This window comes from Dasypus novemcinctus, chromosome 10, assembly GCF_030445035.2.
Source record: "Dasypus novemcinctus isolate mDasNov1 chromosome 10, mDasNov1.1.hap2, whole genome shotgun sequence".
Lineage (NCBI taxonomy): Eukaryota > Metazoa > Chordata > Mammalia > Cingulata > Dasypodidae > Dasypus > Dasypus novemcinctus.
Genome location: NC_080682.1, coordinates 41,876,918 through 41,949,006, shown reverse-complemented (window position 1 = coordinate 41,949,006; position 72,089 = coordinate 41,876,918). Strand labels below are relative to the sequence as shown.

The following is a 72,089-nucleotide window of genomic DNA, read 5'->3' as shown; positions in this document are numbered from 1 at the left end:
TTCTCTAAGTCATTTACATCTTTAGTTAAATTTACTCCTAAGTATTTGTTTTTTTTAAAGTTATTATTGTAAATTTTATTTTTTTTCTTGATTTCCTCCTCAGTATCCTCATTATTGGTGTACAACAATGCTACAGATTTTTGTGCAATTTATCTTATAACCTGCGACTTTACTGAACTTATTTATAAGTTCTATAAACTTTGTGTAGATTTCTCAAGACTTTCTATGTATAGAATCATGTTGTCTGCAAATAGTGAAATTTTGACTTTTTCCTTTCCAGTTTGGATGCCTTTTGTATCTTTTTCTTGCCTCAGTACTCGAGGAAGTGCTTCTATCACAATGTTAAATAGGAGCAGTTATAATGGGCATCCTTGTCTTGTTTCTGATCTAGAGGGAAAGCTTTTCAGATTTCTCCATTGTATATGATGTTAGCTGTGGATTTTTCATGTATACTCATTATCATGTTCAGAAAGTTTCTTGCTATTCCTATCTTTTGTAGTGTTTTTATCAGGAAAACGTTCTGCATTTTGTTGAATACTTTTTCTGCATCCATAGAGACAGAGTTGATCATGTGATTTTTTTCTTTCAATCTCTCTATGTAGTGTATTACATTGATTGGTTTTCTTATGTTGAGCCATCCTTGCATATCATGGATGAAACCCATTTGGTCATGGTGTATCATTCATTTGATGTGTTGTTGAATATGATTACTAACTATTTTTGTTGACAATTTTACCATCCTCATTCATTTGAGAGATTAGTCTGCAATTTTACTTTTTTGTGGCATCTTTGTTTGGCTTTGGTTTAGGATAATGTTGGCATCATAGAATGAGTTAGGCAGTTTTCCTTCTACTTCAATTTTTTGTGGAATAGTTTAAGCAAGATTCGCGTTAGTTTTTCTGGAATGTGTGGTAGAATTCCCCTTGAAGCTGTCTGGTCCTGGGCTATTCTTTTTTGGGATTTTTTTTAATGTAAAATTTTTATTTTTCTATTTATCTTCAAAGAAGCTTTAGGTTATAGTACAGTCATACAGAAAATATTGGGTATTCTCACATACCCAAGTTGCTCACCCTTTTCCACTCTCAGTTGGGAGGGATTTTTTTGGTCTTTATTTATTTTTTTAATGTTACATTAAAAAAATATGAGGTCCCCATATATCCCCCACCCCCTCACCCCACTCCTTCCTCCATAACAACAACCTCCTCCATCATCATGAGACATTCATTGCATTTGGTGAATACATCTCTGAGCACCACTGCACCTCATGGTCAATGGTCCACATCATAGCCCACACTCTCCCACAGTCCACCCAGTGGGCCATGGAAGGATATACGATGTCCGGTAACTGTCCCTGCAGCACCACCCAGGACAACTCCAAGTCCCAAAAATGCCCCCACATCTCATCTCTTCCTCCCACTCCCTACCCACAGCAGCCACCATGGCCACTTTCTCCACACCAATGCCACATTTTCTTCGATTACTAATCACAATAGTTCATGAATAGAATAAGTTGGGAGGGTTTTAATGACTGATTCTATCTCTTTACTTGTGATTGGTCTTTTGAATTCATCAGTTTCTTCTTTTGTCAATGTAGGCTTTCCTTTCAGTACTTTGATTGTATCTTACTTCTGCCTTTTTGCTTCCATGGTTTCAGATGAGAAATCAGCATTTAATTGTTTTGAGTTTCCCTTTTATGTGATGGTTCTCTTTTCTCTTGCTGCCTTCAGTAATTTCTTTGTCTTGAACTTAGGAGAGTTTGACAAGTCTATGTCCTGGAGTAGGCCTTTGGTGATTTATACTGTTTGGGGTGTGCTGCACTTTCTGGATATGTACATCCATCTCCCTCAATAAGATTGGGAAATTTTCAACCATTATTTCCTCCAACATCCTTTCTGTCCCCTTTCCCTTCTTCTCCCTCTGGGATGCTAACAATGCAAATATTTGTGTGTTTTAAGTTGTCATTCAAATCCCCAAGTCCTTGCTGGATGCTTTCTATCTTTTTTATCTATATGTTCTACTATCTGTTTGATTTCAGATGTACTGTCTTCCACATTGCTAATTCTTTTTTCTGCTTATACAAATCTGTTGTTATATCCTGAGAGTGTATTTTTGATTTCTTGGATTGTGCCATTCATCAGCATCACATCCATTATCTTTTTATGTACTTTTACAGTTTCTTCAGTATGTTCTTCCAGTATTTTCTTAATATCCTTAATCTCTTCCTTCACTTTATTAGGTTGGTCCATGATATTTTTTTTGAGCAGCTTTGATTAGTTGTTCAATGTTCTTCATCTCTTCCTGGTTTTTAATTTGTTTTTTTTTGTATTGGGCAATGTCTTCCTGTTTCTTGGTATGGTTTATAATTTTTTGTTGCTCTCAGGTCATCTTTTTATCTTGGTGGGTTTGTGCAATTGGTTAGCTCTCCCTCTACTCTAGGGTGTTATTTAATTGCTGTTGTTTTGTGTGTGTGTGTGTGTTAAGTTTTGTCTTTGACACTTTGTTCTTCTGATTTTATTTCCTTGTTGTTGTCTATGTTCCCTTGTAGGAAAAAGGTTAAGGCCAGGGAAAGCAAAAGAGGTAAGAAAAGAAAAAGAATAATAGCAATAATGATAATAAAAGTTGGAAGGGGAACTGTATAAGACTTAAGAGGTGAATATTTAACTCATGTAAGCAGTATAGAATAATAGGAATAAAAAATTGGAGTACCTACATTGAAATGGGAAACTGAATATAGAGAAGTATATAGGATGAATTAAAAAGTCAGAATGATGGGGAGAGAAGGTAAGAGAAAAGAAAGGGAAAAAAATTAAATAAAAAGAAACAAGACAGAATAGAAGAGTTAGAAATAAAAGACCAGAAAAATTCTGGACTAAACAAAGAGGCTGAATGTAAGAATAGCCACAGAAAATGGTAGAAAGACGTAGAAGGAAAAAAGATAGCATTGGTAGCCAAAATTGATATACATAGAAAAGAGCAAATCAAGGAAGAGGAAACACAGCAAACAAGAAAAAATCCAGCAGCACTCAATGTAAAAAAAAAGGGAGGGGGGATAGAATGAGAAAAGAAAATAAGAAGACAAAACAAAATGAAACAAAACAAAAAACAAACCCATAAATAAGCAGTCAAACAAAAACTAAGAAAAAAACAGCCTTCCCTCTTAAGCCCCTGTGGAGCTTCTTAGGCTGCTGGTGTTTATCATTCAATTGCCCTGCAGCTTTCCTGCTGCAGGTTTTGAAGTGGGTTTTAATGAGTAATCTAAGTTAAATTTTAAAACAAAAGTTATATATATATATTTAGGAAAAGAAGAGACCCAAGAGAAGCTAATACAGGAATGTCTATGTTTTCCCTGTCCTAAAGTATCAGTTGAATGTTTAATACCCAGTGGGTCACTATTCTAAGAGGAGCAGGGAGTCAAATTAGGTACCTTGAATATTCAAGGCAGAAAACTCCTCCATTGAGCTAAACTTTTTCATTGGGTCAGTTAGTTCTTCAGAAATCTATCTAGTCACTTTCCCTTGGACAGGTCTGACTCTTTGCAATTGGATAAGTTCTGGCTGATTAGGAATCTGTCCTTGCCCTCTTTCTATTCTTATTGCTTTCTCTCCCAGAGCAGCAGAATACAATAGCCCGTGTAAGAGCTCCCTTTTGAAATTCAAATGGGACCCTGGTGACTTAACTCACCACAGAAAAAAAAGACTCTCAACCCTCTTTGATGGCACCCACTCCTCCTAGGGAACCCTAAAAACACGCTTGGAGGCTTACTAAGTGCTTCCTAATGCCTGCCTCCCTTAGGAAAGTTGAAATTTTGATAGTTTTCATCATCGGACTAGTTAGTTGCCTGACTCTGCCTTCTCCCACGACAATTTTTCCTATCTCAGCATAGTCAGGGAAATCAGGCTGCCTCAGCAGATTCACCTCTCCCCTCTTCCTGGTGTCACCTCAAGCCAGCTGGTATGCTCCTCAGAGCTCAAAAAAAGTATCCAGACAATCAAGCCCACAGAAGGGAGACCCCTCTCCACCCTTCACCAGAATCCTCCCATTCTTGGAGAATGCTTCCTCTGGCTGAATGACCAGTGAAGGTCGGACTCACTGTATCTTCCTGCTCTGAGGAGGGGTTTAGCCATCCCACAACTCCAGTCTCAAGGACCAGAAACACACATTTTCACTTTGAGCAATTGATCTCTTTGTCATGCTCTCTCCAGATTGATGCCCTGAAGCCTTCTGATCTGTGGGTTCCCAAAACAGCTCACTCAGGCAGGATCTTGCCCCCACTCAGACATTTTTTGTGAGAGAGATGATGAGTGTGCACTTAATTCAATGCTGTCTTGCCCCTCCTGATTTTCTTGTTTTGAACTACGCTTGCATACCTGACATAAAACCCACTTGATTGTTGTGGAGAATTCTTTTAACGTGCTTTTGGATTCTGTTTGCAAGTATTTTGTGGAGGATTTTTTGCATCTATAATCATTAGATATATTGATCTATAACTTTCTTTTTTCATAATATCTTTTTAAAACTTTTTGTTTAATATATTTTTTTATTTTTAAAAGATATTTAGATTACATAAAATGTTACATAAAAAAAGTAAGGGATTCCCATATTCCCCAATCCCCACACCTCCCACTTTCCCCCACATTTATAACTTTTTTCATTAGTGTGGTACATTCACTGAAAATTATGAGCACATTTTGGAATATTGTCACTAAGCATGGATTATAGTTTACATTGTAGTTTACATTCTATCCCACTCACTTCTGTAGGTTATGGCTGAATACATAATGACCTATATATCTCATTACAATGTCCTTCAGGTCAATTCCATCTCCTGAAAATGCCCCCATATTACACCTCTTATTCCCTCTCTCTCACTTCAGCACTTTTGGTTTTGGTATTAGGGTATTAGGGTGATTTGGCTTCAGAGAATGAATTTGGCAGCATTCTTTCCTGTTCAATTTATTACAAGAGTTTGAGCAAGGTTGGTGTAAAATCACATTTGAATAATCAGTAGAATTCATCTGGTACTGGACTTTTCATATTTGAATGAGATTTTTGATAACTCAATTTCTTCACTTGTGATTGCTTTGTTGAGGGCTTCTATTTCTTATCAGGTCCATGTAGGTAGTTCATTTGTCATTTGTTTCTAAGAATTTGTCCACCTCATCTCCATTGTCTGTTTTTTGGCTTTTTTTAAAATTGCATTTGCTTAGTACATTTGGGAGCATCGCTACACAGCATGGATTATAGATTATGTTGTAGTTTACACTCTCTCCCAGTCCATTCAGGGGGTTATGGCAGGATATATAGTGTCCTGCATTTGTTCCTGCAATATTATTGAGGACAAACTGCAAGTCCCCAAAATGCCCTAATATCACATCTCTATTTCCTTCTCCCACCCGTTGTCACTGTCTCCACATCAAAGATATAATTTCTTCCATTGCTAGAGTCACAATATTTCTATAGTAGAATACCAGTAAGTCCACTCTAAGCCATATTTTATTCCTCCATCTTTGATGACACTAGGATGGCAATGTCCACTCCACCTCTAAATCAAGAGGGGCTTAGATCCCAAATGACTGATGGATGGAATTCTCCTGCTTGCAGCTGTGGACTCTCTTGGTTTCTTGGTGTGGTGGCTGCCATCCTCACCTCCCTGTTAGCTGACCTGGGTAAGTCCAAAGAATGGGAAAGTAGGTGTTGCAACTCTGCTGGAGCTCAGGGCCCAGTTGTCACCTAGACAGTCTAAAGATTCAAGTCTCCTCAGCAGACATCTCTTCTTGTTTCCTAGTAAGCCTTGTAATTTTTTGCTGATGTCTAGGCATCTGAATATGTTGGTGACTTTACTCTGATGACTAATTTCTCTCTCTTGCCTACTGTTTTCCCCCCTCCCCCACAGATTTTCTTTGATATTTGGTACATTATTCAAGTCTTTATAAAATTGCCCAGCTTAATTTATCAAAATCACTAATGGGGTACAGATTTTCTCCTTGGATTTAGGATACAGAGAGGACCATTTTTGCCCATACAATTTCCATACTGGCCAGCAGATGGCACTAGCCAATATACCTTTACACAGAAGTGTTTCAAGCTCAGTTTTCTGGTGTTTTTGTCTGTTCAGAGCTGAGATTCATTGTGGGCTCTGCGGGCTGAATTTACAGAAGAAAAGACGCCCACTCTCCTTCCCCTCCCCCCCAACTTCCCCTCCCTTTTCCCCTTTAATAGCTGACAGGGAGTAAGATGTCTATTTCCCACTCAGTCAGGTGCAGAGCACCAGAGGTTTTACCCCAGGTTAATATTTTGGGAGTGGGGGAAAGAAGCCCTTCCCAGCTGCCATGGGGGTTTGGTAACTCACATTTGGTAATTTGGGTTCTTTGTGTCTCTGTCCCTCACCCTCCTGTAGGTGGGAAACACTTTCTTGGTCTGCTGTTCCCCAAAGCAGGTTTCTCAGTCAGCTTTTGGCTCTTTCTCCATTGTTTTTGTCAGAGATATGAGTCCTGCCTGCCTAATCCGATGCCATCTTCCCACAGTTCCTTGTCTGTGGCTTTATATTCGTCCATTTCTAAAGGACTCATTAAGGAGATCAATGCCCAACCTGAGCTGTACTCTACTGAAGTGATCTAAGCAAAAGGAAGATCTCTTTACTGAATCTTACCAAGAGATCCCATCTATAAGAAGTTCACATTCACAGGAAAGGATTAGCTCTATGAAAAGGATTTTCTGGAATCCACTCAGCTGAAAACTGTAAAGATGAAAAGTAGCTCAGTGGGTCCTTTACTAGCTAAATCTTTCTAATGATCTTCATCTTATATAGGACCTTGCCATGGGCTTAAAAATGAGTAACAAAGACAGTTCCCCATATACACTGCCAATTGTTTTCCAAGGTCCCTTTGCTACATGGAAGAACCTTTGATTGCCCAATCATGTTCCCTTTATGTACCTGACCAGACTTTTTTTTTTTTGTCTTTATTTATTTTTTTAATGTTACATTAAAAAAAATGAGGTCCCTATATACCCCCCACCCCCTTCACCCCACTCTTTCCATAACAAAAACTTCCTCCATCATCATGGGACATTCATTGCACTTGGTGAATTCATCTCTGAGCTGACCAGACTTCTATGCCATTAACAATGACACGCAGGTCAGGAACAGGTACATGGAGATATTTGGGTCCAAGTGTGCCAAGACTAAAAGAACTGCTCACATTCCTGTCCACAGAGCACTTCTTACTGATGCCAGAGGAGTTATATAATATGCCCTAGCCAAAGGAAACAGTGATTGCTGCCTAGTGGACATTGGTTTCAGTTTAGCCAATTTATTAGTGAGCCAGTGCTGAGCATCTGGTGGGACATCCTTAAATTGGGGACCCCAGGATGCCAATTCAGGGAGGGAAGGGCCCTTATTTGGTGTTGCAGCATGATCTTTATCTATGGTGGCTTCTGTCACCCACCCATACAATCATGTTACTCCACGGTGGCCTGAGAATGCTTCCTCCTGAATTTACCACTTCTATTTGATATTACCCTGTCAATTGAACATTGTCTGGGTGAGTATATTGATTGCTCATGACCCAGAACATGTTGGGGATTTGTGGCCTCAGGAGGACCTGGAAGTGCTTGGCAATCCTTTCTAATTCCACCAAGGTCAAATAGCATGACATAGTTGTTTATCAAATGGGAAGTAATGATGGACTGTTAATGGGCACTTCCTGGTTCAAGAACTTAGTGGTTTGAGTTCCTGTTGTTCCTTTCCTCTGCCACAGGAATTAGTGTGGGACTGGGTGGCAGAAGCTTATAGCTTGAATGGAGATATAAGGTCTAAAATTCTTAGAGACAGGGTGGCTGAAACAGTCAAATTTACCTCTTATAGGTCCTCTTCTGTTCTCCAGTGGAAAGTATTTCCTTTATGTATCAAGCTACACAGGGTTCCAGGAAGGTACTGAGATAAGGAATTTGTTGGCACCAATATACAAATAGCACAATGTCTGAGACTACAGGTGTTAATGTGGGCACTTCTACATTCAAGCCCCAAGCAATGGTTAGCTCCCACACTCCTCTTGGCTTTTTCACTTACCACACTAGGCTGTTATAGGCAGAGATGATGGAGCAGGTGACTCCTATAGATAGAAGCTCATTTATGAGTTCAATAATGTCATTTTTCCCACCAGAGAAGAAGTATTGACACTGTAGTACTATGCAGGGAAGAGATGGGAACACTGAGGTTTGGAAAATGCTGTCCTAGTATAAATATTTAAAAGTTTGACACATCAAGAACATATCAAGATGGAGTTCAGTACCATGTCAGTTGGCCCTACTTTGGAGTTTGTGTCTCTGTGTGATGGAGCTGGACTCAGATGTGATCTTTGTCCACAAGCCTTTCCTGTTACTTTTACCAGAACTGTAGTTGGTGCTGGGGCTTAGTGTATACCCAGGGGACCTGAATCTCTGGACTGACCATGTGATAGCCAAGCCCTGAGCCTCAACAGACTTGCAACTCCTACCCTCTGATTTATTGGACTTACCCCACTCAGCTGACATGGAGGTGAAAAAGGTCAACCACCACACCAGGGAGCCAAGAGTGTCTACAACTGAAAGCAGGAGAATTGCATCCGCATCCATGTGGAATCTAAGCCCCCTCTTGATATAGATGTGGAGAGGACACAACCATTCTAGGGTCCACAGGATAGAGGAATAGAGTATGGATTAGAGTGGACTTACTGATATTCTATTCATGAACTTATATATTGTGATCGAAGGAATCGAAGAAAATGTGGCATTGGTGCAGAGAAAGTGGCCATGGTGGCTGCTGGGGGTAGGGAGCGGGAAGAAGAGATGTGATGTGGGGGCATGTTTGGGACTTGGAGTTGTCCTGGATGGTGTTGCAGGGCAGTTACTGGACATTGTATGTCCTCCCATGGCCCACTGAGTGGACTGTGGGAAAGTGTGGGCTATGGTGTGGACCACTGACCATGAGGTGCAGCAGTGCTCAGAGATGTATTCACTAAATGCAACGAAAGTCTCATGATGATGGAGGAGGTTGTTGTTATGGGGGGAGGAGTGGGGTGAGGAGGATGGGGGGTATATGGGAGCCTCATATTTTTTGAATGTAACAATAAAAAAATAAAGACAAAAAAATTATCAAGAAATTGAAAAGATGATACATGTCAAGAGGAACATTATTGGCAAATTATATATTTGACAATGATCTCACATCAAATATGTTTAAATACTTTTACAAATCAACAACAAGAGACAACCCAATTAAAAACGGAGATAGTGCTTGAAAAGATATTTTTCCAAAGAGGAGGTACAAATAGTAAACAAGTACATGAAAAGATGCTACATCATTAGTCATGGGGAAATGTAAGTCAAATCCACCATGGGATACCATTTCACACAAAATGCATCTTTTTTTTTTTTTTTTACGAGAAAATAATAAACTTTCACATGGATTTGAAGAAATTAGACCACTTGTATATGCTGTTGGGAATGTAAAATGATAAAACCACTGTGGCAAAAGGTTTGGAAGTTCCTCAAAAAGTTAGACATAGGGAGATATCTGGCCAACCAACAAACTCTAGTGAAATGTTCCAAGGTTATGTTCCCCAAAGAATATTGAACAACTAGTATAGACTAGCAGAGCTATCTTTGTCAGAGCATTAGAAAAAAGAATTGCAGTAACTGGATGAGTACATAATGAAGAAAAGGGCAACTTAAAAATGGCCATAAAACCACCTGGACCCTTGATGCTACTTTTCAGATTGAATGTTGACACTGCAATCTGAGGTACCATTTGTAAACCATACTTCTTGTTAGCTATCCTCTAATAACTTATCATAGAAAATGTTTTCTTCAGCTACAGGGTTAGATAGCTCCTCACACGTACCTAATATATGGTCCAAAGACACAGAAGTCACCTGTTTTTGAATGTAACGGGTTCCCTTACCATATATACATGTATTGAATTTCTATTGAATAAAAAAATCTCTTCTGTTCATTTCCTGCTGGAGTGATTATGATATAGCTCATGGTGCATGGGTATTTCAGGTCTGAAAATAATGGTATGTCCTTCAGTAATGAATGCAGTTTCAAGTAAAATCCAGTTAGAGGCAATCATTGTTTTTCAAATGGTGTGTATTTTTAGATGGGTCATTGCAAAACTTCCCAGTTCAAAAGCTCAGTGGTCACTGACAATTCCAGCATCTCTTCTAGAGGGCATTGTTCAGAAAAGGAATATTTTTCCTCATGACTCTCTTTTTAAGAACACAGGAGCATGTTCCAGAAGACCTCCAGACCTTTCTCTCTCTTGTTATATTGGCAAGAATTACATCAATGCCTATCCTAAACATTAATCACTGGAAGGGAGAATTAGACTAAACCATAATTGGTTTAGTCTAATCCATATTCACAACTTTAGATTTGGAATGGGCTCAAATTTCCCTCAAATTCACGATTATTTGACAACAGAAAAAAAATAGCATTTGAAAAGAAGAAATCTGTGGGCAATTAGTGTCTGCCACACCCAACATGCCTCTATTGATGACCCCAGTTCTATACCATAACTGTTATTTCTCTCTTTCCTCTCTTTCTCTGCTCCCCACTGGTATTAGTTTCTGCTCACTGATATTTAAACATGATCAATTTTCTCCCATACCAAAACATATTCAGCCTCAATAATATATCCCCCTTTTAGTGATTAATTAGATTCTTGTAACAACCCTATTTATTGCAACCTCTTATTTTGCATAAGAGGAAACAGAAGAACAGAGAAGTTGACTAGCCCATACTCACTCAGATTGTCAGAATTCAAGAACTGTTAACCAACAGTGAATTAGTAGTGAATATAGCTACCTTGGAAACCTTTCTTTCAATTCAACTCAGAAAATATTTTCCAAGTATTTTTTATGCATAAATTCATTCTGTGGATAATTCATTCCATTTACCTAATTTTATCGAAGACTGGTTTACAGGCTCAGATAAGTTAAATGCCATATACAGAGTCACATAATTAATAAGTAGAAGTATTGTGAATCATATCCCGATTCAGGTCTTTGGTGGTGCTTGGAGTTGATCCTGTACCCCACAAAAGATATATTTGCAATCTTAATCTACATTCCTGGCAGTGTGAAAATACTTATTAATAGTACCTTTGAATATGTAAATGTGAGTCAGATTGTGTATTTATATGTGAACAGGATCTTTAAAGATTCTATTTAGTTTTGGCAAAACACAAGGAGAACAGTCTTCAATCCCCCATGACTGGAGGCCTTATTTAGTGAGGAAATTTGGAACCAATAAGAGAAACCACAGGAGGTTATTAATGAAAAAAAAAAAATCATGTGACTGAGGGGTGCCATCATCACAGTGGTACCAATTCTGAGAGAGGGTATGAAGTTTCAGTAAAAGTTTATTGTTAAAGCCAACTCATTGTGTGACATTGTCATAGCAGAACTGGTAAATTAAGACTGGTGTACAGTTTTCTAGAATCTTACCATATGCTATTCATGTAAAGGATGTCCCTGTTCCTAAATCTGCTCTTCTACTTATGCTTTCCATCTACCCTGCAGGCACTAAAAACTCCCAAAATCAAAGCTGAATGGATGGTGCTTAGAAAATTCCCCAAAACATACTTACCACATGAGTAAGAGGTAGGAAATTAATTCACAAGATGTTTTATTTTCTCCATCCCTGTCTTTCCTAAGCCGCTCCGTATACAAGATCTGTCTGAGGAATAATCCCTTCCTATCACTGTTAGTAAAACCAAGAGCTAGTATGAGTCAGGATTTTTCTCCCATCACATCCAATAAATAAGAAACATCATTGCACCAGTGCCTGGTGAGGTACAATTACATATTGATTAGAACCCAGGCCTAGAAATCAGATCAGCCTGAATTTAAAACCAACTGTTACTAATTACTAGCCTTTGTATCTTGTCCAAGTGATGCTCAAAGTTAGAATTAATTTATATGCAAAATGTTAACTTTAATATCTGCCTCATGAGATTGTATGCAAATCAAGTGTTATATTTTGCAGAGCAATTAATACATAGAAAATGATTATTTTACTAGTTCACATGGTATTTATTCTTCCGTAATCTTCTACAAACTTTTCCAGTATTCTCAACATCACTGTCAGTTATGTTAGTAAAAAGATTTACCACTCCTAGAAAATTTTAGAATTATAATTGCTCTTAAATCAGTATTGATTACACCAAAACTTTTCATGTCTTCCCTCCTAATTTCAGGATTCTGGAAGAATAGAGTAAAATAAAGCAAACTACATAAATTGATTGAACAATAATTGCCATAAACCTGGCCACTGGCATCATGAGTTCTCATTTCCTGCACAGAAGAGGACAACAGAAAACAATGATCCTTTACCCTCTATATGGCAGCATTATGAATACAATTCATGAATTATCTCATAGAATATAGGTATCTCACCATACCCTTTGTACAGGTATGAAAACTGAGACATAACGAGGCTGAGAATCTTGCCCAAGTTCATATAATAAGTAGAAGAGTAGTCTAAGAAGGTTAGAATTGCAGTACTCCAAAGCTCTTGCTTTAGAGAATGATATCTCTAGCCTGCATTTGTCTACCCTCAGAGCATCAACAGTAGAATAGCAGTTTTGCATTGATCTAGATTTTTTTCACATGCTTAGTCCCCTCTCTACCTCTGTGAGATTCTTAGGGTTGTTTTGTAGGTTCTGATTAGTTCATGCACACATACTCTCATCACCAGAACATTCTGTGATTTATGTCCCAGACTCCAAGACGACTCCTAAACCACACCGTAGAAAGCCTGCTAACTCAGCCTAACTGGCTCTCCTCCCCACCATGGTCACATATGCCACAACCACAAGAGAGAAGAGGATGAACTGGTTTGGCTGCCATCTTTGCTGAAGTTGTTAATTTGAGTCCTGTGGGAACTGAAAGTTCAGAAACCTTAACTAGCTGTGCTTAAGTAGTATCTGTTTAAATATATACCTAAAATCACACTTGAAAATGTTGATAAGAACAGACTCCGGGGACACCTGAACCTGGAACAACACATAAGCATAACCAGCCCTAAATAAGAGATGGCGTTGATTCTGAGTTTCCAAGCCATGTAGATCCAGGGTCCCCAAATAAGGTAACTCTGTCCAGACTGAGCACAGATTTTCTTAGGAAAGGCTTAAAAGAGCTGAATTCAGGAGTGTGTCCCTCCAGGACAAATGCATTTGCTGCTAAGTTAATGATGCTGGCAATCCATAATTTTTCTGCTTTAAAACAATTTCTATTTTCAGAATTTAAGTCAGGATAGAACAAATCTTAAGTGGTGTTTATAGTATAGTTCATATAGTCACTAAATTGCAAAATAACAAATATGCAGGAAGGAGGCTTATGGAGAGATGACCTCCAAAAGGTTAGGTTTTCCCCCATCATTTCCATTGAAGCGTCAAGCTTTGGAAGTTTTCTGACTATGGAAATTGATTATCTGAGCTGGGATGCTTATGGCCCACATTCATAGTATTTTGTGAGCCTATAAAGGAAAAACAAACTCTTGTCCATGAATCCAAATTTGTTTGGCAGTTTCTCTAAGTAATCATTTCTCAGTTATTATTTGAGAGAATGGAATATTATACTTAAGATGAAAAAGAGCAGCAGTTAGTGATGAACCAGTCATTGTAACTCCGTAGGAAACGTTCTCTACAAATAAGATTCCTCATCGTAAATTGAACCTATTATTTCTCCAAATGCATTCAGAAGGTAGGTACAATAAGTGACCTTTTTATTGGTATTTTTTTCTTAAGGTGACACTGGGGCCTTCAGTTTACAGATAAGTTCAATTACTTATGTTTTTCTACTCTTACAGAATTAATGAGCAGCATACCCAATCTACTCAGAAAAGCATTATTGAGATATTATGGATCCAGACTATAAAAATTAATACTTCTATTAAATCATTTTAATAATAATAAAGCAATATATTCTCCATATAAAAAAATAGGACCACAAAATTGCTTTAAAATAAGAACATAAAATTTGCTCATAATCCATAATTTAAATAAGTGCTATTATACTTTAGTGTTTTTTGAAGACATTTGTATTATCTAAGCTATTTTATACAATTGAGATCATAATATACATTCACTTTTATATTTTCATTTTTCACTCACTATTATTCTGAAAACACCTTTCCATATTAATACTACTTCTTATGAAGCACTTTGATGTTCACCTGATATATCATAATTCATTTAATGGTCCCCTTTATGTAGACATTTGGGTTGTCTTCACCTTTTCATTATTATGAAATTTATATTTTGAAATACTTATTTCCCTAAGTTTTGCCCACATTTTTAAATTGAGACTAGGTTCCTAAGTGTGTGGTATACTGAACCAAGCAACATGACCAATTACAAATTCCTTTTTATATAAACTAATTTATTTCTAGAATATTTTATACCAACACACACTTATCAGATCGCATGATTTAGTTTCTTTCCATAATCTTTGTTCAATATTTCACATTTTAAATTACATTTTTGATAGCTTATGAAATAAATGATTTTTCAAATGTCAAACATTTTTCATGAGAATTAGCATGTCATTTGTTTTACTAATTCTTTGCAATGGTACAGCTAGACTTTTTTCTTTATTAAAAAATATTATTTCGGTAGTAAAAGTTGTCTGTTATACTTGTTACAAATACATTTCAAGTTTGTTCACTGTCTTTATGTAGTTGAATCCATCAGTTTTGTGCTATGGTTTAGACCACAATGTTTTTTCTTAACATGCTTACTCAATGCAGAGATCAGTTATATATTAATCTCTTTGTTTTCTATCAGATTGAGACTTTACATTTTTAATACACAAAATCCTTTATAGCTTTTTTCCCTTTTAATGGTGATTTGAAGATAAGACTCACTTTGTTTTGATAAAGGAACATCAGTTTGAAAAATCTTTTATTATCCTTACTGAACTAAATGCAATATTCTTCATAATATTCTTTATATTAATGTCTTTTTGGGATGTGACCTTGACTGTGTTTTAATAAACTTATTGGTATTAAAATTTATCAATATTAAAATTATTTTAAATACAAAAAAACTTTTGAATTTATTTATCCTGTCTAATATTTTTATTTTCCTGGTTTATTGATTTCTGTTTTCAGATGTTGATGGTTTTTCTAAGTATTTGAGAGAGGACTTAGCTCATTTCTATTCATAATTAGCTCATTTCTTTTTCTCTTAATATTAAAATAAGGCAACATTTCAAGGATATGTATTACTATATATTATATTATCATATTTGATCTTTTAATAATAATTTGGAAGCATGTAGAAAACTATATTTTTACCTTTAGGATAAAAACTTTGATTTAAGTATTAATGAACTTCTTGATTTTCTCTACGTTCTTTGTTATTTTTCTTACATTATATACGAAAAAATTTAGGCTTAATAAAATAGGACTATGGTCCATAAACAACATCATATGCTACTAGACAGTGAGAACAGAAAATAAAGACAGTCTGTTTATTCTAAAAAAATGCTCTGACCAATAAATTATGGTGCTTTTATATACTCTTATTCAAATATGTGTTTTCTGAACAGGTCCAGAAAGTATTTAGTAATTTTTCTTAAATATAATGTTGAATTACAAAAGGCCCCTGAAATTTAATATGAAAGAATTTCCCCAAACAATAAATTCCAAAGGTACAAATAAATTTGGGGAATATTGCACTGCATCAAAGTGTCTGTTTTATCTTTTATTTGGGATATCATTCTTCCAGAGATATTTGATGAGGAATCTATGATATTCTGTTTCAATGAAGCATGAGCTCACAAATCTCACTGCCACCATGTATCTTACTGTACCCTCAAATACTCACTCAGTTCAGTTGATGCTGATTGTGACTACATAATCCTAATTTCAAATGGAAATTACCTGTTTTATAGTTGCTCTGAAACCAGCTACATTTACTAAGAATAAGACATTGAAGCATAGAATCATCAGCCTGAATGACTAGAGAAGAAACAGTGGGGAGTGGACACTCAAGCAGTCAATCTTCAGCTCCTCCTTACAGGTAATCTTTCTATTCCTATTTGTCTATTTGAAAAACTATTGTGGAAGAGATTGGGAGAGGATGCAGCCATGCAGGATTGTAGGAAATGTGTCTGGCATGTCAACAATAATAATGTGTTTGTGTGTGTGTGTGTATGTGTGTGAAAGACGTTATGTACACTTAGTATATGACTAAAAATATAGCTCAACTTTAAGTCTGTGGTTTATCTATTGCGGTTCTCATCAATCTCACAGGAAACAAATTATCTGACAATTATATTCTTGATCAAAATTGATCTACCTACATTGTATTTTCTGTGCTATTTGCAGATAGATCAATTATCCACACACAAAAGTGGGTCATGGAGCAAGCTAGCAACATGACAGAATTCATCCTGCTCGGCCTGACTGAGAAGCCAGATGTGCAGAAAGTCTTGTTTGTTGTGTTTACAGTCATCTATTTAATGACCCTGGCAGACAACCTACTCATTGTAGTGACAATTGCCATCAGCCCAGCTCTGAAATCCCCCATGTATTTTTTTCTGTCTTTCTTGTCTTTCGTAGATGGCTCCTTAACATCTTCTACAACCCCCAAAATGATCTTTGACTTAATTGCTGAGAAGAAAACTATCTCCTTTGGTGGGTGCATTACTCAGATTTTTGCGATGCATTTCCTTGGGGGGGTTGAGATCATCTTGCTCACAGCAATGGCCTATGACCGCTATGTGGCCATCTGCAGGCCCCTGCACTACATGGTCACAATGAACCGGCGGGTGTGTGGCTTCCTAGTGGCCCTGTCCTGGGCTGGGGGATTTCTTCATGGTCTGATTGAAATCCTTTTCCTCATACAGTTGCCCTTCTGTGGGTCCAATGTCATTGACCATTTCACTTGTGATCTTTACCCTCTGCTGAAGCTAGCCTGCACTGACACTCACATCTTTGGACCTTTTGTTGCAGCCAACAGTGGGGTACTGTGTATGATCAGTTTTTCATTTCTTATTACCTCCTATGCACTAATCCTTTACTCCCTGAGATCTCAGAGTTCTGAAGGACAGCGGAAGGCTCTCTCCACCTGCACCTCCCATATTACTGTAGTTTCTTTATTCTTTATACCCTGCATATTAGTATATCTTCGTCCAATGACCACCTTACCCATGGATAAAGCAGTGGCTGTATTTTATACTGTGATAACACCTATGTTAAACCCTTTAATCTATACCCTCAGAAATGCAGAGGTGAAAAATGCAATGAAGAAGCTCTGCAGCCAAAAGTAATCTTGAGAAATAATTCATGTCAATTGACCAGGTAATAGAAAATCATACATATTTTAAGAACATGTGTATCTAAAGGAAAACATAATGATCTTTCAGTGAGAATGTTTGTGTTTATAAATATTTTTCACCTTGCTATCTGGACACATAAATGTTTCCTGTTTCATAAAATATCAATATGTAATTATATCATGGTGACTATATATTTTTCTAAATAGAAACTTTATATATATAAATTATTGCTCAATGGGTAATTACTAATTGACATAAACTAGTATAATCTTTTGAAAATTCTTGGCTTTATATATCTATACAAAAATTATCTGCAATCTTGAAGTGTAGATAGAGTAACAAATTGCCCAAGTACTTAAAATACATTAAACATTTTGCTGAATGCACATCTGCCATTAGGTTAGAACTTTTTTGTGGTATAAAGGCATCAACTAGAAATGAATGGGTTCAGAGGAATGAGAGGAGATCATTAAGGCAGAAGTCAAAACAAAATCAATGCTGTTAGCTATTCCCCCAGAGTTCGTCCCGCATCAGACCATACCCCCTGAGCATCCTAACCAGGTGTCCCTCCTACTTATACTTTGATACGATTTTCTCAACTTTTTGTTCTCAACGGACACCTGACACTCTCCCATGTTTGTATGTTGCCCCTCCCTCCCCCGAATTTTTGGACAATATTACCCCTCTTCCCATCCCCAGCCCCCCTCAAACCCACAAAGCCCCACCCGAAGGCAACCCCTTGCCCCCATTTTGTCCCTTCTTTTTGCTCATACTTACCGCCAGTTCATCACAGATTCCACCCCTGCAGAAGTTAACTCACATCCTTCCTCCACCCCCGCTTTCCTGTAAGCCTCTTTTCCAGACTCTAGCTCTCTGAGGCAGTTGGAAGAGATGAGATGTGGAGGCGTTTTCGGGACGTGGAGTTGTCCTGGGTGGTGCTTCACAGACAATTACAGGACATTGTAGACCCCCCCAGGGCCCACTGGATGGAACGGGGGAGAGTGTGGGCTATGATGTGGACCATTGACTACGGGGTGCAGTGATGTTCAGAGATGTACTTACTGGGTGCAATGGATGTATCACGATGATGGGAGAGAGTGTTGCTGTAGGGGGAGTGGGGGGCGGGGGCGGTGGGGTTGATTGGGACCTCGTATTTTTTGAATGTAATTCGTAAAAATAAATAATTTTAATTAAAAAAAAAACAATGCTGTTGTGTTGACCAACACATGGAGCACCATTTATGTTGTTATTTGCACTCTGTCCAGAATAAATTATATTTCATGCTGAAAGTAAAGGAGGGTTATTAATTTTTTCCAGATACAACCATAGAGAAAACTTGCACATGATTTTCACAAGTAGAATATTCATGTGGAGCATTTTTTCAGTCAAAAATGTCTACACAACATTTCACCTCCTAAGCAGGTTATTGTATGTATTTGAGCCTTAGCTAATAGGAAGAAAAGAGTTAATATAAAAGTGAGAGTTTATGATACTTGAGTAATCAAGGAATAAAAATTTCACATTCAAATTTGAATAGAAAATTGCAGACCACCTACATACCACTTGAGATCTAGTGACTTATAATGCAACATTATGAGAAATAATCTAGATAAAGGAAGAGGATCTGGATTAAGGCAGGTCAGATGTCTTGAAAATCTTTGTGATTTTACTATATCTTTGTAAGAATTGAATTAATCCAAATTAATCCATGGTCATGTCTGTACTTCATAATGCATTCACACATACTATATACATGTATGTATACTACATATATGAATTATTTTGTGTGTTGAATGCATAGACTATGCAACCATTATTAAGCAAATTATTCCAAATGGGAAATCACTTATTCTCAGTTGTGATCAATCCTTTTATGATCCCCAAATACCCATGTACTACAACCATATTATCAGCCCCCTTTGTATAGAAAAAGGACCCTGTGATAAGCTCACAAATGTGTTACACTCAAACTACAACATTTAGGAACCAGTGTACTAGGCTCCATCTATTTTTTTCCCTACTGTAGCAAGCATAGAAGAAATACAATATGAACCAGGCCTAGCGAAAGCAGAGAGGGAGAAACCTTAATTAGTGAGAATTTATACTGAGAACAAATGTCCCTACATGATCCTCAAACTTTTACTGGATTTGTGTGAACAGGAAATAAACTTGTACATGTTAAGTCACCGAGCTTTCAGGATTCATTTGATTCTACTGTAAAACACAGCTCATTCTGATGAATGTATTTACTATCTTTCTCTTCACAAAGATTTATAAATTAAGAAGAGAACAGGTAGCATAAATTTGCAATTATCTAAATTCTCAAATAGTGTGGAATGAATAAATAACAGTCTTGCGAATCAAGTCAAATAAACCTTTTTATGCTCTAGTGTAATACACTACATGAGCTTAAGTATCTGAACCATAAATTTAAGCATCATTTTTTCTCTTTGTCTAAGATGTAAGACAATGCTGAAGAAAATTACACATTCATACACTACAGTGTATTGACAAAAATTATATACTCCAATATGAGCTAGGTTCTTGAGCAAATTTGCTGAGTATTCTAGATAATCACTCTTGTAAACACTCCTCTAAGTATGTTTCAGTTTGCACTTATTTCCTATAATGCTTATTCTACAAATTTTCCTTGGATTTCAGAAGAATCTTATACCCTCAACTGGTTAGGAATGTAGGAACCATCACAGAATCATACTCTCATCTTCGAAACTACTCATCAATACTTATATTTCTAACACTTTTTTAACCTTTTTTTTGTTTAATCATAATAATAGGCAACATTTATTAAGTGTCTACTAAGTTCAGGTACAGTGATAAGCATTTTATATGCTTTAAATTATTTAAAGGCAGGCATTACTATTATGCCCAAAAAACGGATGAGGAAAATAATGCTTATCCATATTGACACATAGCTTTAAGCAAATGACAGAGCTAGGATCTGAATCAACAACTACACATCTGTCTTCCAGTAACAATAGTTACTATTCCTGGAGAGCTGATGATGTGCCAGGCACCATGCTAAGTGCTATTTATACATCATCACGACATTCTCAAAATTAGGAATTGGTATATTCATTTTAGAGATGAAGAAACTGAGGCATTCTAATTATCAGACTTATTAACTTGTGCTTGAATAATTTATTTTGATAAATGATAAATAATGCTGTTATAATCCGAGGCCCTCCCAAACCTTAGAATATTTAAAAATAAAAATAATTTTATCAAAGTGATTGATATGCATGGTAAAAGAAACAGAAAAAGAGATTAATAATAAATAGTCACAGCTTTTAACCCTTTTTATCTTCCAACCCAAATACTTAAGTGTGCAAAGAATCCTCTTTAATTTTCTTAGGTCCACATGTGTTTGCATACAACAGGTTCCTGTCTCCTCAGAAATATTAGTTCTAGTGCCCATGACCAGACCTGTCAAAACACTGCATGCATCCTGGTGGACTAGTGAAAATTTTTGCCCTAGAAGGTAAAAACATTTCGGAATTGACTGTAAAGTTCAATTCCCTTCTTGTACACATGCAATCAATGGTCAGTTAGGTAGTGTTATTCTGTGAAATTCCTGGAAATCTTAACAAGGGATCGCTCCTATCCATTGTCAGATGACATTCCCTTACAGTGAAAGGACGCCATTCAGATTGATGGAAACCATGCCCTATCTAAGGCAATGAGCATTTCACTAGATCCCCTAGGACTCTCACTTCTTTTTATATTAAAATTCTCTCAACGGGGCATCTTTCTGTGGTTGCGTTAGATACCTAAACCTTACCCTTTATCATCTCCTTAAGTACAAGAACAGCCTGAATCCAAGGTAACAAGTGAACCGCTCCAAATCAAATGATTCCTGGCAAGCTTGCAACCAACCCCACACCAGATGCTGCGGTAGAGGAAATGGAAATGGAGTCCTACTCCTTACAGAATTTCTGTTTTTCCTCTGCTTTCTGTCTTTTCAAAAGAGGCTTGGCTGAATATGATTTTCTTAAAGACTTCTGCATAGATGCATAGTCTCTACCTGTACTTCTTCAAGATTCTCCGTATTTAGGATGAAGACAAGGCTGCTCTATTCCTCCAAACAGAATATTATATATTGACTCCTAGATAATCATCCCTTTTGAGTCACTCATTTAGACTGTGAGAACTGCAAATATACTGCCTCCTGAATCCTCCCAGTTAGTCATTAATTAAAATAACACAGTCTTCTATGTTATATAGGTGGCATTTATTTTGATTCTAGAACAATTGGGTTGAGGTTAATGGAGAATATTATATTGGAAAAATCAGGCTGACACAATCTGAACCTACAAATCAAGCTGAGCATCAATAGGTACCTACTGTGATATTATAGAAAGTACTCACCACTGTCTATGAGGAAGTATTGCCTAAAAATTTCATCCTGAATCAACTGAAGCCCTTATATCTATTTAGAAGAATGAACAATTGAGGAATGACTTAATATTAGAATTTTTAGTGAAACAATTAGCAAAATTTGGAACATTCTATCAAATGATCTTTGTCTTTAAACAAATAGTAACATTAAATGCTATTAAAATGAGCATTTTCAATTTAAAAATGTGTTATTAATATGGTAAAAGTTGAGTTTAATGTAAGAAATCAGTGTTAAAAAATAAAAATCCCTAAGAGGATAACAAGCACAATATCTAGACATTATATCATATAAGAAAACCAACTATAAGGAGACCACTTTGAAAAAATCACAACACACAATATTTAAAAAGCAAGAATTAAAAAAAAATGTAATACCCAACAGTATACAACTAACCCATTGAAATATAAAGAGATATATGTGCAAACATTAAATGAATGGAAAGCAATACATCATGAAAACACTAATCAAAACTAAGCTGGAATAAGTATACTGATAAAATTGACACCAAAGTGAAATATTATTTGAGATTAAAAATTCAGTAACATTAATTTATGCCAGTTCACCAAGAAACATAATTTTAACACTGTATTCATAATGAGAACTTCAAATACATGAAGCCAAAGATGATAGAAATGAAATGCAAAATAGACAAATCCACAGTTGTACTTGGTGACAACTCAAATCTCCTATTAACAATATAAGAAGTAGTCAGAAAATTAGAAAGGATATAGATGGCCATGAACAATACTGTCAACCAACTGACCTAGGTGTCATGTAATGAACTCTTTTATGCCACAAGAATAGAATAAACATTCTTTTCAAGCATATGTGTAATATTCACCAAGGTAGACCATATTGGGACAAGAAAAAACAAAATACAATAAAGAATTAAAATTGAGCAGATTATGATCCCAGATTAAAAAAGAATTCATTTAAACTAAATTCCAAAAAGTTATCTAGGGAATCCAAATATTTAAGTATCTGTTAAAAAGACATATATCTTTTAAAACAGGGCTTACACGCAAATGTATACTATTAAATGTAAATGTTAGAAAAGAAGAATTATCTGGAATAAATTATATGTTACCATCTAAATAAACTGAAAAGAACAGAATCAAGTGAAATCCTAAGTAAGGACAATGAAAAATATAATATAAAGTACATAACAGTAGAAATTGATGGAATTGAAAACAATAGAGAAAAATCAATGAAATCAAAGTCTGAGTTTTTGAGAAAAGTCAATGTAATTGAGAAACCTTTATGCAGAATGACCAAGAACAAAAAGAAAGAACACACAAATTATAAATATCCGGAAAGAAAGAGGAGCTATAATACAGACCTAAAGTCATGAAAATAATAATAAAGAAATATTATGGACAACTATATGCACATAATTATGACAATTTAGATTAAATGAACAAATTTATTGGAAAACACAATCTTCCAAAGCTTATTCGAAATGAAATCTATTATATGAATATTCTTGATCTGTAAAATAATCAATTTTTAGTTAAAGTTCTTCCAACAAAGTAAAACCCAAGAATAGAGTGTTTCATTCATAATTTCATCAAACACAAGAATAAAAAATAATATCAATTCTACAGAAAATCTTCTAGAATACAAAAATGGATGAATTATTCACCAACTGAGTTTATGAGGCTATTATTACCTTGGTACCAAAATAAAAAAGATTACATGAAAAGTATAGATTCATGTCCTTCATAAACAAAAGGGCAAAAGTTTTTTAACAAGTTATTACCAAGTCATGATTATGACTAACTGAGGTTTATCCTGGATATGTAAGTCTAGATCAATATTCAGAAACAGTCAATATAATTCACCATATCAAAAGACTGAAGAAGTAAAATCATAAGTTCACTCCAAAAGATGCAAAAATACTTTGAAAGATTAAACTTAAAAAAAAAAACTCTTATCACCCTAAAAATAGAATATAACTTTCTCAGTATGATACAGGGCATCTTCAGAATGCTATTGCTAATGTCACACATATGATGAAAATTGGAATACTTTCTTCCCAAAATCATGGACAAGGAAAAGATGCCTGCACCCACCACTCATATGCATCACTAGCTGGAAGTTCTAACTGGTGCAATTAGGCAAGGCTAGAAATTGAAATAATAATATTGTAAAGGTTGGAATGAAATTTATTCACAGATGAAATAATTATGTCTTGAGGAAATTTCAAAGAATATACAAAAACATCTACAATAACAAGTAAGTGAGTTTGGTAAGGTCACAGAAGAAAAGGTCAAAATAATCATATATCAATATTATATAAAAAATAACATTTTGAAATTGAAATTTTTTAAACTATGATTTAAAATAGTACCAAAACCCATTAAGTCCTTAGGTATAAATCTAATATATATTCTGTAGTGTGCAGAAAACTACAAAATACAGATAAAGAAAAATAAGTCATTATAAATCCATGGGGTGATATAACATATGAGTGAATTGGGAGGCATTATTATTAATACCTCACATCCCCACACATTGATCCATAGATTCAAGTAAGTTCTAAACAAAATCATAAAGATTGTTTTTGTAGAAATCGACAAGCAGATTCTAGGATAAGTATGGAAAGACGAAAAAAAAATAGCCAAAATAATTTCAAAAAAGAACAAATTTGTTGATTCTCTATACTTATTTCTAGATTTGCTGTCAAGGGTTGTATTAGAAAAAGAAAAAATATAGATTAGTGAAACAATTGCTATTTGACAAGTGCGCAGAGGCAATTCAAGGGAGAAATGTTAGTCATTTCAAAAATGGAGCTGAGAAAGTTGAAAACACATTTGCAAAATTAGACTTTGCTCAGTCCCATATACCACGAACAAACATTGACCCAAAATTGATCATTAACTTAAATGTTAAACCCCAAACAATAAAATACTGGTAAGGAACATGTGAAAAAAATATGAGACTTTGGGATTAGGCAAAGATTTCCTACATATAATAAAAATAGTATGATCAATTAAAGAAAAAATGATGAATTTGATTTCATCAGAAGAGAATGAAAAGACAAATAGCAGAAAAGGAGAAAATAATTGTAAATGAGATATCTGATAAAGGACTTGTTTTCACAATAAATAAAGAACTCTAAACTTTCAATAACAATAAAATTAAAAAATCAATATAACATGGCAAAAGATTTGAATGTACACTTTACCATAAAAGATGTATAATTGACAAGTAACAGCAGGATAAAAGATGCTCAACATCATTAGTCATTCAGAAAAAAATAAGTTAAAACCATAGCAAGAAGACACATGAAAAAATGTTCAATATCCCAATTAGGAAAATGCAGATCAAAACTACAATGAAATATCATTTCAGCCTTATGGGATGACCATTATTAAAGAAACAGAAAACTATGAGTGTTAATGGGATGTGGGGAAATAAGAACACTTTTTCACAGAGAGAATGTAGAATGGTTCAGCCTCTATGGAAGACAATTTGGTGGTTCCCCAAGAAGCTAAAAATTTATCTACCATATGATCCAACAAACTTGCTCCTAGGAATATACTCAGAAGAACTGAAAGTCAAGGGCACAAACGGACATCATTTGCAAACCAATTAGTTACATTGCTAAAAAGTGGAAACAACCTGAGTGTCCATCAACTGATGAGTGGATAAACAAAAAGTGGCATTATCTACAATGGAATACTACACAGCTTTAAGAAGAAATGAAATCATAATGCATTCAAAAACAACATGGGTGAAACATGAGGACATTATGTTAAGTGAAAAGGACACAAAAAGACAAATATTGTGTGGTCTCACTTGTATGAACTAAATATGATGAGTAAGCTCATGGAGGTAAACTCTAGAGTATAGGTTAGTAGGAGATACAATGTGGATTAAGAAGGGGAATCTGATGCTTAATGTATGCATACTTCTTAATAAGGTTTATTGTAAAAGTGTTGAAATGAATCTTGTTGATGGTAATATATTATAGTGAGTATAACTAACACTGCTGATTTATAAATGTGATTGTGTCTGAAAGAGATGGTCTAGGGATGCAAATATCAATTGAAAGGAAGCTGGAGGTTAACCTAAGGACTATGTTACAGTGATTTTGGTGGTGGATGAAGATTTTGGTTAATAGTGCAAATATAAGAATTTTCTTCTATTAATATTACAAAGTATTAGGAATATGGTGATAAATGGAAAAAAAACATAGCAAATATAACTTATGGACTAAAGTTAACAGTAACATTGCAATATTTTTGCAGCAATGGCAAAGAAGATACTGTATCAATTCAAAGCATCAACTATTGGGACTTATAAGAGGTTATGAGATTTTTTCTTTTGCAGTAATGAAAATGTTTTAAAATTGACTGAGCTGATGACAGCACAATTCTGATGAAAATGAGAGCCACTGAGTGTTCACTTTGAATGGATTGTACAAGGCATGAGACTATATAAACAGTGAATCTTATGGTGGATGATGGACCATTTTAACACTATAAATATTAATATAAGAATGTGCTTTCATGACTTATAACAAATGTGCAAACTAATGCAGGGTGTTAATAATAGGATGTATTGGGAGAAAAAAAACATCAATATAAGATATGGACTATAGTTAGTAATATTTTGACGATGCTCTTTCATCATTTTGTTATGAATGTTGCACAACAAGGTAAGATGTTGGGTGTTGACGGTGGCTGATGTGTGCGAGCTCTGTTTGTTGTGCATGCTAGTTTCGTAAGCTCATAACTGTTCTAAATTTTTAAAAAGTAAGATATCACTGCACACTAATCCATTGTTTTTTTAAATTTGAAAATACTAAGTGTCAACAAATATACAGAAAAATTAGAAATATTGTTTGTTGTTGGTGGCAAAGCAGAATGCTACACTTTAACAAGTTGGCAGTTTCATATGGTGTCATATCTATACTAACCATACAACCAAGCTATTCCACTCCTAGGTATTTACCCAAGCATAAGAAAACCTATGTTCGCATGCACAATGATAGCTTTTGAATGTTTATAATATTTTTATTTGTAATTTCTGACTAATGGAAACAACCTAAATCTCTATCAAGTGAAAAATGGATAAATAAATTGTATCAGATAGAAAAGTGGAATATTAGCAGTGAAAAACATTGAACAAGAGAGACCTACAGTGGCAGCCGAGGTAGTGGCAGGCAGCGGGCAGCTGAGGATGTATTGGAGATATCTGCTTGTGAGGAAAAGATGCCTACAAAACTGTGGATGATACAAGACCTTCACCCAAACGTAAAGAGTATCCCAATAATGAGGTACAGAAAAATCAAGTACTAACTCTGAAAGAATAGCAAGAAAAGTGGGTGTCACAAAATTGCATTTCATGAAGAACAAGAACATCAGTTCTTAAAGAAGCATTTGGATACTTTTCTTAACAGCATGAGTTCCCCCTCTGTGGAAGAGCAGTTGAGATGAGGTGGTTTTCAGACTGGGGATACCGTGTAGTTGGTAAGGAGATCAGTGAACTTGGGACTCAAGAATTTTTTATGGAGCAGAATCTTTCTTCCTCAAAAGAGCCAATTGCTAAAATTCTTGAAGCCAAAGTACTTAAGAGTTCTTCAGGGAATATTTCATTGTACTGTGACAGTATTTTTGATCTTTCCAGAGTCAATATCAGCAAATTTGACAGGATTGGGATAGAGGAGAATTAGTCGCTATTAACCCAGGTAATGCAAAAGGTCATGCTGATATAATGCAGTCCCTAAGAAGGAGTTTCACTACCTCGAGTCTACTGTTATTATGATCCATCTAAACATGCAGGCCCACTATTTTACATTCCAGTTGTTGAAATTAAAAGGGTGTTTGGCCCGATATGCAATACTCATTGCCTTGAGAAAGTTGGTGCTTCTGGAGAATGACATGAAAGTTGGGAAATTGACTACATATTTGAAAAGTAATATCTATATACAGAAAAATAAATGGGACCAATAAAATCTAATACATCAACATGTTTTTGAGCAATTGAAAAATTATGTTCAGGTATGAAATATAATGAATAACTTTAAAAATCATTTACAAATCATCACATATCTTTGGTCAAAAATGGATATAACTTTTTAAAGAAAAACATACACTACTATGTTAAAGTGACTACCTTTGGATAAAAGAGTGTAATTAAGAGTAAAAGCAGACCTCAAGATGTCTGTTTTACTTACATCTTGTAAAAAATTTTTCAAACAGCATGTATAATTAATACATATATTAATTACATGCATTATTAGTTAATATACGAAAGTGAAGTACAATGCATGTAACTTAAAGAAGCATAGTAGATATAGAAAAATTGACACTGAGTATAAAGCTTTAAGAAGATGTAAGGCAAAAAAAAAAGTAATCAAAGAAATTATATAGACTATTAACTTTTACTATAAGCATTTCTTAGGCTTAAATTCTCGTACCCCTTTTCATATTTTGTCTCATTATATAGTAATTTTATATGTAAGAGAATCAAGGAACATATTAAATTTTAATGAAATGAGCCAACTTATATGGAACCAAGTATTCTTCCCAAACTGTAAAAATTTTAAAAATTAAAAAATTAAGTTTTTCCTGGGGAAAAAAACAATGAACAATTGATACCCACAACAATATGGACAAATCTCAAATGCATATGCTAAGTGAAAGGAGACAGGCTAAAAAACTATATTGTAATAAATTAAATTATATGATATTTTGGAAAAGGCAAAAATATAGGGAAAGAAAAGGATCAGGGTCAACATTGATCTGGCGGAGGTAAGCTACAATGAGGTATAAGGGAATGATTTCAGGTGATGAATCAATCTGTGTTAGGATTGTAGTTATGGGTATACAACATGTACATTTGTCAAAATTCAAAGAATTGCACAATTAAAAATGAATTTGCACTATATGAGTTATATCTTATTTCAAAAAATTTTAAACAAGTAGATTCCCTACCTTCAAACACCGGGCCCTTGGAAACTATAATGGAGTAACAAAAACAAAATCCAGAACATTGAACTGACCTAAAATTCTCCATTTTAATTAGCATCAAGTTCGGGATACTATCAATTTCAGAAGCGTTCCAGTTAACAATTGTCACTTAACAAAAGCAATTACTCATTTTCTTTTTAAATATATTTTTTATTTTTTAAAAAGATACCTAGATTACACAAAATGTTACATAAAAAAATATAAGTGATACCCATGTGCTGCACTCCCCACACCTACCACCCTTCCCCACATTAGCAACCTCTTTCATTAGTGTGGTACATTTATTGCAATTGATGAACACATTTGAAGCATTGCCACACAGCATAGATTATAGTTTATGTTGTAGTTTATACTCTCTCCCACACAGTTCTGTAGGTTATGGCAGGATATATAATGGTCTGTATCTGTCATTGCAATGTTATACTGGACAATACCAAGTCCCAAAAATGTCCCCATATTACACCTCTTTTTCTCTCTTCCTGCCTTCAGCACCTCCAGTGGCCACTGTCTCCACATAAAAGCCATAATTTCTTCCATTGATAGAATCCCAATAAGACTATAGTAGAATACCAGTAAGTCTACTGTCGTCCATATTTTATCCCCCAATCCTGAGAATTCTGGGATGGTGGTGTCCACTCCACCACTAATTGGGAGGGGTTTTGATCCCACATCACTGAAGGATGGGAATCTCTTGCTTGCAGTTGTAGATTCTCTTGGTTCCTTGGTGTGGCTGTTGTCCATCCTCACTCCCTTGTTAGTTGTCCTGGGTGAGTCCAATCAACTGGAGAGTAGTGTTGCAATGTCTCTGAGGTTCAGCACCCAGCTGGCACATGGACAGCTCAAAGATTCAAGTCTCTTTGGATGTACACCTACCAACTCCTGCACCAACCATAGGGTTAAAGAGGGACAGAAAAGGCACATGTAGAGAAGTCACAAGTGAGTCCAACTCTGTCACACTCAGAAGCACAAACTCCAAAGTAGGACCCACTGGTGAGGCACCAAACTCCAGAGCTATCTGCCATGACCATAGACCTGGATATCTCCAGAGCCCTCAGGAGCCCCACTATTTGGGGTAGCATCTACTTTGGCAGTCTATGAGATCCTGCTGAGATGTGTATAAGCCTTACCTCTTAGAATGACCTTCTGACTCACTTTGACATCTCTTAGCCATATAAACTCATTTGTCTTTACCTCCCCGCCCCCCCCCTTTTCAAGGTCTTTTTCAAGTTGCATCACCAGTTAGTGATTGGTAGTAATCCCTTGGCACCAGGGAGGCTCATCCTTGGGAGACATGTCCCATGCTGGGGGGAAGGCAATGTGTTTACATGCTGAGTTTGACTTAGAGGGTGGCCACATTTGAACAACATGGAGGTTCTCAGGAGATAAGTCCTAGACACTCTGTGGCTCTAGGCCTAGTTCAAACTACAATGTAAACTATAATCCATGTGGTGCAGCAGTGCTTCAAAATGTATTCACCAAAGGCAATGAATGTGCCACAATGATGAAAGAGATTGTTGATGTGGAAAGAGTGAGGGGATGGGGTGTGGGGTATGTAAGAACCTCATCTTTTTTAATGTAATTTTTTTTTTGTGATTTATATCTTTAAAAAAAGACAATTTAATTAAATACATAAATAAATCAAAATAAAATAGCCAAATACAACTAACAGGAAAATGAAATAATAACAATAGTTTTAAAAATAGGAAATAAAATACAAAAAAATAAAAAAAGTAAAAAATAATTTGGGATAATAAATAATGAAAAAATATAAAAGATTTTTTTGACATTTTACCTTTCATCATTGTAATATCTATTGCCCTGTATGTACAGTGGCATTTTCTTCCATTTATTTCCCCAATGTCTTATTTTTTCCATTTTGTCTTCATAGGTTTTAGGTCACAGCAAAGTCACATTCAGAATATAGGGGACTCCCATATATCCAATAGCCTCCTCCTTTTCCCCCTTTCCCTATTAATAACATTTTATATGGGGATGATACATTTGTCATAACTGATGTACAAATATTAAAATATCTCTACCAACCATGATCAGTAGTTTACATTAAAGTTTACATTTTGGACTATATACTTATAAATTTTGATGAAACTTAACTCGGCCTGTATCCATCATTGTAAGATCATGTAGAACACTTCCATCACTCTCGAAATGCCACCTGTTCCTTCTATTCTATTACTCTCTCCCCCTCCCCTCGGGTTCATGGCAATGACTAGGCTTCACTCTTTGCAGGACCAGATTCATAGGGCTTGACACTCTTGTCCGCCCTCCCCTATTGGACACTGCCATGCTCATGAAAGACTTCTGCTGCTCTATTTGGGAACATAGTGGGCCTCCCAAGGATGTGAGTCCAGCATCTTTCAGCTCAGTATGTGGGTCTGCATCCACAGATATAATACACTATGTCAAGACCCTACAGGTCTACTCCTGTGACATCCTGTCCCAAATGCCCTCCATATCCAATGACCTAAACCAGTAACCCTACCTTGCCATATTGTCAAAAGAGCATTCCCAACATTGTAGCTTCAATCACATTTCCACCAATCCCTAGTGCTCACTTGCTTCCTCCCCCAACCCTTCTCTCAGTTCCATGGATAGTTAAACCCACCCTCCATAACCCACCCCCCTGAAATACCTACACAGCATAACCCAATAGTATCATTGCACCTCCATGATGTCCCTCCACTGCATAACTACACACTTCCACCTTATTATAGATTTTATCCCTATGGGCATTGACTTACAGCCTTTTTCTGCCTTTCTATATCCTGAAACCAATCTTCCAGACTTTAGCTCTGTAAGTCTGCTCAATTTGCTTGATTCATATCAGTGAGGTCATGTAATAGTTTCTCCTTCAGTTCCTGGCTTCCTTCACTCAACATAGGTCCTCAAGATTCATCCATGTTATCTCCTGTATTAATATTGTATTCCTTCTTACAGCTGAGTAATAAGCCATTGTATGTATATACCTCAAATTGTTTATCCATTCATCTGTTCATGGGCATTTGGGTTGATTCCAAATTTTGACAATAGTGAATAATGTTGCTATGAACATTGGTTTGCATATATCTGTTCATGTCCTTGCTTTCCATTCTTCTGGTTATATACCAGCAGTGAAATTGCTGGATCATATGGCAGTTCTATAGTTAGTTTTCTGAGAAACATCCATATTGGTAGAACCATTTTACTTTCCCACCAGCAGTGGATGAGGGTTCCCATTTCTCCACACCCTCTCCAACACTTGTAGTGCTCTGTTTTTTTTAATACCTGCTAGTCTAATGGGTGTAAGATGACACTGTAGTTTTGATTTGCATTTCCCTAATATATAGTGATGTTGAGCACCTTTTCATATGTTTTTTTTTAAAGATGTATTTATTTATTATTTCTCTTCCCTTCCCCCCCCACCCCCACCCCTGTTGTCTGTTCTCTGTGTTTTTTGCTGTGTCTTTGTCCACTTCTTCTGTCAGCGGCACGGGACTCTGTGGTTCTTTTGTTGCATCATCTTGTTGTGTCAGCTCTTCGTGTGAGCGATGCCATTCCTGGGCAGGCTGCACTTTCTTTTGCATTGGGCGGCTCTCCTTATGGGGTGCACTCCTTGTGCATGGGGCTCCCCTACACAGGGGATACCCCTGCATGGCAGGGCACTCCTTGCGCGCATCAGCACTGCACATGGGCCAGCTGCACATGGGTCAAGAAGGCCCAGAGTTTGAACCATGGACCTCCCACGTGGCAGGTGGACGCCCTAACCACTGGGGCAAGTCTGCCACCTTCATATGTTTTTTATCCATTTGTATTTCTTCTTTGGAGAAGTGTCTATTCAAATCACTTGTCCAATTTTTAAATGGATTGTTTGTCTTTATATTTTTGAGGTGTAGGATTTCTTTTTTTATGTTGAATATTAGGTCCCTATCAGATATAGGGTTCCAAAATATTTTTTCCTATTGAGTAGTCTGCCTGTTCACTTTCTTGGCATACTCCTTTGAGGTGCAAAAGTTTTAATTTATCTATATTTTCTTTCACTGCTCGTCCTTTGGTTGTGGAGGTCATGAAACCATTTCCTGTTACAAGATACTGTAAATGCTTCCTTACATTATCTTCCAAGATCTTTATTGTCTTGGCTCCTATATTTAAATCCTTGATCCACCTTGAGTTAATTTTTGTATAAGGTATGAGATGGCATGTCTCTCATTCTTTTGGATATGGATTTCCAGTTTCTCAAGCACCAGTTTTTAAGAGGCCATTCTCACCCAGTTGAATGAGCTTGGTGACCTTGTCAAATATTAGCTGACTGTATATGTGAGGATCTATATTAGAAATATAAATTTGGTTCCACTGGTCAGTGTGTTTATCCTTGTGCCAATACCATGCAATTTTGACCAAAGTAGTTTTATAGTATGTTTTAAAGTGAGGTAATGTGATTCCTGTGATTTATTTTTTCTTTTTCAATGTGTCTTTGGATATTTGGGGCCTCTTGCCCTTAGAGATAAATTTCATAGTTAATTTTTCCAAATCAGTAAAAAATACTGTGTTGATTCTTATTAGGTTGCATTAAATCTGTAGACAAGTTTGGGTAAGATAGAATCTTAATGATGTTTAGTCTTCTTTATCCATGAACAGGGAATATTCTTCCATTTTTTAAGTATTCTTTGATTTCCTTTAACAGTACTGTGTACTTTTTTGCATATGATATTTCCATCTTTAGTTAAATTTAATCCTAGGTATTTGATTCTTTCAGTTGTGATTGTAAATGGGATTTTCTTCTTGATTTCCTCCTCAGATTGCTCATTATTAGTGTACAAAAATGCTACTAGTTTTTGCACATTGCTTTTATAACCTGTGAATTTACTGAACTCATTTATAAACTCTAGAGGTTTTTTTTGTAGATTTTTCAGAGCTTTCTATTTATAGGATCACGTCATCTGCAAAGAGTGAAATTTTTACTTGTTTCTTTCCAATTTGGATGCCTTTCATACTTTTTTCTTCTCTAAGTGAGGTGAGGCAGGCTGAAGTCTGGCTGGCAAGCATAGCTGCGCCCAGTGGGGGCTATGCGCAGCCCACCACTCGGGTGTAGGGCGGCTGGAACCGGTGAACTGCCCTCAGCCATGGAACGGGTGCACTGCCCTCGGCCCCGCCCAGGCAACCGACACCGGCTTGCTGATAGCCAGCAGGAGCTGCCTACGCTCACATCCCCCCTCCCGCACCGTCAAGCCGCAGCACAAGCCGCACAATAAAGGGCAAGGAACTAGTCCCTACCAATCACTCCCAGTCCCGTTCCCCTTTCCCGCGGGTGCCGCCCCTTCACCAACCTAGAATCTGCCTCTTCCCCCCACCAACTGCTCGCCACCGCCAATCCAATCCCCCTTTGGCCACAGCCAATCAGTCCCCTGCTCACTCCCCCATAACCCTATATAAACACATGTACTTCCCTTAATAAATTAGACCTGCGTGCTCACCTCGTCTCCGTGGTGGTTTCTCCGCCAGGTGCCCTCCACGCCTGCGAGCCCCCGCAGGAGCCTAGGCCTCTCCTGCCCCGGACAGGACGTACCGACTGCATCTAAGTGCTCTAGCAAGTACTTCTAACACAATGTTAAATAGGAGCAGTGAAAGTGGGCCTCCTCTTCTTATTCCCATTCTTAAAGTGAAAGCTTGTACCATTTCACTATTGTGTATAATATTAGCTGTGGGTTTTTCATAAATAACCTTTATTGTGGTGAGGAAGTTTCTTTTTTTAAAAATTCCTATCTTTTGTAGTGTTTTTTATCAGGAAAGGATGTATGTTGTTGAATGCTTTTTCTGCATCCATAGTGATGATCATTTGATTTTTTTCTTTCTATCTGTTTATGTGGTGTATTACACTGATTGATTTTCTTATGTTGAAACATCCTTGCACACCAGGAATGAAACCCACTTGCTCATTGTGTATAATTCATTTGATGAGTTGTTAAATGCGATTAGCAATTTTTGTTGTTGTTGAGGATTTTAGCATCTAGGTCCATTAGGGAGATTGGTCCATAGTTTTTTTTTTCCTTGTGGCATCTTTGTTTGGTTTTGGTATTAGGTTGAATTTGGCATCATAGAATGAGTTAGGCAATGTTCCCTCTACTTCTATTTTTTGGAAGAGTTAAGCAAGATTGGTGTTCTTTCTGGAATGTGTGGTAGATTTCACCTGTGAAGCCATCTGGTCCTGGATGCTTTTTAGTTAGGAGGTTTTTGACGAATAATTCAATCTCATTACTTGTGATTGATTTGTTCAGTCCATTAATTTCTTCTTTCATCAATGTAGGCTGCTTGAGTGTTTCTAGGAATTTGTCCATTTCCTCTAAATTGTCCTTTTTGTTGGCATATAATTTTTCAAAGTATCCTTATGATACTCTTTATTTCTGTGGGGTCAGTGGTGATATCTCCCTCCTCATTTCTTATTTTATGTATTTGCATCTTCTCTTTTTTTTCTTTGTTAGTCCAGTGGTTTATCTTTTTAATTGATCTTCTCTGAAGAACCAGTTTTTGGTCATGTTTATTTTTTCTAGTACATCCTTATTTTCAGTTTCATTTAATTCTGCTCTAATCTTTGTTATTTCCTTCTCTCTACTTTCTTTGGGGTTAGTTTTTTCTTTTTCTAATTCCTCCAGTTGTGCAGTTAGGTCTTTAGTTTTAGCTCTTTCTTTTTTTTAATATAGCCATTTAAGGTTGTGAATTTTCCTTTCAGTAAAGCTTTTTTTTGTGTGTCCCATAGGTTTTGATATGTTGTCATTTTCATTCATTTCAAAGTAGTTCCTAATTTCTTTTGTAATTTCCTCCTTGACCCATTATTTGCCTGAGAGTGTGTCATTTAACATCTGTATCTTTATACCTAATCTGATTCTTTGCCCCTTACTGATTTCCAGCTTCATTCCACTGTGGTCAGAGAAATTATTTTGTATAATTTCAATCTTTCTGAATTCATTGAGAGTTTTCTGTGGCCTAGTGTGAGGTCTACCTTGGAGAATGATCCATGTGCACTTGAGAAGAATGTATATCCCACTGTATTTGGGTGTGGTGTTCTGTATATATCTATTAAGTCCAGTTCCTCTAATGTATTATCCAAAGTCTTTTTTTCTTTATTGATTCTCTGTTGAGATCATCTGTCTAATGGTGATAATGGTGTATTAAAGCCACCACTATAATTGTAGCAGCATCTATTTTTCCACTTAGTTTTTCTAGTGTTTGCCTCATGTATTTTGAAGCACTCTGGTTAGGTGCATAAATGTTTATGATTGTTCTTTCTTCCTGATATTTTACCCCTATTATTAATACACAGTGTCTGTTTTTATCACTTAACATTAGTTTTGACTTTAAAGTCTGTTTTGTCTGATATTAGTATAGCGACTCCCACCCTTTTTTGTTTATTGTTTTCTTGTAGAATTGTTTTCCAACCATTCACTTTCAGCCTCCTTGCACCCTCTGGGTCTAAGGTGGGGCTCTTGTACACAGCATATAGATGGGTTATATTTCCTTATCCATTCTTCAATCTATGTCTCTTGACTTGCTAGTTTAATCCATTAACATTTACTGTTATTATGGTCAAGGAATTATTTACATTAGCCATATTTCCTTACATTTATGAATGTCACATGTTGTTTTTATTTCTTTTTTATCTTTTTAGCTGCTATTACACTGTCTTCCAACTCTCTATTGTTTTCATTTCAACATGCAGAACTCCGTTTAGTATTTCTTGAAATGCAGGTTTCTTATTGATGTACTCTCTTAATTTCTGTTTATCCTTGAACATTTTGAACTCTCCCTCATTTTTGAATACCAGTTTTGCTGGATAGAGAATTCTTGACTGTAAGTCTTATCATTTTGCACCTTGACTATGTCATGCCACTGATTTTTTGTCTCCATGGCTTCAAATGAGAACTCAGCACTTAATCTTTTTAAGCTTCCCTTGTATGTGATGGTTCTCTTTTCTCTTGCTCTTTTCAGTATTCTCTCTTTGTCTTGAACATTGCACAATTTGACAAATATATGTTTTGGAGTAGCCCTGTTAAGATTTATACTGTTTGGAGTGTGCTGTGCTCCTGGACATGTGTGTCTATGTCCTTCAATATGGTTTAGAAATTTTCAGCCATTCCTTCCTCCAACATACTTTCTGTCCTCTTTCCCTTCTCTTCTCCCTCTGTGAGGCCTATAATGCATATGTTTGTGTGTTTTGTGCTGTCACTCAAATGCCTGAGTCCTTGCTGGATTTCTTCTATCTTTTTATCTATTTTTATACTATTTGTTTGATTTTAGATGTATTGTCTTCCATATCACTGATTCTTTCCTCTGCCTGTTCAATTCTGCTGTTATGTGTTTTTGGTTTCTTGTATTGTTCCATTCATCACCATCATATCTATTATGTTTTTACTTATGTTTATGACTACTTCAGTATGTTTTCCTAGTGTCATCTTAATATCCTTAATCTCTTCCTTCACTTCGCTAAATTGATTCATGATATTTATTTGGACATCTCTGTTTTAGTTGCTCCATATTCTGTATCTTCACCTGTTTTTTGGTTCATTGGTCCATGTCTTTCTGTTTTTTTTTGGGTTGTAGTTTTTTTGTTGGTGTCTAAGGATCAGTTTATCTTGATGCATTTGTTCAATTGATTAGCTTCCCTTTGTAATCTAGGGTATTATTATTATTTTTTGCTTTTGTTTTTGTGTGTGTGCTAAGTTTTTCCACATTGTCACTTTGTTCCTTTTATCCTATTTCCTTGTCTTTGTCTTTGTTCCTAGAGAATGCTTCCTCCCACTCAGTGGCTAGTGGGAGTCAGGGGGGTTGTGGAGGCTTTTTGGATTAAGTTTGGGGCTTAACCACCTGCTGTTTCCAGCTACAGGTGTGAGAAACTCATGGTTCTTCCTTGATTCTCTCCAGATCAATGCCCAGAAGCTTCCTGCTCTGTGGGTTCTCAAAGCAGCTCACGCAGGTAGGATTTACACCGTCTTAGCGATTTTTTTTTTGGTGAGAGAGATGGAGAGTGCATACATAAGGCTATGCCATCTTGCCAGAACCCCTGTTGATATCTTGATAATGTACTTCCAGTATATGCTTTTTGTTTAAGCCAACTCATAGAGTTTAGTTATAGCAGCACTGGCAAATATAGATATGTACATAGTTTATCTGGAATGTTACCATGTGCCATTCATGTAGAAGATATTCCTGTTCCTAATTCTGAACTTCTGCTTACACTTTCCCTTCACCCTCTAGGCTCCAAAAAACTCTCATAATTAAAACTGTCTAGATGGTGCTTTGGGAATTCCTCCAGATTTTTCAAGAGATAGGAATGGAAGTTAGAAGATGTTCTATTTTTTTTTTTTTTAAGCTCTGCAAACACAGAGCCTCAAAAAATTGGGTATAGACTCAGAATTGTTTCTCTCCACAGAAATCTTTATTAAAAGGTGAAAGATTTATGCGATCTGAAGAGAAACCAGAGTGTAAGATGTTCTATTTTTATCCCTCTCTCTCTTTTTTGAGTAGAGCTCTGTCTGAGGTATAAGTCCTGACTGCCACTGGTGGTAGAACCAAAATCTAGTCTGAGTTGGGATTTCTCTCCCATTACATCCAGTGTATAGGACCCATCATACCACAATGGCTGATGAGGTACAATAACATTTAAATTAGAACTCAGGCTTAGAAATCAGATCAGCCTGGGTTTAAAACCAAGCTTTATGAATTATTAGCCTTTAGATCTTGTTCAAGTGATGCTCAAAGTTAGTATTAATTTTCCTGTATATGAAATGTAAATATTAATATTTTCCTCATGGGATTGCATGAGAATCAGATGATATTCTAAACTTAGCATAGTGACTAATACATAGAGAGTGACTGTTATTTGTTAATCCACATGGTATTTACCCTAACTTTAACTCCTATAAACATTTAAGGGAATCTCAATACCATTGTCAGTTATTTTAGGTGAAAGACTGAACACTCATAGAGAATTTTTGAATTATTTTGTGTCTTGAGTCAGATTTCAATACAATAAAACTTTTTCCCCCTCTTAATTTCAGCATTTTCTGGAATCTTATCAAGCATAGAGAAAAATAAAGCTAGTCACATATATGAATTGATATAGTTTTTGCCATAAATTGGGTCTGTAGCACCATGAACTCTCATTTTCTGTATGGAAGATATCCACAGCAAATAAAGAGCCTTTAATTTATATCAGGCTGCATTCTAAGCACTGTTCATGCATTATCTCATATAACCCCATGACAGTCCTATGAGATTGGAACCTCATCATCCTTTTTGTATGATATGGGAACTGAGACAGAAAGAGGCTGAGAAACTTATTTAAGTTCTCATACTTAGTAAGTAGAAGAGACAGCTTAATGAGGTTAGGTATTGTACTCCAAAGCTCTGGCTTTTGGGAATGATTCCATTTTTTAATATCAGGCAGCAGTATGTCTGGCCTGCATGCATCTATCCTCAAGACATCAACAGTAGACTAATAGTTTTTCATTGATCTAGATTTTTTTTTCACATGCATGGCCCTTTCTTTAATTCTTTGAGACAGATATTATTAGGGTTGTTTTGTAGGCTCTGATTAGTTCATGCACCTGTACTGTCAAGACTATCACCTTCTGTGCTTATGTCCTAAATTCCAAGATCACTCTCAAACTACCTTCATAGAGAGTCTGCTTGCCCAGCCTAACTTGTTGTACATCCCATCCCACCATGGTCACTGATGTTACACCCACAAGAGAGAACAGATAGAATAGGTCTGACTGCCTTCTTTACTGAAGTTCCTAATTCTAATCCTTTAGGAACTGAAAGTTTGTAACACCCTTAAGTAATATAAATATTTCTCTGAAATCACACATGAAAATGTTGTTAAGGACAAACTTTTGGATTACTTGAGCCTGGAATAATTCAAAAGCTTAACTAGCCATACATGACAGATTGTGTTGGTCTATGCTTCAAGCCATGTGAATCCAGGATCCTAGGGACCAAAGAAGTGAACTCCAGGCTGAGCAAAGACTTTCTCAGAAGTCATAAAATAGATGAAATCAGGAACCTCCTACTCCAAGACAACTGCTTTTGCTGCTGAGTTCTTGATGTTGGCAATCCATAATTTTTCTGCTTCAACATTTTTTTTCAGTATTTAAAATCTGGTCCTAACTAGTCTCAAGTGGCTCTATATGCTTTATAGTCACTAAAGAGCAAAGGAGCAGTTGTGGGGGAAGGAGGCTTCTGGAAATATCTCCTCCAAGTAGCTTAAGTTCCCCAACAATTTCAACAGAAGCCTAAAGCTTTGGAAATTTTCCTTTTCTTTTCTTTTTTAAAATATATATTCATTATTTATTTTTAAAAGATACATAGGCCATAAAAATGTTACATTAAAAAATATAGGAGGTTCCCATATGCCCCACTCCCTATACCCCCCACTTTTCCCACATCAACAACTTCTTTCATTAATGTGGTACATTCACTGCAATTGATGAACACATTTTGGAACGATGCTACACAGCATAGATTATAGTTTACATTGAGGTTTAAATTTTCTTCTGGTCCATTCAGTAGGTTATGGCAGGACATATAATGTCCTGCATCTGTCCCTGCAATATCATTCAGAACATCTCCAAGTCCTGAAAATGCCCCCATTTCACACCTCCTTTTCTCTCTCCCAGCCTTCAGCAACTCCAGTGGCCACTGTCTCCACATCAGTGATATGATTTCTTCCATTGCTAGAGCCACAATAATTCTATAGCAGAATACCAGTAACTCTAATCTATATTTTATTCCTGCATCCTGAGGATCCTGGGAAGGCAATGTCCAGTCCACCTTTCAATTGAGAGGGGGTTTTGATCCCACATGGCTGGTGGATGGGACTCTCATGCCCACAGCTGTAGCCTCTCTTGGTTCCTTGGTGTGGTGGTTGTCCATCCTCACCTCCCTGTCAACTGACGTGGGTAAGTCCAATGAACTGGAGAGTAGGTGCTGCAACTCTGCTGAGGCTCAGGGCCCAGCTGGCACATGAACAGCCCAGAAATTCAAGTCTCCTGGGAATATACCAACTCCAGTGTCATCCACAAGTTCATTAAAAAGGACTGGAAATTTTCTGATTATACAAATTAGTTATTGGAGCTGGGATACTTGTGGACCACATTCACATGATGGTGTCAGCTTTTAGGGTAAAAATGAATTCTCCCCAGGAGTTCATATTTACCTAGGAAGTTTTTTCTAAGCAATTATTTCTGAGTCAGTAATTGAGGGAAAGAATTAAGGTAAAAATGCATCAATTTTCAAAGCAGCAGTTAGTGATGGGTCAATAACTGCAAACTCCATGCAAAGTATTCTTTACCGATAAGATACCTTGTCATAGATCAGCCTGTTGTTTGTCTAAATGTAATCAGAGAGTTAAGTATGACTAGTGACTTCTTTATTGGTATTTTTCTCTCAAGGTGATACTAGGGTCATCAGTTTAGAGGTAAGTAGATTTAAATATGTGTTGTATTATCACAGATCTTTATGTACTACGAGCAGCATATACAATATACTCATAAAAGCATTCACTTGCAGTATTATGGAACCAGACCATAGGAAAAAGGAAAATTTTTATTAAATTATTTTAATACTAATGAAGCCAATATATTCTCTTTATTAAAGAACTATGACCACAAAACTGATTTTTAAAAAGAACATAAAAATTGCCCATATTCCAAAATTTCAATAAGCACTATTAGTCTTCAGTGGCTTTTTAAGAATCCTTTTTATTATATATGTCATTTACACAGTTGAGGTTATAATGTAAGTCATGATTTATATTTGCATTTTCCACTATTATACTGAAATTACCTTTCCACAGCAATAATATTTCTTATAAATATCTTTGTTGTCCAATTGTATTACATAACTCTACAACACAATCCATTTAACTGTTTGCCTTTGTGTAGACATTTTGATTGAATTTTACATTTTCTACATTATGAAGAAATATTGTGAAACATAGCATGTATGTATGAGTTTTACCAATATTTCTTATTTAGACTAGATTCCTAAGAATAAGGATTACTGGATCAAGTAACTTAAGCAATTTTAAAGTCCTTTTTATATAAAGTCACATTTATTTCCAGAATACCTATTATCAATACACACTCAACAGCACTTAACCATAGACTCTTGTACATCTTCCTAATTTGCCAGTAAAAGATATTTCATATTTTAAATGCATTTCTTTGAGAGGTTATGAAATAGAGGGCATTTCAGATGTTTAACTTTTCTCATGAGAATTACTTTTTCATTATTTTTGCTTTTTTTGTAGTAGTGTACACACAACTTTTCTTTGTTTGCAAATGCTATATAACTGTTGTCTAATTGTTGCAAACATGTTTCAGATTTGTTCCTTTTTCAATAGTTGAATGCACCGCTTTTGTGCTATGTTTTATACCACTGCATATTTGTGTATTATGTCTCTCTCATCCAGAGATCAGTTATGTGTTTATCTCTGTTTTCTATTTTTGAGCAGGTTGATGCTTTATGTTTTTAACGTATGCATTTCTTTTTTGTTTTTATTATCCCTTAATTAGGTGGTGACATCAAGAATAGGCTTATTTTGGTTTGGGAGTTTCTCTTTGCTGTTTTAAAAATTAGAAGTTATAGGTTTACAGAAAAAATATACAGAAAATACTAAATTCCAATATGATCTGCTAGTATTATTAACATCTTGTGTCAGTGTGGCACATTTGTTACAAATGATGAAATGTTACTATTAATAGTATAATTGTATTATTAGCTAAATTCCATGGTAGACATTAAGGTTCACTTTTTAAGGGTCCAGTTCTATGTTTCCTTAGTAATTTTTATTCTAATAACATGTATACAGGGTAAACTTACTTTGTTTTGATCAATACCTATCAGTGGCTGAACAACTTTTATTATCTACATTGAAATAAACATAATATTCTTTAAAATATTGTTTATATTAATGCTCTTTTGAGATTTGACCTTACCTGTTTCTTCTTGAACTTATTTATATTAATCTCTTTTAAGAGAATCTTTGAAAACCAATAGACTTTTAAATCAATTATCAAGTTTAATATTTTAATATGGTCTGATTTCTGCAGGCAATTTTTTCCAAATATAATTTTCCCCCCAAACTTCTTTTGTTAATTCTTATTTCATTTACATTAACTCATGATTCATTTATTTTTAACTTAATATTATAACAAGGAATTATTTTAATTATAAGATTTAGGATATATGCTTTTCCCATTTGTGATCTTTTTTTCTTTCATTTTAAAGAAGTTTTAGATTACAGAAAAGTTACATTGAAAATATTGGGTATTCCCACATAAACCACCTATTAATAACATCTTACATTATTATGCCACATTTGTTACAGTTGATGGACAATATTGAAGAATTGCTATTAACCATAGTCTACAGTTTTCATTATGGTTTACACTTTGCACCATACAATTTTATAGGCTTTCACAAAGTGTATAATAACCTGTATCTGTCATTACAAAATCACGCAGAACAATTCCAATGCCCCAAACTGCCCTCTGTTTCACCTATTCTTCCTTCCACCTCCCCTCAGGACATCTGGTAGCCACTTTCTTCATATAAATATTACAAGCTTTTGCATTACTGCAATAATAATGAGTTTACTTTTGTCCGTGGTTGCATTTCCCCTTATGTTTTGTCATTCCTCACTCATGAGAATTTGGGGATCATGAAGTCCATCCTGCTTCAGACTGAGAGGGGTCTTAGACCTTATGGGGCAGATAGAAGGCACTGTTTTCCTTGTGGTTGTAGACACTCTGTTTTTTTTGGATGGGGTTGTCCTTTATCATCATTTTGTTGGTTTTCCTGGGTGAGTCTGATGAACTGGAGAGTAGGTGTTGGCTGTAACTCTGTTGAGATTCAGAACTTAACTGGCATATGAATAAACTGAACATTTAAGTCTTTGGGACATATATTTAATGGGTATAGTGCTGATTATATGTTCAAATAAAAGAAGTAGAAGAATCTTGTGTAGGGAAATTTAAATGAGTCTATCTCTGTTACAGTAGGGAAATAGGTTATCATATATTCCAAAGTAAGTCCCCTCCAATGGGATGCTAATGTCATGGGGTTGTTGCCTTGCCTATAGCGTCCAGATGTCTTTAGAGCCCTCTGGAACACCCCTGTTTCAGTCTTTGTTTACTGCAGCAGTTAGTGACATCCTCCTGAAATGTGCATAAGCGTCTCATTTATGAGCTTTTAATAATCATTTGGAGATGTATGGTGGTCTGTGTATAGTTAGGGGTCATGTAAAATGACAGCTTCTCACCAAAGTGAGAAAGATCCATTATATCAAAGAAAGACTGGGACAAGTCCTGCCTGGTGAGCAGGTAGGTGTTTACCAGGGGATTAGATGGGGCCTCGTCCTCAGTGATAGGAGGAGAGCTGGGTGCTTCTGAGGCTCCATATCCACTCTTTCACAGCACATGTCTATGGGTGGATGGGGTAGGCATATGGGGGGCATGAATCTCACTGAATGCAGTGTTGAGGAGGAGGCATTTTCAACGTTTCTCAGTAATCAGACAGCTCACAGAACAGATATTCTTACAGTTTCTAGGAGAGAGGTCTAAGCATACAAGATTTACATATCAGTCAAGAGTATTCTGTACTTCTCCTATTTCTCAAAACTTGCTGTGTAAATATCAAGAAATGAAATGCTGTTATGACTAGAAGAGGAAAGAGCTGGAAAATTTGGGGGAAAAAGCAAAGATATATGCTTCATGTAGAAAAGTGTATTTTTTATGTTTAGGATACAAATTTTGACATAAGAAATAATGACATTCTTCAGTTCCTCTATGCCTTTTGTCAATTTTCCTATCTAATATATGAAAAAGCTTGGGCTCAATAAGATTATGATCCATACACAACATCACACAGTTATTTATCAGTGAAAACAAAATATAAATATAGCCTTCTATCCTAAAGAACTCACTCTATCCAATCAATTATGTTGTTTTAATGCCCTCATACTAAATATGTATGTTTTCCGAACAGGTCCGTATAATGTTTCATAATCTTACTTAAATGAAGTGTTGAATTACAAAATACCCCTGAAATTTATTATGACAGAAGTTCCCCAAAAAGTAAATCTGAAGTTAGTAATAAATTTGGGGAATATTGCATGACATCAAGCTGTTTTATCCTCTTCAGGATACCATTCTTGCACAATTGTTTGATAAAGAATCTATGACATTCCTAGCAATTCTGTTTCAAAGAGGCATGCACTCACAAATGTCTGCCACTGTGTATCTTTTTGCAAACTCAAGTATTCACTCAGTTCTGTTGAGTCTGAAATGTGACTAATTGCTCCCTATTTTCAAACAGAATTGATCTGATGTTTGATAGTGGTCCTGAAATAAGTTCAACCTAAAAAAGTTAAAAAACTCTGTAACTTAGGATCATCAGCCTGAATAACCAGAAAAGAAATACAGGGAGGCAGAAGCTCATGAGTTCAAGCCTCTGTTCTTCCTTATAGGTCCTCTTTTTATTCCTCTTTTTCTATGTGAGAAAATATTGTGGCAGTAATTGGGAGAGGATCTAAGCATGTATCATTGCAAGAAATGTGCCTTACGTGAAAAGAACCATAAATAGTGCTTGTGTGTTTATATGTACGTGTAAAAGAGGGCTATGTAGTCAACCATGTATATGATTAAAAATATAGCCATACATTAAGTCTAGTTTGTCTGCTTGCCTTACCATCAATTTTAAAAGAGACAAATTACCTGAGAGTTACATCATTTTCTTGATCAAAATTGATCTACCACTATTGCACTGCCTGTGTTTTTTACAGATCATTCAATTATCCAAATGCAAGTCTGGACCAAGAAGCAAGTGAACAACGTGACTGAATTCATCCTGCTTGGCCTGACACAGAATGCAGATGTGCAGAAACTCTTGTTTGTTGTGTTTACAATCATCTATTCTCTCACCATGGCAGGCAACCTATTCATTGCAGTAACAATTGCCATCAGCCCAGCCCTGGGCTCCCCTATGTATTTTTTTCTGTCTTTCTTGTCCTTTCAAGATGGCACCTTCTCCTCTACCACAACACCAAAAATGATATTTGACTTACTTGCTGAGAAGAAAACTATCTCCTTCGGTGGGTGCATTACTCAGGTCTTTGCAATGCATTTCCTTGGGGGAGTAGAGATCCTCCTGCTCACAGTCATGGCTTATGACCGCTACGTGGCCATTTGCAAGCCCTTGCACTACATGATCACAATGAACCGGAGGGTGTGTGGCCTCCTGGTGGTCGTGTCCTGGGCTGGGGGATTTCTTCATGCTCTGATCCAAATTCTTTTTATGCTCTGGTTGCCCTTCTGTGGCCCCAATGTCATTGACCACTACTTCTGTGATCTTTACCCTCTGTTGAAGCTAGCCTGTACTGACACTCACATCTTTGGCCTCTTTGTTGCTGCCAACAGTGGGTTCATGTGTATGCTAATTTTTTCAATTGTTATTACCTCATATGTCCTTATTCTTTGCTCCCTGAGGTCTCACAGCTCTGAAGCTCGGCGGAAGGCTCTTTCCACCTGTGCCTCACATATTACTGTGGTTGTCTTATTCTTTGTGCCATGTATATTCGTGTACCTTCGGCCCATGAGCACCTTCCCTATTGATAAAGCGGTGACTTTATTTTTTGCTATGATAACACCCATGCTAAACCCTTTAATCTACACACTCAAAAATGCAGAGGTGAAAAGTGCTATGAGGAAACTCTGGAGCAAAAGAGTGATCTTGTGCTAACAAATCATGTAAATAGGTTAAAAAAACTATTCATATATTAAGATCAAGTGTGTCTAATGTATGGTTTTGCAGTCAAGATATGTTGGTATAAGTATATTTATCCCATTATTATGTCGACTCTTGAATGGTTCCCATTTCATTAATATTTAATTAATAGGTAACTATCTTCCAATTAGAAATTTCCTTGCATATTCAAAATATTGATCAATGAAACATTGGTAATTTAAAATTTCCACAGATTGAAATGCCCATTTCTTTAAAAATTGTCTGCATGTATAACTTCTGTATTCAATAGACCAAGTACTTAAAATATATAAAAATGGTTTATGGATAAGAGTTTTGTTGAAAATGAATTGTTTTATTTTTATTTTTACAGCTGCTGAACTCAGTATAGTCTTATTATTGTAGGAGATAGGCATCAGTCAGAAATGGCTCTATTTGGAGGAAAGAGAGAGAGTTATAAAGGTAGGTGTCAGCTCGATATTGACACTGTTGTGTTTCACAATCCCAGAACACATTTGCATTGTAACTTGGGCCATGCCAAGAATAAATTATTTTCCCTGCCTTACACCAAGGCTGGCTATTATATTCTCTCAGGGATAGCCCTAGAGCAAACTTGCACATGATATTCCCAAATAATTCCAAACAAAAGAGCTGATAATCAAGGCAGAAAATTGCACATTCAAATTTGAATAGAAAATTGTAGCCTAATTGCACACCACTTGAGATGAAGTCATTCACATTGGAATTATAAGCGAAAGAATCCAAATAAAAGAAGACCCAGATTAGGACCAAGGCAGACATCCTGCAAATCTGAATGATGTCCCTTCTACCTTTGAAAGAACTGCATTAACCCAAATTACTCCACAGCTGTGCCTGACCTTCATGATAATATCTATCTATCTATCTATCTATCTATCTATCTATCTATCTATCTATCTATCTATCTATCTATCTACTTATCTATCTATCATATCTGTCTATCATTATCTATCTGTCTATCATCTATCATCTTCCATGCATATGCTACAGTTAGTAAAGAATTAATTCCAAATGGGAGATCACTTTTTCTCAATGTGTCCAATCCATTTATTAATCAACAAATATCCAATGCTCCAAACATATTTTCAATTCCCTTGTGTTTAAGAAGGCACATGTGACTATTTAGCAGAAGTGATGTGTGTCACACTCAGACTGGAATATTTTGGAGCAATGTGCTACTATCTAGATTTATTTTTTCTTACTGCAGCAAGCCTGGAAAAATGCATTTATGGCACACTATGAGGAAGAAATCTGGATTACTGAATAACTACATGGAGTCCAAATGCCACACAGTGGGCTTGCCTGGCCTGAGCAAAAATAAAGTTGTACAGGATAATCCATGGAGATTTTAAGATCCAGTTGTTACAACAGAAAAATGCAAAAATATTATAAATATATTTAATTAATGTAAGAGAATCTTAATTATGTGTGTAGTTATTATTTTTGTTGAACTTCATTCCTTCATGCAGATCAGTATTTCCATCTACTATTACTTTCCATCTACTTGAAGGAATTCCATCTTATGTTTTGCACGTCAAGTCTTCTGCTTATATATTCTTTTTTTCACTTATTTTTTATAAAACACTTTGATTACATAAATGTTACAGAGAATACATAGGGTATTCCCATATGCTCTGCTCCCTACACCTCCCACATTAACAACATCTTTCATCAGTGTGGTACATTCATTGCTATTGATAAACCCATTTTGGAGTATTGCCACTAAGCATGGATTATAGTTTACATTATAGTTTACATTGTCTCCCATTCAACTCTGTAGGTTATGGCCGGATATATAATGGTCTGTATTTGTTGTTGTAATGTCATTCAGGATGATTCTCAAGTCCTGAAAATGTCCCCCTATTACACCTATTTTTCCCTCCCCCAAACCCCAGAACATCCATGGATCTCTGCCTCCACAACAATGTAGTTTTTCCACTGCTAGAATTACAAGAAGCCTACAGTAGAACACTTATAAGTTTATTTTAGTCCATAGTTCATTTCCCAATGCTGAGGACTCTGGGATGGTGATGACCTCTCCACCCTTAACTGAGGAGACTTTGATCCCATACATTTGATGGATGGGACTCTCTTGCAGTTGTAGGCATTATGGGTTCCTTGGTATGTTGTTTGCCCATCATCTCCTCCCAGTTAGTTGTCCTGGGTGAGTCCATTGAACTGGAGAGTAGGTGTTACAACTCTGTTGAGATTCAGAGTTCAGTTGGCACATGGATAGCCCAAAGATTCAAGTCTCTTGGATGCACAACTACCAACTCTAAAGCTAGTTACAGGTTCAAATAGAAGGACAGAAGGGTCATGCATATGGAAACCACTGCTGGGTTTAACTCTGTCACACAGGGGAGCATAAATACCATATTAGAGCCCATGGTCAAGGCACAAAATTCCTGAGCTATCTGCCTTGACTACAGTGTCTGGATGTCTCCATATCCCTGAGAAGCTTTGCTATTTAAGGTAGTGTCTACTTAGACTGTCAACGAGATCCTGCTGAAATATGCATAAGCACTACCTTGGGGATGCCCTCTCAACTCACTTTGAAGTCCTTAGCTGTACAAACTCATTCATCTTTAGCTTTTCTTCCTCTTAGTCACAGTCTTTTTTTTTTTTCTTCAGATGCATTGCTTGTTGGTACTTGGTAGCAATCCCTCATTGCCAGGGAGGCTCATCCCTGGAAGTCATGTTCCACACTGAGGGGAAGTTATTGCTTTTATATGCTGTGTTTGGCTTAGAGAGAGGCTGTATTTGAGCAACAAGGAGGCTCCCAGTAGGTAACACTTAGTCACCCTGTGTCTCCAGTCTGTTTCAATTTCAAGAGCAAAGAATCATGAGCATAGTCATTGATATCAAGGGTCTGTCAATGAACCAGCCTCCTTCACAAGTCATTGTCCCTATTCTTGGGGCATTTTTGTTGTTCCATTAGAGAATATGGCAGAATTCCCCTCAACCCTGGATAGAAGTTTGATATTCTTTTGGTTATGTTGTGAATCTCCACCCACCATGACAATGACCTATGAACATTTGAACACATTTATATGCTTTATATGTATAACCAGGTGAAGTTCCTCCCATGTATTCCCTTTCAATGACAGCCTAAACTAATGATCCTCCCCTGATGCCATTGTAAACCTTCTGTGATCTAAAACCATTTAAAAAATGAAGCCAATAAAACAGCCATAGGGAAATAGATATGGCTCAATGGACAGAGCTTCTGCCTACCAAATAGGAGGTCCAGGGTTTGATACCCAGGGCCTCCTGGCCTCTGTGGCAAGCTGGTCCATGTGGAGTGCTGCCACATGCAAGGAGTGCCACCATACACAGAGGTGCTCCCCACACAGGAATGTCCCCCACTCAAGGGGTTCTCCCCACATGAGGAGTGCCACCCTGTGCAGGAGTGCAGCCCACCAATGAGTGGTGCTGCCCACACGGAGAGCTGATGAAGCAAGGTGATGCAACAAAAAGAGACACAGAGAAGAGAAAATATGAGACCCAAAGAACTAGGGAGCTGAGGTGACACAAGAGAATGGTCACATCTTTCCCACTCCAGAAGGTCCCAGGATGAGTTCTCAGAGCCACCTAATGAGAATAGAACAGATACAGAAGAATGCACAGTGAATGGACACAGAGGGCAGACAATGGGGTGTAGAATGGGAGAGAAATAAAAACAACTACAACAACAAAATGGCCACATACAATTAACAAGGAAATGAAACAACAATGATAGTTTTACACATAAGAAGTAAAAGAGAAAAAAACAATAAAAAGTAAAAAAAATATTTTTAAAAATTGGAATATTGAATAAAATAATAAAAAATATTTAAATAAAATAAACATTTTTTGACATTCTGCCTTTCATCACTGTAAGACTGTTGTCCTGTATGTACAGTGACATCCCTCTCCATTTATTCCCCCAGTGTCTTATTTTTTTCATTTTTTTCATTTTTTTCTTCAAAGAGTTTTAGGTTACAGTAGAGTCACGTACAGAATATAGGGGATTTCCATAGACCCAACATCCTCCCTCTTTTCCCCTTTCCCCCATCAATAACATTTTATGTGTGGATGGTACATTTGTTACAATTGATGTACAAATATTGAAACATAACTACTAATATTTGTCAATGGTTCACAATATGGTTTACATTTTGTATCATATACTTTTATAAAATATGACAAAATTTAACCTGGCCTGTCATTGAAAGATCATGCTGAACATTTCCATCACCCCCAAAATGCCCCCTGTTCCATCTATTTTATTTATTTCTCCCCCTCCTCTTCAAGCCCATGGTGACCGCCACATTTCACTCCTTGAAGGACAAGATTCATAGGTACTTGCATCTTCACTGAGCTCTTGACACTGTCTGTCCTTCCCTATTAGGTACCGCTGATGCTCTCAAGTGACTCCTGTCTCTCTGTTAGAGAACATAGCACACCTCCTAGGATGGGAGTCCAACACCTTCCTGCTCATTGTGTGGGTTTCTACCCACTGATGTAAAACACTATGCCAAAATTGTCACTCACATGCTCCCTAGAAGCCTGCCCAGGTGTGCACTGGCCCAAATGTCCCCCATCCAACATCCTAAACCAGTAACCTTTCCTTATCATATTGCCAAATGAACATTCCCAACATTGTAATTTCAACCACATTCCTGCCAATCTCCAGGGTTCACCTACTTCCTCCAACCCAACCCTCAGTTCCATGGACCATCCAACTCGCTCTCCCTATGCTACCCCCCTGTCAAACCTACACCACCCAACCCAATAATATCACTATACCCCTGTAATATCCCTTCACCCCACAACTACATGCTTCCACCTTGCCATAGATTCCACATGTATGGGAGTTGGCTCCCAATCTTCTCCATTTCTATTTCTTGTAAACCTAACTTCCAGAGTCCAGCTCTGTGAGTCTGCTCAGTTTGTTTAATTTATATCAGTGAGATCACGTAATATTTGCCTTCACTGAACATAAGGTCATCAGCTAAAGGTCCTAAGGTTCATCCATCTTATCCCATATGTTAGTACAGTATTCCTTCTTACAACTGAGTAATATTCCATTGTATGTATTTACCACATTTTATTTAACCATTCATCAGTTGATGGGCATTTGGGTTTATTCAAATTTTGGCAATAGTGAATAATGGTACTATGAATATTGGTATGCATGTATCTGTTTGTGTCCTTGATTTCAATTCTTCTGAATTGAAATTGCTGGATCATGTGGCAGGTCTATAGTTAGCTTTTTGAGGAACCACCAAATTGTCCTCCACAATGGTCGCATCATTCTACACTTCCATCAGCAGTGGATGAGGGTTCCTGTTCCTCTGCATCTTCTCCAATACTTATAGTCCTCTGTTCTTTTAATAGCCACCAGTCTAATGGGTGTAAGAAGTATCTCATTATGGTTTTGAGTTGCATTTTCCTAATAGTTAGTGACATTGAGCATCTTTTCATGTACTCTTTTAGGCATTTGTAGTTCTCCTTTGGAGAAATGACTATTCAAATCACTTGCCCATTTTTTAAATGAGCTGTTTGTCTTCTTATTTTTAAGGTGTAGGATTTCTTTATATATGAGCGATAATAGAATACTATCAGATATATGTTTACCAAGTATTTTCTCCCATTGAGCAGGCTACCTTTTCACTTTCTTGACAAATTCCTTTGAGGTGCAAAGGTTTTTAATTTGGGGGCAGCCCTATTTGTCTATTTTTTTCTTTTGCTACTCATGCTTTGAGTGAGAGGCTCATCAAATCATTTCCTATTAAAAGGCCCTTTAGATGTTTCCCTACATTATCTTCCAAGGTCTTTATGGTCTTTGTTCTTATATTTATATCTTTGCACCATATTGAGTTGATTTTTGCATAAGGTGTGAGATGGTGTTCCTCTTTCTCATTTTTTTGGATATGGATATCCAGTGCTCCAAGAATCATTTGTTGAAGAGGCCCTTCTTTCCTAGAGTGGGCTTGGTGGCCTTGTCAAATATCAGACTACTGTACAAGTGAAGATCTATGTCGGAATTCTAGATTTGGTTCCATTGGTCAGAATGTCTACCCTTGTTCAGTACCATGCAGTTTTGACCACTGTAGCTTTGCAGTATGTTTTAAGTCAGGTAGTGTGATTCCTCTGATTTCATTTTTCTTTTTCAATATGTCTTTGGCTATGAGGGGCCTCTTGCCCTTCCAAATAAATTTCATAATTAGTTTTTCCAATTCAGAAAAAAAGCTGAATTTTTATTGAGATGGTGTTAACTCTGTAGATCAGTTTGGGTAGGATAGACATCTTAATGGTGTTTAGTCTTCCTACCCATGAACAGTGAATATTCTTTCATTTATTTAATGAAAGAATTAATTTCATTTAGCAGTGTTGTGTCTTTTCTGCATATAAGTCATTTATATCTTTAGTTAAATTTATTCCTAGGTATTTGGTTCTTTTAGTTTCTACTGTAAATATTATTTTCCCCTGATTTCCTCCTCAGATTGCTCGTTATTGGTGTAGAGATATGTAATGATTTTTGTGCATTGATCTTATAACCCCAGACTTCACTGATTTCATTTATAAGCTTGAGAAGTTTTGTTGTATATTTTTCAGTTTTTTTTTGTGTATAGGATCATGTCATCAGCAAATAGTGAAGTTTTTGCTACTTCTTTTCCAGTTTGGATGCCTTTTATATATTTTCCTTCTCAAGTGTTTGAGTAAGTTCTTCTAACACCATGTTAAATAGAAGCGATGATAGCGGGCATCCTTGTCTAGTTCCTGATCTTAGAGGGAAAGCTTTTACAATTTGATCACTGTATATGATGTTCATATATATTTTTCATATATACCCTTTATTATGTTGAGGAGGTTTCCTTCTATCCCTATCTTTTGTAGTTTTTTTTTTTTTTTAAATCAGGAGAGTGCTGTATTTTGTTGTATGATTTTTTTGGCATTTATAGAGGTTATTATATGATTTTTTTCTTTCAATCTGTTTATGTGGTGTACAATATTGATTGATTTTCTGATACTGAACTATCTTTCCATACAAGGGATGAAGCCACTTGGTCATGATGCATAATTCATTTGATGAATTGTTGAATAGGATTAGCAAGTATTTTATTGAGTATTTTAGCATCTAGGTTCAATAGGGAGATTAGTCTATAGTTTTCCTTTCTTATGGTGTCTTTGTTTGGCTTGGATATTAGGGTGATGGTGGTGTCATGGAATGAGTTAGGCTATGTCCCTTACACTTTCATTTTTTGGAAGAGTTTAAGCAGGATTGATGTTAACTCTTTCTGAAATGTTTGTCAGAATTCAACTGTGAAGATGTTTGGTCCTGTGCTCTTCTTAACTGGGAGGATTTTGATGACTAATTCTATCTCACTATTTGTGCTTGGTCTGTTGAACTCATCAATTTCTTCTTTGTCAATGTAGGCTGCTGTATGTTTCTAGGAATTTATCCCTTTCCTCTAAATCATCCATCTTGTTGACATATAATTTTTCAAAGTACCATATTATGATACTTTATTTCTGTTGGGTCTGTGGTGATATCCCCTTCCTCATTTCTTATTTTGTGTATTTGCATCTTCTCTCTTTTTTTTTTTCTTTGTTAGCCTAGCTAGGGGTTTGTCAAATTTATTGATCTTGAAGAACCAATATTGTTTATTATTTTTATTGCTTTCTTATTTTCATTTTCATTTAGCTCTTCTCTAATATTTATTTCCCTCTTTCTACTTCCTTTGGGTTTAATTTGTTGTTCTTTTTCTAATTCCTGCAGTTTAGTTTGCAGTTTAGACTTTGATTTTAGCTCTTTCTTCTTTTTTGATATATGCATTTATGGCTATGAATCTCCTTCTCAGTAATACTTTTGCTGTGTCTCATATATTTTGATATATTTTGTGGTCATTTTCATTCATTTCAGGGTTGTTACTGATTTCTTTTGTGAGTTCCTTAATTTTTGTCTTTATTTTTTTAATGTTATATTAAATGTTACATTAAAAAAAATATGAGGTCACCATATACCCCCACCCCCCTCACCCCATTCCCGACTCACTGTTTGTCTAAGAGTGTGTTATTATACTTCCATACATTTGTATATAATCTGCTTCTCTGCACTTTACTGTTTCCCAGTTTCATTCCTTTGTGATCAGAGAAAGTACTTTGTATAATTTCAATCTTTCTGAATTCATTGAGAGTTGTTCTGTGGCCTAGCATGTGATCTATCCTGGAGAATATCCATGTGTACTCAAGAAGAATGTATATCCTGTTGTATATGGATATCATGTTCTCTATATGTCTATTAGGTCCAGCTAATCTAATGTGCTATTCAAAGTCTTTATTTCTTTATTGATTCTCTCTGAAGGTTTTTTTTCTAAAGGTGATAATGGTGTATTGAAGCCCCCAACTATAATCGAAGCATCTATTTCTCCACTTCATTTTTCCAGTTTTTGCCTCATGTGTTTTGAGGCGACCTGATTAAGTGCATAAATGTTTATAATTGTTCTATCTTCCTGAAAGATTATCTCTTTTATTAATATATAGTATCCGTCTTTGTCTTTTACAGTAGCTTTGCATTTAAAGTCTATTTTGTCCAATATCAGTGCAGTTATTCAAACTTTTTTTTGTTTGGTTATTGTTTGATTGTAAAATTATTCTCCACCCATTCACTTTCAGCCTTCCTGATCCCTGGGTCTAAGCTAGGCTTCTTGTAGACAACATTTAGATAGGTGATATTTTCATATCCCTTCTGCCCATCTGTGTTTCTTGACTGGTGAGTTTAGTCTATTACATTTAATGTTAGTATTTACATGGAATTACTTAGATTAGTCGTATTTTCTTTGGGTTTATATATGTCATATATTGCTTTTATTGCTTTTTTTTTTTTGTCTTTTTAGCTGTCCTTCAACTCTCTTCCCTGTATTTTCCTTTCAACCTGCAGAGAACTCTCTTTAGTATTTCTTGAAATGCAGGTTTCTTATTAACACACTCTCTTAGATTCTGTTTGTCTGTAAATATTTTGAACTCTTCCTCACTTTTGAATGCCAGTTTTGTTTGATAGAGAATTCTTGGCTGGATTTTTTTCTCTTTTAGCACCTTAACTGTGCCATACCACTGACTTCTTGCCTCCATGGTTTCAGATGAGAAATCAGCACTTAATCTTATTGTGCTTCCCTTGAATGTGATGTTTCTCTTTTCTCTTGCTGCTTTCAGTATTCTCTCTTTGTCTTGATGATTGGGCAATTTGACAGCTACAGGCCTTGGAGTAGCCCTATTAAGATTTATACTGTTTGAGTTGTGCTGTGCTTCTTAGATATGTAATCCATGTCCTTCTATAGGGTTGGAAAGTTTTCAGCCATTATTTCCTCCAACACTCCTACTGTCTCCTTTCCCTTCTCTTTTCTCTCTGGGATGCCTAGAATGTATATGTTTGTGTGTTTCATGTTGTTGTTCACGTCCCTGGGTCCCTGATGGATTTTTTCTATCTTTTAATCTATCTGTTCTATTATCTGTTTGATTTCAGATGTATTGTCTTCCACATCACTAATTCTTTCCTCTGCCTGTTCAAACCTGCTATTGTGTGCTTCTATTGTATTTTTGATTTCTTGGAATGTGCCATTAATCACCATCATACCTGTTAAAAAGAAATCTTCTTCTGGAAGAAAATAAGGCTCACCTGATTGTGGAGAAGAAAAGAATTTATTCTCAATCTTGCAAGAAGGGATGCACAACCAGAAAACATGGCTGGCACCCCAAACAAAGAAAAATGACACAATTTATACCCCTAAGCCTAGCACGCAAGCCCTTCCTCTGTTTCTCCATAGATTGGATAGTTCAGAAGTTACAGCCTATCCAAGAAGATCTAACTTTCCCGCACAAATGTTTGTGATTAACCATTTCCCCCATCACATTCCAACCATTTTAGTTTTTACCTACTCCTCTTTGTCAAATAAGGAATGGAATTTAGTGCTGAATTGGTATTGACTTAGCTCTTTCTTGGGCATCTTTTTATTGCCTATAGGACTGGCTTAAGCTGGTTTCCTTTGTTGCTGTTTAACCCTGGAGTGGGAGACTGAGGCAGTAGGTGGCCAGGTTACATTAATCATTATTTTTTTTCTTTATGTGAGAACTAAACTAATCTTTGTTTCTCACAATTGCCCCTCTTTCTTTTAAATTCTTTTTAGTTTTCACATTTCCGTTCTTCAAATTTTCTAAGTGCTGTCTCACACGCTTCATCATAAGAATCTCCTTCTTTAAGGTGGTACAGATTGCTTTGCCTACACTGTATGGGCATTTGTTTGGTTAGGGCAGTTTCAACGAGTTTTTGAACTAGTCCTTGGGCACATGAAATGATACAGCATCCGACTGTGGTAAGCACCCCAGCTGAGATAATGAGGGAAGTTAAGATGGGCAGTGCAACTCCTTTCCATTTTCCAAACCAATTTTCAAGCCATTTTGTGAATGAATTACTACTGCCAGAATTCTCTGCTAATTCCTAAGATAGGGCTGTTAGGCCTTGTAAAACTTTAGTGATAGTTCCATTACAGGCAGTGTTATTGGGGATGAATGTACAGCAACTACTTCCAATCATAACACAGACTCCCCCTTTCTCAGCTAGCATCATATTTAAGGCCATTTTATTTTCCCATGCCATTCTGTTAGTAGCATCTAATTGTTTTGCAATTCCTTTAACTGCATTCTTGGTGTAATTAATAAATCTCTGTTGGTTAAAATAGATATAATTAATCCAGTCTACATTTTTATTAATGGTGACCCGCCAGAACAAGAATGACTCAAACTCAGCTGCTATCTGATTTCTAGCCTTAAACTCATCTGGGACTCCTTAGGGAACTCTTACATTGTCTAAATAGATCCACTCATTAAAAGAACCAAGTAAACTTCTGTTCTCTCTCCCTCCTTGGAATGATGTTCTCGTTTTTTTTTTCAAATACCCAGGTGAATTGGATAGCCAATTGGACCAGAGCACAGGTTCCGCCCTACCTCTCAGGCAGTATTGGCCAGAGAACACCCTTTCCACAGTACCACCACAGGTTTGCTCGAGGTCTGACCAAACTGGAGAAATTGTCAGTACGATCACTGCTTACATTCCACACTTGTGTACATGAGGCCATAGTTTCAAGGTCCTGGACTTTTTTCTCCTGTCTAGAGAGACAAGCAGAGTGATTCCCTGGGCCCAGACAGGAGGCAGGTGTGGCCTTGATGTTTCCATTTTTGACTGGTGGGAAGAGAGAGGACAACGTACTACAATTTTCACCAGGAGTAGCGTTTTGAAGGAGGATTATCATGCACTTAAACTCCTTTTTATGCTTTTCTATACCGAGTGGAAAGGGTACAATATGAGCTGTGGGGCAACCTGTTGCACAAGCATAACAGTTGCTTTTTTTAAAAAGATTTATTTATTTATTTAATTCCCCCTCCCCCCCCCCAGTTGTCTGTTCTCTGTGTTTATTTGCTGCGTCTTGTTTCTTTGTCCACTTCTGTTGTTGTCAGCGGCACGGGAAGTGTGGGCGGTGCCATTCCTGGGCAGGCTGCACTTTCTTTCACGCTGGGTGGCTCTCCTTACGGGGCGTACTCCTTGCGCGTGGGGCTCCCCTATGTGGGGGACACCCCTGCGTGGCAGGGCACTCCTTGCACGCATCAGCACTGCGCATGGGCCAGCTCCACATGGGTCAAGGAGGCCCAGGGTTTGAACCGTGGACCTCCCATGTGGTAGATGGATGCCCTAACCACTGGGCCAAGTCCGTTTCCCAACAGTTGCTTTTGTTTAGACTCTGGACTGTATATTTGATTCATTCTACCCAGGCATTTATGTCCCCATATCCTTTCTCTATTTTTACGGTTTGCCTTAAATTTTCTGCCTTAAGTATCCTAACTGTTTTGGGATCATTTTGAATTGGAGAACTGGCCTTTGGTGGGTTTTCCTGTGGTATTTCTGAAGGGTTGGCTGGAGAGGGCATTGTCAATGTCATATCTACAGGGGAAGGAAGGACTCGGATACAGAACCTCCCCAGAGGATCTTTACCTGTAACATTTGCTCCCACTCTATATATTCTATCGACCACTTGGTCCCTGCCACTGCTTCTAGTTCTAATTTGTCTGCTTTCTTAATAGTTATTACTACTGGATTGCACTGAAGACTTTTGCAGTCTAGTGGGGTAGTACCTTTATAAAAGTTATCTGACTATTTAATGGCTTTAAACTTGGTGAGACCCATCCCATATTTATGGTCCATCCCTTATACTTATGGGTAGTCTACCATACATCATCCCAGGAGGGCAAGGAGGGACTCAACTGTAACCATTCTCCACTGGCTCTGGGCATAGATATTTATTTTTCCCACTCAGCCATCGCTGGTGCTCTAAATTCCCACAGTCTATTATGTGGCAGGCATCAAACTGTACCGTCTGGGACTCCAGACCTTCAATCACATTTGTGACTAATTTGATGGGGCTAGATGCTTCTTGGGATTGAAACATCATGGCTAGTAAGATTATTTTCGCCTGTAACTTAAGATCTGAATTTCTCTTTTGGTATTCTGATAGGACTAGGGACATTGTTGACAAGGACAATACACAGCTCAACCCCCTCCCCCCCCTCAGTTATTGTTTTTTCAGTGTAATTTTTAAGGGATCTGGGGCTGAAATTATTTTCTAAGACTCAGATGAAGTTGTTGGGTACTTATCATTTGGTTCAGGTACTGGTCCCTTTATTCGAGTGTAATGAGTTCAGCCTTTTTCTGCCATTCAGACTGCTGTTTCAGTTGTCAGCAAGACTTGATAAGGTCCTTCCCAGGTTGGCTGGAGTTTGGACTCTTTCTACAACTTGATTAGGACTCAGTTGCCAGGTTGGTGTTGATGGACTGAAAATTCAAGAGGCAGAGTCTGAGCTAGCAAACCCCGATGTCTGAGGGATGACAAAGTAGAAGACAGGGCCAGTATATAATTTTGAATAAAGAGATCCTTTGACTCAAAGGAGGGGAGTTCTCCAGACTTCCCAGGGAAGGGCAGGCCAAAAAGCATTTCATAAGAAGTTTCCAGTTCCCTCTTAGGGGCAGTTCAGATTCTTAATAGAGCTATAGGTAAACATTTAACCCATGGTAATTTGGTTTCTAAGACCAACTTAGATTTTTTTAAAGGTTTGGTTTTTTCTTTTTACTTTCCCTGAGGATGGTGGGTGCCAGGGAGTATGGAAGTTCCATGTGATACTTAGACCCTGCATAATAGTTTGCAACATTCTGGATGTAAAGTGACTACCATTGTCTGAATCTATGTTTTCTACTAACCCATATTGGGGAATGATTTGTTGAGGGATAATTTTCGAAGTCTCTGATGCTGTAGCTGAAGTAAGAGGGTATGCTTTTACCACCCTGTCAGGTGATTCACAATAACCAGAACATACTTTAATCGACCTACAGGGGGCATTTCAGTATAATCACCCTGAATGCTTTGGAATGGCCTGAGGCTAGGCTCCTTCACCCCTGGCACTTGCTTTCTTAAAACTTTATTAACTTTCTGACAGATTATGCACCATTCACTTATTTGTTTGGCTATAGTATAAAGGCTCATACACCCAAAATGCTTGAGAACCAGGTCACACATGGCCTGTACTCCCCAGTGACTCCCTTGGTGCATAACTGCTAGTATTTCCCTCATTATTTGCTTATTCAACATTTGCTGGCCATCTGGGAGGAACCACTTCTCTTGGCTATCTAAGATTGCCCCCAGTTGTTCTAGTTCTTTTACTTCCTTTTCAGAGAATATAGGGATTCTAATTTCTTTGGGGATTGAGGGTATCAGGGCCATTAGTTCCAGAGGGGAACAGAGGGAAGCTTCTTTGGCCTTTTCATCTGCCAATCTGTTGCCTTTTGCTTCAAAAGTGTGACACTTCTGATGCCCATTTATATGTACAACAGATATTTCCCTTGGTAAGAACAGACTGGCTAACACTTGTTTTATCAGTTCCACATGGACTAATTCCTTCCCTCTGTTGTTGATCAATCCCCTTTCTTCCCAATTTTTTCCAAAGATGTGCACCACACCAAAGGCATATTTAGAATCTGTGTAGACTGTACCATCTTTTTCCTCTAACAATTTAAGGGATGATTTAATGCATAAAGCTCACAAGTTTGAGCTGACCAATCATTGGGTAGTCGGCCAGCTTCCTTCACTTCACAAATTAGTCCATCAACAACAGCATAGACATTATGCCTTTTTCTTTCCAGGACCCTAGAAGACTCATCTATAAACAATTTTCCTCCCAAATGTAAGGGAAGATCCTCTAGGTCAGGCCGGACTCGGGTTTGGTATTCAATTAAGTCTATACAATCATGTTCAGGAATTTCTACTTTGTTGGGACCTTTCCAAAGGAAAGAAGCTGGGTTCAGACGATGATCAAGTGCTAGTATTAAATAATTTTTTCCCATTAAATAGCCTCATATTTCAGAATTCGGGAATCTGTTAACCATCTTCCTGCTTTTTGAGACAAAATAGTCCTGACCTGATGAGGGGTGCTAACAACTAAGGCCCCTCCAAAGGTTAGTTTTCTGCTTTCTTCTACTAAGAGAGCAGTTGCTGTCATGGCCTGAACACACCCTGGCCATCCCTTGGAGACAGAATCCAGGATTCTGGAAAGGAAGGCCACAGGCTTCTTTTGGCCTCTCCAGATCTGGGTTAGGACTCCCAAGGCTATACCCTTATTTACTGTCACAAACAGATGGAAAGGTTTCTCAAGGGAGGGAAGTGCTAGAATAGGGGCTTGCACTAATGCCTGCTTGAGCCCCTCTAAGGCCTTTATTTCCTCTTCCTTCCATTCTTACTTGTCAGACTCCTCCTCCAAGAGTTTTTTGTATAACCCTTTGGTTTAGTATGCATAAGAATCTATTCATAATCTACAATATCCCACCAATCCCAAAAATCTTCTTAGTTCTCTTTTTGTCCGGGGAAGAGGTAATTCAGTAATGGCCTGAATTCTTTCTGGATTTATCTTCCTCCTTCCCTCACTAATGAGATGACTCAGGTGTTTGACTTCCTTTTCTACAAATTGTAGCTTACTTTTTGACACTCTTAGCCCTTGATCCCCTAGGAAATTCAATAAGCTCTTTGTAGTTTGGACTACTATTTGCCTTCCTTCATCTGATAATAGCATATCATGTACATATTGTAAAAAGGAAATTTCAGGTGGGACTGCAAATTTCTCCAATACTTTTTCCAGTTCCTGCCCAAAGAGGTTGGGGATTCTGCAAAGGCTTGGGGTAAAACTGTTCACCTATATTGTTGTTTTCTTCTTGTAGAGGGATTCTCCCACTCAAAGCCAAACAAGTCTTTACTCTCTGGGTCAAGGGGACAGACCCAAAAGGCATCTTTTAGATCTATTACACTAAACCATTTATGATGGCAGGGGATCTTACTAAGGAGAGTGTATGGATTTGGGACTACTGGGTGTTGAACCTGAATGATTTGATTAATGGCCCTTAGATCCTGTACCAGCCTCCAACTACCATCTGATTTCTGAATAGGCAAGATAGGAGAATTGAAGGGAGACATGCAGGGTTCCAAGAGTCCATCCTGAAGGAGGCTTTTGATGATGGGTTGAAGTCTATGCCTCTTCTTAAGGGGAATGGGTTTTTGTCTTTGACAAATAATTTCCCCTTCCTTTTTCAATTTGATTTTAATAGGGCGTACCTGCAAACCCCCTCTATTCCCTTCTCTTACCCACACTTCCTCTCTGATATCTTTTTCATTTTCTTTCAGGGAGCCTGGCTAAGACTACTTTTATCTGCCCGTCCCTTACTTCCAAATCTAAACCTATGAATACTATTAAGTCTCTTCCCAACAAGTTAGTCCCAGCTTCTGGGATGTACAACAAAGGGCTTACAATTCAACTGTCTTCTGCCCAATAAATATTAATGGGAGAAAGAATGGGAACTTTAAATCTTTCTCCTTTTACTCCTGAGACTTTAAGGGAACTTCCAGAGAATTTCGTTCCTCTGGGGAGATGAGTCACGGAGGATTGGGCTGCGCCAGTGTCCACCAGAAATGTAATTTTTTCCTGATATGGGCCCAAGCTTAGATTTACTAAAGTCTTCATTCAGGTGGGCTTTAGAAGTAAGGAGCCTCAGACCCCCCTAATCCTCAAAATTCATGAGGGGAATTACCTCACTTTCTTTAAACTCTGGTATTCCCTTTTGAAATGACCAGGCCTCCCACAGTGATAGCACCCTGCAGAACCTGGCATTCTCTTTGTCCCCTTATCTAAATAAGCCCATTTTGCATCTTTATCTTGCCTCTGCCTGTTCCCTCCCTGACTAGTCTCCAGTCTTTTCCTAACCATTTGATTGACTGAGCTAGTCATAACCTTAGCTTTCTGTTTCTGCTGTTCTTCCCCTCTCCTTACAAACACTTTCTGGGACTCTCTCAATAACTCTTCCAATGGCTTATCCATCCATCCTTCTATTTTCTGAATCTTTTTCTGAATGTCAGGCCAAGACCCTTTCACATAGCTGACTTTTAACATTCCCTGAGCCACAGGATCATCCGGGTCCATCCCTGAATATTTCTTCACATGGTCCCTCAATTGTTGCAGGTAAGCAGAGGGAGTTTCATCCTTCTCCTTGGCTACTTCAAAGGCCTTACTCAAGTTTTGAGATTTGGGTACAGCCAATTTGATCCCCTGTATAATGAGGTCTCTAAGATCTTTCATTTGTGCTCTGTCCCCCAGGCCATTATTATCCCAAATAGGGTCTGTGTTTGGGAACTTCTGTTCTGCTGCCATTACCCTCTGTCCAGGTGGATGCTGCTTTTCCCACTCCTTCATAGCTGCCCTCCACACCATTCCTCTTTTTACTCTCATAAAGAGTGGATCTCATAAAGTATGGATCTAAGTTCAGGCCAGGTGTATGAACTAGGACTTAGGAATTGATTTACTTGTTCAGCCAGCCCCACTGGATCTTCCATTAGAGATTTCATCTCCTTTTTGAAGTTCCTTACTTCAGTACTTGTCAGTGGGGCATTTACATAGCCAATTTCCCCTGGCCCCATTGGTACTTCTCTCAGTGGATACAAAGGCTCAATGGAGTTTTGTTCTTTCACTCTCTTTTCCTCAGATGCTCTGGGGAATGGAAAATTGTGTATATCTTTCTTACACTGTTCTAATTCTTTCCTTAGCTGCTGGTGGTTTGTAACTGGTGGGGCTGTTGGCCCCGATTGATTTTCCAGTTCCCCAGGGTTTACAATGGGTTCTATTGGGCCCTCCAAGTCTAACAGTTCTTTTCCTGAAAGGGGAGGGGGAACATAAGGAGGAGGGAGATTAGACAGAGGGTCCCAGGGTTTAGTTTCTACAGCTTTTGTTTCTGCAGCCTTAGTTTCTGCAAGCTTAGTCTTGGGGCCTGGATTTTGAGCTTTCATAGGATAGAAAGTGGCTCCCTTTCCCTTTAACCAGCACATGGCATAGTCACTCTTTTTTAGAGAAGGGTGTTTTTCCATTAACATACAGTACAAGGTCAGCACAAAGCCAATCCTCATGTGCCCCGTATTTTGGCTAGAATATATCAAGCAGTAAAATACTTTCCTTGGTGCAGATACAACAGCAGTATTTAATCATTTTCTGCATCTCTTTTCCAATGGTCCAATCACTATCGGTCCAATGCTTTAACATCCTCCTTAGTGGGCTATCTGGAGGAATGTCTCCGAGGGATCCTACAGATACCCCCTTCTCCTTTTTCCCAGTCAACTGACTGCCTCTATTTCCCATTCTGAATCTTGTCTGGGTCTCTTTCTTTTGAATCTTTTGCTTTGTCCATATCCAGCCCTTTCTTTCACAGGAGAAGGGAAATGCAAATTGGGGCTCTGCACTCACATCACACCATGTGTCACGTGTCTCATGCACACACAGTGAACCTCAGACTCATCAGAATTCCCGACCACCAAGGTAATACTTAATAGTCTTTGTTCTTACCTTGGTCCATGCATGGAGTCACCTGGTCAACAAGAGGCAGATTTTGCCTTCCCTTATTTTCATCCACAATCAACAGATCTAAGTGTCTGTTCTTGGGCCTCCTGGCTGCCAAAGGCTAGGCCCCAGCTGGCGGAGTCTAAGACTGCTTAAACAGTGGGGTACGCCTCCCTGTCATCCACCCCAGAGGTCCACTCTCTGAAGCCTCAGAATCCTGGACAAACCCCCAAAACTGTTAAAAAGAAATCTTCTTCTGGAAGAAAACAAGACTCACCTGATTGTGGAGAAGAAAAGAATTTATTCTCAATCTTATAAGAAGGGGCGCACAATCAGAAAACATGGCTGGCGCCCCAAAGAAAAATGACACATTTTATACCCCTAAGCCTAGCACGCAAGCCCTTCCTCTGTTTCTCCATAGATTGGATAGTTCAGAAGTTACAGCCTATCCAAGAAGATCTAACTTTCCCGCACAAATGTTTGTGATTAACCATTTCCCCCATCACATTCCAACATTTTAGTTTTTACCTGCTCCCCTTTGTCAAATAAGGAATGGAATTTAGTGCTGAATTGGTATTGATTTAGCTCTTTCTTGGGCATCTTTTTATTGCCTATAGGACTGGCTTAAGCTGGTTTCCTTTATTGCTGTTTAACCCTGGAGTGGGAGACCGAGGCAGTAGGCTTCCAAGTTACATTAATCATTATTTTTTTTCTTTATGTGAAAACTAAACTAATCTTTGTTTCTTACAATACCCATTATCTTTTAATGTATGTTTACAATTTCTTTAGTATGTTCTTCCGTACTGAAGAATTTTTTAAAAAATTTTATTAATTAAAACATTTCTTTCTCTATTTTTTAAATGTTATATTAAAAAAAAAAAGAGGTCTACCACCCATTCCCCTCACTCCACTCCTCCCACATCAACAATGTCTTTCATCATCATGGGACATTCATTACATTTGGTGAATACATTTTGGAGCACTGCTGCACCACATGGATAATGGTTTACATTGTAGTTTACACTCTTTCCCAGCCCACCAGTGGGCCATGGCAGGACATGCAATGTCCAGCATCTGTCCCTGCAGTACCACCCAGGACAACTCCAAGTCCTGAAAATTCCCCCACATCATATCTCTTCTTCCTTCTCCCTACCCTCAGCAGCTACCATGGCCACTTTCTCCACATCAATGCTACAATTTCTTCCATTACTAATCACAATAGTTCCATAGTAGAATATCAGTAAGTCCACTCTAATCCATACTCTATTCCTCCATCCTGTGGATCCTGGGATAGTTATGTCCACTCTACCTCTATATAGAGAGGGGTCTTAGATTCCACATGGATGATGGATGCAATTCTCCTGCTTTCAGTTGTAGGCACTCTTGGCTCCCTGGTGCTATGGTTGACCTTCACCTCCCTGTTAGTTGGTCGAGGTAAGTCCAATAAGCCAAAGAGTAGGAGTTGCAACTCTGCTGGGGCTCAGATCCAGAGATTCAGGTCTCCTGAGTATACACCAACCCCACACCAAGCACAGGTTCAGTGAAAGTAATAGAAGAAGCATGTGTAGAAAGGTCACATCTGAGTCCAACTCCATCACACTTGAGAACACAAACTCCAAAGTAGGGCCAACTGACATGGCACTGAACTCCAGATCCAGTGTCTTCTAAGATTCTTAATCTCTTCCTCCAGTCCCTTAAGTTGATTCATGATATTTGTTTGGACAGTTCTGATTAATTTTTCCATGTTCTGCATATCCTCTTGGTTTTTAGTTTGTTCTTTGGATTGGCCCACGTTTTCCTGTTTCTTAATATGGCTTACATATATTTTTTTCATTTCTAGTTATCTGTTTATCTTAGTGTGTTAATTCAGTTGATTGGCTTTTCTCTCTGCCTATAGTTTTATTTTCTTGTTTTTGGGTGTGGTAGGTTGTACTTTGGTACTTCATTCCTCTTATTCTATTTCCTTGCTGTTGTCTATGTTCCCTAGAAAAAAACATTAGTATCAGATAAAGAGGAAGAGATAGGGAAGGAAAATGAGTTATATTAGCGATCACAATAAAAGGTAGCAGAGGGACCATGCAAGATGTAGGCAATTGAATAATTAATCTGAGTAAGAAATATAGAAGAATAAAATTAGAACAGTGGAATAGAAACAATGAAACAGAATGGAGAAAAATATGGAATGAATTAAAAGTTCAGAGTGATACAAAGAAGGGAAAAAAAGTAGAAGAGAGAAGAAAAGAGAAAAAAGTGAAAAATGAGAAAAGACACAGAGAAAGTAGGAGAGTGATAGAAATGAGTACAAGAAAAATTGAAGACCAAACCAAAAGATGTGGAATGAAAGCACAACAGGAAACAGAAAATATAAGGATGACAGAGGGAAAAGATAATGTATAGGTAGAGAAAATTGGAGAAAAAAAAGAAAAAAGTTGTAGATAAAGAGAGAAACAAAGGAGGAGGTGATACAACAAAGAATCAAGTCAGCAGGTGCTCACTTTTTGTTTTTGTTTTTGATTTTTTTTAAGAAAAAGAAGAAGAAGGCAGGAAAAGGATTTTTTAAAAAAGGATAAACACAGAAAAACAGCCTTTTCTCTTGGCCCCCTAGTGATCTTCTCAGGCTGTTGCTGTTCAGTAATCAATCACCCTGCAGCCTGTCCTCTGCAGGGTTTAAGTCAGGTTTTAGTGAGTAAAATAAGGAAAGTGAAAAAGGAAACTTTTTTTTTCAAATGAGAGATCCAATAAAAGCTAATACAAAGAGGATATTAATATGTTCCCTGTCATAAAATATCACCAGGTGCTTGATAACCTTGTGTTGCTTCTCAGAGAGGAACTGGGGATGGAACCATAAACCTTGTATATGCTAGACTGGAGCTCTTCCACTGAGCTAATATGCCTTCTTAGGTTAGCAAATCTTTTCGGTCCCTTCCTCCCTGTTATCTCTGCCTTCTCTCTGATGTAATTCCTCTCTTTACCCAGGAATTAGATGAAGAAAATGTAAAGTACTACTAGTAGTATAAATATATGACAGTACCATTAGTTGAAAAAAGTACTTACCATGTTCATGAATAGGAATTTTCAATTCTCTAAAAATATAATCTTTTGCTAATTGATTTTTTTGTAAATCAATTTCTTTGAAAACATTAACTGAAGTTCATTTTGTGCATAGGCTAGTATATTTTAAATTCAATGTGAAACATAAATATGCACAAGTTGGCATAATTCTAATACACAAAATAGTAATGAAGGAATATTGAGCTTATCAGAGATAACATGGTATTATAGATCAAATGTAATTATATAATGTGTTAAATGGCACATGAATAAAGAGATCAATGAAACTGAACAGAATACTGAAATAGATCCAAACACATGTGAGAATATCACAGTTGTGATTTCAGAAATGGTGAAAAGTTAATAATAATTAACAACTATTAATAAAAATAATTAAGGGAAACAATTAAAATTCATTCTTTAACTGTTCATCTAACTGCTTATCTCAAATAAATTTCCAATTGTATCAAAATTTTAAATATGAAATATAAAAGAAAAAATTACTTAAAAATTAAATGCTAAAAACTGTATAAGCATATTTTGTTGAATATGAAGCCAGGAAATTCATTTCTAGGAACTCATACTTGCACGCATTTAAAAGACCTATATTTATTATGGTTTTGTCATAGGAAATGGAAACTCACATGAGGAGAACTGGATGCATTAATTATATTCATATTAATGGAGCATTTACAGTAAGAAGATGATTGTGAATGAGTTAGATCTATATGGACTTGTATGGAATGATCATCAAGATATTAATAAAATACAAAATAGTCGACACACAGATATAAACACACATGCATACAAGTATGTAAATATGCTTGTATTTGCAAACATTATTATTTGCCCACTCAATCCTGAGGGAACCTGTAGGTGAGATTCCCAGAAAGAAGAGCTGAAGAGTCTGCAAGCCTCGCCCAATGGGATGTTCACCACATTCCATCATTCACCTCGGGTTTCATTGTGTTATACAGTTCCGTGCCTTGTTTATTCCATTCAAGGTATACATTCTTTGGCTTTCATCACAGATTTGCGCTGTTATTTGCACATTTCAGAATGTTTTCATTACTCAAAAAAAAATTACAGACCTGTTATAAACCCGCTATTTGTTGTGCTTTTGTATTGAAAACATATCTTCTTGCCATTCCTGCAAAATATTACAATATTACTGTTTACTATCATCCATAAGTTACATAGTTGTACTTTTCACATGTATCATCATATTCCTACCACTTTTTAAAAGAAGAGTATTCTTATATTTATACAATTAACCACAGTCTTCATTCACCATTGAAACACTATGTTATATAGATACCCTAGATTCCAATCTAGTTTCCTTCCAATGGACATTTAGTTCCATAGATTACTCCTTCCAACTACAATCATATTTATCAATCATCAGTGTTAGATACTCATTGTAATGTGATACTCTCAACTCTGTTCATTTCCACACTTTGACAATTGACCTTATTAATAATGCTACATATATTATCATCTTCCATTCTCAATCCACCTTCCATTTCATAGTAACCTATGCACTAAAGTTTATTTCTGTGAATTTACTTATTGTATTTAGTGCACATTAGTGAGAACATACATTGTATGTCTTTTGTGTCTGGTTTATTTCACTCTAGGTTCATCTAGGTTCATCCATGCTGTCATAAGCACCTGGATTTTATTTTTTCTTACAGCTGAATAGTATTCCATTGCATGTATATACCACATTTTGTTTATCTCTTCATCAGTTGATGAACACTTTTGTTATTTCCATATTTTAGCAAATAGGAATAATGCTGCTATGAACATCAGTGTGCATTTGTCAGTTCGCACCCTTGCTTTCAGTTCTGAATATATTCCTAGTATCATGATTGCTGAATTATAAGGCAGTTCTATATTCAGCTTCTTGAGGTACTGCCAAAATATCTTCCACAGAGGCTGCACCTTTCTACCTTTCCATCAACAGTGAGGGAGTGTTCCTGTGTCTCCACATCCTTTCCAGCACCTGTAACTTTGTTTTTCTTTTTTAACAATGTCCATTCTTTAAGGTGTGAAATGATACTCACTGTAGTTTTTATTTGCATTTCCATCATTGCTAGTGTTATGAACATTTTTTCAAGTGTTTCTTCACCATTTGTATTTCTTCCTTGGACAACTGTCTTTACAAGTGTTTTATACATTTTTAATTGACTAGTTTGTATTTTTATGTTGAGTGGTATGATCTCTTAAATATCATGGATATTAAGACCTTATCAGATATGTGATTGCTAAATGTTTTCTCCCATTCAGCCAGCTGCTTTTTCACCCTTTTGACAAAATCCTTTGAGATGCAAAAATGTTCAATTTGAGGTAGTCACATTTATCTATTTTTTCTTTTGTTGTTTATGCTTTGGGAGTAAGGTTTAAGAAACTACCACCTACCACATGAGTTTGAGGATGTTTTCCAATATTTTCTTCCAGGAGTTTTTTGGTTGCTGTTTTTATGTTTGGGTCCTTGGTCTATTTTGAGTTAATTTTTGTATTGTGTGTGAGATAGGGGTGTTCTTTTTATTTTGGATATGTCTATCCAGTTCTCTCAGCACCATTTGTTGTATAGACTGTTCTGACCCAGCTGGCTGGGTTTAACAACCTTGTCAAAAAGCACTTGGCTGTAGATGTAAGGTCTGTATCTGAGTCCTTAAGTTGTTTCCATTGGTCAATCTTTCAGTTTTTATGCAGTACCATGCTTCACTTTTTTTTTTTTCTTAACCACTGTATCTAAGTAATATGTTTTAAAATCAGGAAGTCAGTCTGCCAACTTTGTTCTTGGGCTATATTGGGTGCCCCTTACCCTTCCAAATAAATTTTATTATTGGCTTTTGGATTTCTGCAAATAGGCTACTGGGATTTTTATTGGGATTGCATTGAACCTGTAAACCAATTTGAGTAAAATTGCAATCTTAATGATATTTAGTCTTTCAATCCATGAACACAGATGGATCTTCCATTTATTTAATTCTTCTTCAGTTTCTTTTAGCAATGTTTTATAGTTTTCTGATTACAGGTCTTTATATGTCCTTGGTTAAGTTTATTCCTAAATATTAGATTGTTTTAATCACTACTGTAAATGGAAAATTTTTTTCTCATTTCCTCCTCAAATTGCACATTAGTGTATATATATATATATATATATATTTATTTATTTAATTATTTATTTATTTTTAAAAATTACATTAAAAAAATATGAGGTCCCATTCAACCCCACCGCTCCCACCCCCCACTCCCCCCACAGCAACACTCTCTCCCATCATCGTGACACATCCATTGCACCCGGCAAGTACATCTCTAAACATCACTGCACCCCATAGTCAATGGTCCACATCATAGCCCATACTCTCCCACGTTCCATCCAGTGGGCCCTGACGGGATCTACAGTGTCCCGTAATTGTCCGTGAAGCACCACCCAGGACAACTCCACGTCCCAAAAATGCCTCCACATCTCATCTCTTCCTCCCATTCCCCAAACCAAGCAGCCACCATGGCTACCCTTCCCACACCCATTCCACATTTTCTCTGTGGACAGTGGATTGGTTGTGTCCATTGCACATCTATGTCAAGTGGGGGCTTAGATTCCACATGGATACTGGATGCACTCCTCCTGCTTTCAGTTGTAGACACTCTAGGCTCCATGGTGTGGTGGCTGACCTTCTTCAACTCGATGTTAGCTGAGTGGGGTAAGTCCAATAAATCAAAGTATAGGAGCTGAAGTCTGTTGAGGCTCTGGGCCTGAGTGTCATATTATCAGTCCAGAGATTCAAGTCCCCTAAATATATCTTAAACCCCAGCACCAACTACAATTCCAGTAAAGTAGCATGCAAGCCCTGTGAAAAGAGATCCCCTCTTGTTCCAATTCCATCACGCAAAAACACCAGCTCCAAAGAAGGGCCATCTGCCATGGCAGTGAACCCCATCTGCCATGACCATAGAACCCGTGGGTCTCTTTTTCCCTCAAAAGAACCAAACCTGGGGTTGTATCTACTTTATCTGTCTCTTAGACTCTGCTCAGTTGTGCACAAGGGCATTCCTTCTGACAACCTCCAGACTCTTTTTTAGAGACTCATAGCCTTATAATCTCATTCCTCCTTTCCATTTCCCCCTTACATTAGGTCAAACAGCATTTTGAAGTCATGTTATTATATGTAGACAGGGATATTCTGCTGATCCGTATTGAACCTTTAATTCAAGGTCATTTTCTAGTTGCATCTTCAGGTGGTATGTGGTAGTGATCCCTCGGTGCCAGGGAGGCTCATCCCCGGGTGTCCTGTCCCACGCTGGGGGGAATGCATTGCATCTACATGCTGAGTTTGGCTGTGAGAGTGGCCACATTTGAGTAACATGAAGGCTGTCAGGAGGAAACTCCCAGGCACAGTGCTACTCTAGGCCTTGTTCTTATTGCAGGTGTATAGGCTCAAAAGCATAGCCATTAGTAGCAGGAGCCCTCTGTTGGGCCCTCCTTCCTTCCTGGTTCTTGCCGTTGCACCTGGGGGACTG

At 37.0% G+C, this 72,089-nt stretch overlaps 1 protein-coding gene, 1 non-coding gene and 2 pseudogenes across 2 annotated transcripts; 3 read left to right on the top strand and 1 right to left on the bottom strand.

Annotated features, from left to right (window-relative positions):
- The first annotated feature begins 16,406 nt into the window (after positions 1 to 16,406).
- LOC101426682 (olfactory receptor 4C5-like) lies at positions 16,407 to 17,318 on the top strand. Its single transcript, XM_004458007.3, has one exon. The coding sequence runs from the start codon at positions 16,407 to 16,409 to the stop codon at positions 17,316 to 17,318; it is 912 nt and encodes a 303-aa protein (XP_004458064.3).
- A 9,049-nt stretch (positions 17,319 to 26,367) lies between these two features.
- On the top strand, positions 26,368 to 27,691 carry LOC101427113 (thiopurine S-methyltransferase pseudogene; annotated as a pseudogene).
- Positions 27,692 to 27,744: 53 nt separating this feature from the next.
- On the top strand, positions 27,745 to 46,514 carry LOC101427563 (olfactory receptor 4C5-like; annotated as a pseudogene).
- On the bottom strand, positions 38,081 to 38,196 carry LOC111764014 (U5 spliceosomal RNA). The gene has a single exon (XR_002796729.1). It is a non-coding gene; the product is annotated as a U5 spliceosomal RNA (small nuclear RNA).
- Positions 46,515 to 72,089: the final 25,575 nt, after the last annotated feature.

Excerpts from the sequence above, each read along its gene's own strand:
- LOC101426682 (XM_004458007.3), top strand. The coding sequence starts at position 16,407 with ATGGAGCAAGCTAGCAACATGACAGAATTCATCCTGCTCGGCCTGACT.